The sequence below is a fragment of the Hevea brasiliensis genome, chromosome 10 (genome assembly GCF_030052815.1).
Source record: "Hevea brasiliensis isolate MT/VB/25A 57/8 chromosome 10, ASM3005281v1, whole genome shotgun sequence".
NCBI lineage: Eukaryota > Viridiplantae > Streptophyta > Magnoliopsida > Malpighiales > Euphorbiaceae > Hevea > Hevea brasiliensis.
The window spans coordinates 84,806,313-84,878,401 of record NC_079502.1 but is presented as its reverse complement, the minus strand read 5'-3'; the positions used below and the strand labels follow the sequence as shown (position 1 = coordinate 84,878,401).

The following is a 72,089-nucleotide window of genomic DNA, read 5'->3' as shown; positions in this document are numbered from 1 at the left end:
CTAGTTTTAGTCTGGTCCAGAAATTGGGTCATGGCAGTCTCACTAAGTGCCATCTCGAATTTAGTGGTTTATCCTTTTTTATTGGTTGAGTTAAATTAAAGACGTCAATCCATAATCTCAAGCTTCAAGTCTAAAGAGCTATGACTATCATACTTAGAGAGCTCACATTTTTTACAGATAAAAAAAAGCCGAAGAAATCCATCCAACATTCTACATCAAAGCATATATAAAATATTTTTATAGGAACATGTGCAAAACTATGATCCTGTACTTGAATTCGTTGACATAGAATATCAATTGCATATATTTTTTACCAAGCTACCCTATGAAGAGAGAGAATTTCATAAAAAAAATGAAATTGAAATGATTGAGGAAATAATTTCAAAATATTTTAAATAATTTTTTAAGGTTTTGCTTAAAATAGAAAGCTAATAGTTTCATGGAGCACTGACGGTCTAAGGCCTAGTGCTTAAAAAAAATATTAAGCTATAAAAGATTTTTTTTTCCTATCAAAATTATTTCAGTTTCAAGAACTTATCAACCAAAAATATCCTTAAAAAGCATGATTTTTTTTAATTAAAAATTTGGTTTAGTAGAGAAAATTTTGAGATTTACAATAACAAACTCCAATAACAATTAATAAAATTTGAATTTGAATTCTAGAAGCTAAATCCTTATCTACTAAACCCACTCTTCTTGCACTCAAAATTAATAATTTAGTTGTGCAAATCAAACCTCCATGGATTAATAAATTGAGATGGCAACAGGTGAAATTTTTGTATCCAATTGAATTATATAGGATGCATTTAGGGCGGGTTCAAATTCAAATTTTACATATTGAATATTCATTATAGAATTCATTTATATAAATATTTAATTAAATATAAATTATATATTTTTTATAATAATATTAATAAATTTTTATATATTTTATTTTATATAAAATAAAATTAAAATATTTTGTAAAATTATTAAATTTTTAAATAATAAATTATTAATAAAAATAAATTTTTATATAAGTTTTTAATTAAAATATATAAAATTAAACGAATTCAGGTATTTTCTGAGTAATAATAATCGAATTTGAAACGGATTCGGATAATTAAGAATAAACTTTAATCAGATTTAAAAGAATTCGAGTTTTGAAAATATTAATCAAATTTAAATAAGATTGTCACGAGTATTTTGTGGTCGCCTGGACGAAAGCTCTTCACCGAAGTGGGAGAAGTGAGGATTCGCTACTTTAATTTTGAGGGAAATTAAAGAAAACCATTTGTGAAAATAAATTTAAAAAAACCACTTCGAAAACAAATATTCTAGATTCGGGGTCCATATACGGGCAGGGAAGGTGTTAGGCACCCTGCCTCATCCCTCAATGAAGGTAAACAGATTTAATGTTATGCTCTTTCATAAATTAAAAGGATAATTAGGGGGTTGGGATAATGATGATGTTAATCCTTTGTGCAACATAAAGGAATGTTTGATATTTTACTTATTTTGGGTGCCCAGGAACACGAGTTCGTGAGAGGGCCCTTTAGTGAATAGGTGTTAAATAAAGTTATCTTGCACATTGCAATTGTGTTATTTTAATTTTGATTTCGTTAAGAGAGCTAGGATAAGAAATTTCTACCGATCTCTAGATATGTTTTATCAAGAGTTTTAGGCGGGAGATTTCGGATAAGAACTCTCCTCTGATCTCCACATATTTTATAGAGGTTTTGGTTGAGAAACGGGTAAGAACTCTCCCCCGATCTCTTTGGGTGTTTGGTTAAAAATTTGATGAAGGATCTCAGATAAGAACTCTCCTCCGATCTCCACATTTTTTATTTGAATGAGGATCAGGTAAGAACTCTCCCCTGACCCTTTTGGTTCAAAATTTTAAATGGAGGATCTCGGATAAGAACTCTCCAACGATCTCCGTGTTTTGTTTGAATGAAGATCAGGTAAGAACTCTCCCCCGACCTCTTAAAGTGTTCGGCTTAAAGTTTTAATGAAGGATCTTGGATAAGAACTCTCCTCCGATCTCCGCGTTTTTATTTGAATGAGGATCAGGTAAGAACTTTCCCCCGACCTCTTAAAGTGTTCGGTTAAAAATTTGATGAAGGATCTCAGATAAGAACTCTCCTCCGATCTCCATGTTTTTGTTTAAATGAGGATTGGGTAAGAAACCCCCCTCCCCCCGACCTCTTAAAGTGTTTGTGACATAAGACCAAACTTTTCACCGCTCTCGTATATGACTACCTTGTTGGAACTCTTTGGCTGGCTACATCTGATCTCTCTCGGTTACTAGTTTGGGGTCTTATCTCGATTCCCGCTCTATTATACTATTTCCTAGACTCGCCTAGTAGCCCGACCTCATGACTTTTCTCCTAATTCCCTATTCATTCTTTGATTATTTTTACTTATCAAAAAAAAAAACTATCATGTTAGGATATTGCTACTAAATTACCTATAAGTTACCCGCAACCGGAACACCTATATTCGAAGGAAATAAAACTAAGAACAAATAAATGACTTGAACTTATGAATGGAAAAAGTAAACTCAAGAGAATAAATATCGGCCTGAAGGATCTACGTGGGATCTTTAGTATGACTGGATTTAATGAAAATTTCGAGAATAAAAGCAAAAAAAGTAAAACGCGAGCGTTCGGCAAAATGATAGTTTAGGTACTTACCTGTGTGAGGTCGAAGCTATCAAACTGACTCTGGAAATCACAAGTATTATGGAGTTGAAAGCTGGTGATACAAGGACCAGTACTTACTTTGAGATTGCCAAAAACCAAGTTAAAGTACCGTTGAGCCAAAGCGACGGAAACCGGGTCAGAATGAGATCAAGCTGAGAGAATAATGTGTTGATATTGGGGTGATGAAGATGAGACTGAACAGAAATGGTGTGGTAGAGTGATGAAAAAACTGAAAATGAAGGATTTCAGGGTTCGAAAACTCTATAAATGGAGATACTCAAGAAAACTAGTTTCTGAAGTTTCTCAATTTTCATGCAAGCTTAGAATGGCAAAGTAGCAAGACTGAATTAAATTTCAGAGCCTTTCCACTATAATTACCACCACCTTTTTTTTCTGTCCCCTCTACAGTATTGCATGCAGGTATTTATAAGGAACAGGTGCTACTAATGAAGGGTCAGGATCTCCCCTTGGGGAGACGAAAGGTTTGGATTTAAAAGGACATAATCCGACGTCAGAAAATTAAAGGGAATCAAAACAGAAAGCTGGGATCCTATTCAGAATATCTGTCCTTTCTCTTCTTAATCTAACGGCTCAGGGTCTTGCCTGTCAGGACAGATCCAAAGGCTGGGAATAAAAGGCGCTAGACCTGTCGTCTGCCTTTTGATCCAAAGGCTCCTGGTTCGTCCTTATAAGTATGATCAATGGTGGAGATTGAGATGTACAGAACTGCGATAACTGTTTTAGCGCCTGTCAGCAATGTGGGCGATTCTGCAAATGGGGCGTGCGGTGAAGATTTGATCATGCCTGCAATGCTTTAACTCCCTCGGCTTTGATTATGTAGAGAGTTATTGGAAGTTATCTCATCCTCTTCAAGCTTTTCGATCTCTATTCCTTCCAATCTCTTTGTTATGACCCTTTTCCGATCTCTCATATCGAGCCCCTCTTCCCGATCTCTCCCATTCTAGAACTTTCTTCTTTACCTGACCTGCCTTAGTCAAAGCAATTAATTCTTCGATTACCGATGCATCCGCTTCAGTTTCTTTATGTAATAAATGCTCAGGCCCCTATATTTATGTACCACCAAGAAAACTCCTCTACACTTCATTCCTCCTCCTTCCATTTCTCCATTTCTCTTGTTCTAGCTTCTCCGGTGACAATTCCAATTATGGTGACTGCTTTTGATCTTTTTCTGACTGTTTTCTTTGCTCCTCGACTAAAAATTTATGATCCTAGTGATCGGAGAATCACGAGAACCATATCTAATGACAGTGAGGGAACCAGACTAATTTATCGATCAAGATAAAAAATGTCGATCGTGCTGATCTCGAATTAGTCTACCGATATAATCGGTAAACTGATCTCGAGTGAGAGGACTGCTAATTTCCATCTTAATATCAGTGACCGCCTCTTGAAGTTCATTTGGCTCCTCACCACATCGGGCTTCCTGACTGCAGCTCAGTTCTGGTCGATCATATCAACGATGACTCCACTCACCATCATGAGAGTCATAGTCACCCCATCTGAGCTGCACATCTATCCGATGCCTATGGCTAGCTTTCTGATCAAACACATCTTTTGATTCAGCCACAAGACTAGGCTTTGACATAGGTCCTTAGTAGGTAGGATGTAGCGCCAACCTTTAGAGTTCGCCCAAATGATGTAATCTAACCTTTAAAGGTTCTCTTAATGATGTAATCCGATCTCTTGAGATCGCCCAAATGATGTAATCAGACCTTTTGGAAATGAAATGAAATTTTATTTGAAGGTTATTATTTAATTATTGAATTGGTTATTTTCTGATCTCTGATGTGCATATCCGATCTGATCTCTAACTAAATCATCATTAGCCGATCTGCGGCTCTGAAAATTCGCATAACCTGATAATCTCAGCTGGCCGATCTCATTTTATTCGATTTTATTATTGTGTTTCTGAAACTTTCCCGTGACGTGTCAAGAAAGTGGGTTGATTCTGCTAATCGAAGCGCTGCTTGGGACTTTATGAGCATTAAATGCTCAGACGGATATGAATAGGGGGAGGGTCAGTCAGTTGCTCTCTTATATCACTTTCAGCACTTTGCCAACAACTTCAAAATTCTCTCATTTCTTCAAGTTTTTCCGGCACCGATCACTTTCCGGTAAGGGTTTTAATCCTTCTCTTAGTTATACTTCTTTTATTTTTTTGAAAATGAGCGGCGCCGAGGCTCAGAGAGCGACGAGCCCCCCTTTCGTCCATATTTCTTGGACATCGGACGAAGTTGAGGTGGTCAGGCCAAGTGGGCGATCTGAGCCTCCTACGACCTCTGCTTCAACCCACGGTCAAGCGGCACAATCAAGACGAACATCTTCCTCTGGGAGAGATAAACTCCCCGTAGATGAGTTGCCATCAGTCCTCTAAGAAATCGATCTGCAATTGATTAGTCAAGAGTATAACCTTCGGACCCACTCGTACGAGCTTATCAGATGCCATGGCGATCTCTGAGCTGATCACTTCTTTGAAGAAAATGATGTAATCATGATATATAAAGAGCAATTAAAAGTTGGGCTCCGATTTCCTCTTGACAACTTCTTCAAGGACGTTCTGAAGTTCCACCACGTATGTATAGCCCAAGTACATCCAAACTCATGGCGAATTATGGTGGCTTTTAGAGGCTTATGCTGAGCTAAGAAGCTCGAGCCTACAGTAAAGGTTTTTGCAGAGCTACATAAACTTACTCGTTGAAAGGGCGACGAGTATTGGTTCTTCTAAGCCAAACCGCACTATGGGCTTTTTACCGACCTCCCCTCTTAACTGAAAAATTGGAAGAATCGTTTCTTTATGTTGAGGAGCAAGATTCTGAATAGTTTTGAAGGTTTCCCACGTAGCTGGCAGTATCTGGGCCCATCAATTCCAAAGAAGATCGCCCTGAGTAGGGACGAGGATGCCATGGTAATGGAATTAAAGGATCAGGCGGCCACTCACAAGTATTCATGCTTATACGCCGTTATGGCCAAACTGAGATGGTGGCTGATGCGGATGATCACCAATGAAGACAATGAACTGCAGCTCTCTGACCTCGGACCGGGGACCGGTATAACCTAAATCTTTAGTCTCCTGATTTAGGTAATCTCACTAACTCTTTTTTTATGCAAAAATGGCAAGAGGCGAAGGCACAAAGGAGAGCCGCAAGCTGAAAAGAGCAGTCTCCCAGAAGGTACGAGAAATGAAGATCGTCGTGGCATCACAGACGCCAAGGCGGGATTTGAGAGAAGTGCTGGGAGACTCGTCTTGACCTTCGAGGCAACTGGTCCCAAAAGTAGAGGTAGCTCCTTCTCCCCCTCGACAAAAAGATTCACCACCTCCACCTGTTCCTTCAAGTGCGAAAGGGGGGTCTTCCCAAGCTACTATGAAGACCCTTTGTCATGGTGCCCAAGTCCTCATTCATTCTCTGGAGAAGAACCAATCCGTTCGGGAGAATCCGGGCTTGGCCAAAGTTCTGGGTGCTACCATATGCCTCCAGGAGGACCGAAACAAGCTGACCCCAGATAGCATTAACGATCTCCTGGCTCAGACGATGAGTTTGAGCATAGAGAGCCTGGTGAATTAGCACATAATCAAGGAAAAGGCTCATTTTCTGAGGTAAGAGATTCTGAAAGTGGTCCAGGACGTAGCTTTTGCCCGAGCCCAACTTTCATCCGCCCAAGACTATATTGTTGAAATCGAAGGTCGGATGAAATCCTATAAGGATAAGCTGGCCGAACAGGCTCATGAACTTGGGGAAGCTCGGTCACTCCGAACCGCCGATGTCGCTCGCTTTACTAAAGAGTTCAAAATGAGGGAAGAAGAGGCTGTGACGAGGGAAGCTGGTCTTATGTGAATGCTCACAGCGATCTTCTGGCCAAGCTCAAGAGGCGTTATCCTGGAGAAGACTTCTGCTGGATGGTGGATCTTGCTCCCAGAGACGAAGAGCGGAGCGAGGAGGAAACCGAGAAAGAGAGAGAGGATGAGCGAAATGTTAATGTAGAACAGACTCTCCAGCCGAATGACTTGTACTTTTATTTTAAGATGAAATAAAATCCCTTTTATTCAATTTCTTGATGAGATCGGAAAGTATCCAAATTGTATGAGTGCTTGATTGTCTGAACGTATTAGGACATCAAACTTAAAAACGATTATTAATCTAAGTATAAGAGGTCAGAAAAACATTGTAACCTTGAGATTGGCCAAAGCCGAGACCAAACACTGGATAGAACTTTAGATCATTAAAATTCGAAACTTGATTTGAATACTTAAGATTGGAAACACCATTAAGTCGGACTGAAACCTTAACTTTATTAAATGATTTTCCACAATATTTATAAAGGAGAGATTGGAAATAAGACTGAATGGCACGAAGACCTGATATTGGTTTGATCTCTTTTGTCGAGAGATCAGAAAGCATTCGACTAGATGCGGGATCGGTTTATTTCCTGATCGAGTCACTTGTAACTGAAGAATGTCGGTTGGGGGTCAATTTTCAAAGTTCATTGACTTCGGTGATCGGCCAAAATATGGTGTCGACAGCTGCCCCTCTTTACATAATTTCTATTGAAAGGAATAAAATTTTCCCGTATAGGAATTATGTAAAGATTCAGACCCATATTTTGGGTGATTGTGTATCAAAAATTAAAAACGTTGAGACTCAAAATTTGACTTGGAAGTTAAAGTTGGAAACTAAGATCAACTTAGATCAAGGAACCAGAGGTTGATGACAGAAATTTAAATACGAAAATTAAAAATCAACTCGGAAATTTAAATGCACGAAATTAAAATCAACTTGGATCAAGGAACCAGAGGTTGATGACAGTAAATTTAAATGCGAAAATTAAAAGTTAACTCAGAAATTTAAATGCACGAAATTAAAATTAACTTGGATCAAGGAACCAGAGGTTGATGACAGGAATTTAAATGCGAAAATTAAAATCAACTTGGATTAAGAAACTAGAGGTTGATAGCAAGAAATTTAAATGCTGAATATTAAAATCAACTTGGATCAAGGAACTAAAGGTTGATGACAGAAAATTTAAATGCTAAAAATTAAAATCAACTTGGATCAAGGAACCAGAGGTTGATAGCAAGAAATTTAAATGCTGAAAATTAAAATCAACTTGGATCAAGGAACCAGAGGTTGATGACAGGAAATTTAAATGCTGAAAATTAAAATCAACTTGGATCAAGGAACTAGAGGTTGATAGCAAGAAATTTAAATGCTGAAAATTAAAATCAACTTGGATCAAGGAACCAGAGGTTGATAGCAAGAAATTTAAATGCTGAAAATTAAAATCAACTTGGATCAAGGAACTTGAGGTTGATGACAGGAAATTCAAATGCTAAAAATTAAAATCAACTTAGATCAAGGAACCAGAGGTTAATAGTAAGAAATTTAAATGATGAAAATTAAAATCAACTTAGATCAAGGAACCAGAGGTTGATGACAGGAAATTTAAATGCGAAATTAAAAATCAACTTGGATCAAGAAACCAGAGGTTGATAGCAAGAAATTTAAATGCTGAAAATTAAAATCAACTTGGATCAAGGATCCAGAGGTTGATGACAGGAAATTTAAATGCGAAAATTAAAAATCAACTCGGAAATTTAAATGCACGAAATTAAAATCAACCTGAATCAAGGAACCAGAGGTTGATGACAGGAAATTTAAATGCGAAAATTAAAAATCAACTCGAAAATTTAAATGCACGAAATTAAAATCAACTTGGATCAAGGAACCAGAGGTTGATGACAGGAATTTAAATGCGAAAATTAAAATCAATTTGGATCAAAGAACCAGAGGTTGATAACAAGAAATTTAAATGCTGAAAATTAAAATCAACTTGGATCAAGGAATCAGAGGTTGATGATAGGAAATTTAAATGCTGAAAATTAAAATCAACTTGGATCAAGGAACCAGAGGTTGATAGCAAGAAATTTAAATGCGGAAAATTAAAGTCAACTTAGATCAAGGAACCAGAGGTTGATAACAAGAAATTTAAATGCTGAAATTAAAATCAACTTGGATCAAGTAACCAGAGGTTGATAGCAGGAATTTAAATGCTGAAATTAAAATTAACTTGGATCAAGAAACCAGAGGTTAATAGCAGGAATTTAAAATATGAAATTAAAATACTTACAAAGCAAGCCTAACCTGACATGAGAAGTTCTTTCGCGACGAAGTGTACTTAATAGGATCCCAAAGATAAACGATTAATGGAGGACGAGTCTTAAGATTTAAACCCATAACCTTCCCTTTCTTACTCACTTCTCAGGATGCCCTTTCTGTTCTCGACTTTCTTATTTTGCGAAAAGCGCCCTTGCGGGTTTTCACTTTCCCCTCTGCCCATCTGACTAGAAGCGCCCTTTCGGGTTTTCACCCTTAGTTTTATTTTTTTATCGATCATTTCCTACAAATCTCTTAGCAAAGTACATGAGGTTATCAATATCGATATCATAATCTTATGACAAAATTTTAATAGATTAATAGCGCACAAAATAAAGATGTAGAAAAAGACAGCATTAGAGTGTGAGTATACGAGAAAGATAAATCTGAGTGTAAGCAAAAAAATAAATTAAAATGTAAATGTGTAAAGAAGATAGATTAAAGTGAAAGGATGACTTTATTATGGCTTGAGAGAAAAAGGTACAGTTTCAAAGAAAAAGGGTACAAGAATGGATCTCACAGATTCCTTATAGTTGACTTTGAAGTCCCTTAACTGCCATTATTTCAAATACTCTATTGACAAACATCCATGCCGTGGTGATTTATTTCCTTTCCTGGTCCCGTGTCCCCTCCCTTATTTCTCTATTTTCTGGTTCTAAGAGCGCCCTTTCGGGTTTTCTCCCCTAGACTTTTTTTTTTATATTGCTTTTTCAGGGTGCCTTTTCGGGTTTTCACCCTTCACTCATTTTACAGAAAGCGCTCTTCCGGATTTTCGCCTTCTTTCGCACATTTTGCTAGGAGCGCCCTTTCGGGTTTTAACTCCTACCCCCTTTTTTTTCTTTTTTTTTTTTAGGCATAATAGTTTTTGACAGTGTCGGCATTCATGGGTCTTGGGAATTCTTCGCCGTCCATATGGGTCAAGATCAAGGCCCCACCAGAAAATGCCTTTTTAACCATGTAGGGTCCCTCATAAGTTGGCGACCATTTGCCCCGGGCATCGTTTTGATTCAGAAGCATCTTTTTTAGGACCAAATCTCTTTGTTGGAATTTGCACGGGCGAACGCCTTTATTAAATGCCCTAGCCATTCTTCTCTGGTATAATTGCCCATGAGATGCTGTTGCTAGCCTTTTCTCGTCCAGCAAATTCAATTGGTCTAACCTTAACTGGATCCATTCCGACTCATTAATTCCTAATTCTTTCAGAATTCTTAGGTAAGGAATTTCTACTTCAATAGGCAAAACAGCTTCCATTCCGTAAACTAGTGAGTATCGAGTTGCTCCAGTTGATGTCCTTACGGAGGTCCGGTATGCATGTAGGGCATAGGGAAGCATATCATGCTAATCTTTATAGGTGACTATCATTTTTCGGATGATTCTCTTGAGATTTTTGTTAGCGGCTTCCACTGCTCCATTCATTTGGGGACGGTATGGTGAAGAATTGAGATGTCGGATCTTGTATTGGTCACATAAACTTTGGACCTTCGAACCATTCAAATTCTTGGCATTGTCAGTGATAATTTCGCTGGGGAGGCCTTGTCGGCAGATGACATTATTTTGGAGAAATTTGAGGAATGTGTTCTACGTGATGTGGGTATATGATGTCGCTTCGACCTATTTAGAATAGCTACCAAGATGAATCTATGCCCATTGAATGCCTTGGGATTAATGGGACCAATTACGTCGATACCCCACATTGCGAAAAGCCAAGGTGAGACAAGATTAAACAATTGATGAGGCAAAACGTTTATCGGGTCCGCATATATTTGATATTTATGACCCTTCCGAAAGTACTCGATGCAATCTTTCTCCATAGTAGTCCAGAAGTATCCTCGTCTCATGATTTGCTTGGCCATTATATGTCCATTAGCATGGGTTGCACAATTCCCCTCATGAGTCTCGAAGAGGATTTTCCTTGCTTCTTTTGCATCTACGCATCTCAACAATTCGCCACTGGAGCTCCTTTTGTACAGAATTTTGCCACTGGGGAAGTATCTCAAAGCTAATCTCCTGATCATTCTCCTTTCGTTTCTGCTTGCCCCTGGAGGGTATTCCCTGGTTTTGACGTAGACCTGGATATCATGGTACCAGGGTTTGCCATCAATTTCTTCCTCAGCCATGAAACAGTAAGCTAGCTCACCCCCTTGTTTTGATTTGCAATACCTGAGTTGTTTGCCCCTCTTCCATTTGAGCCATGACAACCAGAGTGGCTAAGGCATCTGTGAATTGATTCTTGTCTCGACTGAGGTGAGTGAAAGAAATTTCTTCGAATCTTTTAATCAATTCCAGTAGGTACTTTTGATATGGGATTAGCTTCGGATCCTTGGTTTTTCATTCTCCCTTGACTTGATAAATGATCAAGGCCCAATCTCCATATACCTCTAACTTCCTGACTTTCATTTCGATGGCAGCCTGTAAACCCATCACACAGGCTTCGCATTCTGCGACATTGTTGGTGCAATCAAATCTTAAATTGATAGCTATCGGGAAGTGTTTTCCATCAGAGGATACCAGCACAGCTCCGATCCCATTACTAAACAAATTGACAGCTCCGTCAAAATACATTTCCCATACATCAGCTGGTTCCCTATGCTCACTGCCGACCTCATTGACATGCTCATCAGGGAATTCAAAATCCAAGGCTTCATAATCTTGGATAGGGTTTTCTGCTAGGAGATCGGCGATTACGTTACCCTTTACTGCTTTCCGGGTCATATAGACAATGTCATATTGAAAGAGTATGACTTGCCATTTGGCTATCCTCCCTAGCACAAATGGGCTTTCAAATATATACTTGATAGGATCCATCCGGGAGATGAACCATGTCTTATGATTTAACATGTAGTATTTAAGCCGATTCGCTGTCCAGGCCAACGCGCAACAAGTTTTCTCTAGGAAAGAGTACCTTGACTCGCAATCATTGAATTTCTTACTCAGGTAATAAATGGCCCTCTCCTTTTGGCCTATATCATCATGCTGCCCCAAAACACATCCCATTGAACTCTGTTGGACTGCCATGTATAGAATCAACGGCCTTTCCACCACCGGAGGGACCAATATCGGCGGGTTTGACAGGTACTGCTTAATTTTCTCGAAAGCCTCTTTACAAACTGAATCCCATTGAGTGGTATTGTTCTTTCTGAGTAGTCTAAAGATGGGCTCAGCTTTAGCAGTGAGGTTGGAAATAAATCTCGAAATGTAGTTCAGCTTCCCTAGAAAACTGCGCACCTCCCTCTCTGTTTTTGGGGATGGCATTTCTTGAATGGCTTGAACTTTGTCTGAATCCACTTCTATTCCCTTTTCATTCACTATGAATCCCAACAGCTTTCCAGATCTAGCTCCGAACACACATTTGGCTAGGTTCAACTTCAGCTCATACTTTCTGAGCCTTTCGAATACTTTCCTCAGCACTTGCACATGACTTTCTCCCTCCCTGGATTTGATGATCATATCATCCACATACACCTCTACTTCTTTGTGCATCATATTGTGAAATAACGTGACCATTGCACGTTGGTAGGTAGCCCCAGCATTTTTTAACCCAAATGGCATAACCCGATAACAGAATACCCCCCACTGAGTGATAAAAGCAGTTTTCTCTTTGTCTTCTTCATCCATGGGGATTTGATTGTATCCAGATGCCCCATCAATACACGAACATCTACCCAATCCTGTAGCATTGTCTACTAGCATGTCTATGTGTGGAAGAGGGAAATCATCCTTCAAACTTGCCTTATTTAGATCCCTGTAATCAACACACACCCTGACTCTCCCGTCCTTTTTCATTACTGGGATAACATTGGCTATCCACTGAGGGTACTTGACCACTTCCAAAAATCTGGCATCATACTGCTTTTTGACTTCATCTCTAACCTTGAGCAGGGTGTCAGGATTCATTCTTCTTAACTTTTGCTTTACCAGAATTGTCCTGGGAATTAGGGGAATTTTGTACATCACTATGTGAGGGTCTAAGCCGGTCATATCGTCATAGCTCCATGAAAATACATCCAAGAATTCTTTGAGCAAACTGACCATATCTTCTAATTCTCCACTCCCCACAACCTTAAGTTCCCTCCTTATTTCTTATGTGCCTAGATTTATGGTGTGCATTTCGTCCTCACAAGGCACCAGAAAAGGTTCGTCTCTTTCACCCCTTTCTTCTGCAAGTTTTTCTTCAGAATCACTTGAAGTAATAGCAGTTATGGGAGTTTCAAAATTAACAAGAGGAATTTCTTAGTCTATTGAATTATTAGGCGTTAATTGATAAATGGTCCTGAAGAAACCAAAGTGAAATATATTATAAGAATGGATTTCAAGAGAAAAAGGAAAAGAGAATTGGATGCAAAATGCGCTATTAATTCATTAACATTCAAATCATAAGAAAAGGGTCCATTTACAGCATTGCACTTGTCACCATGGACAAAATGATCAAGTGTAGATAACAAAATATACTTTACTCGAGATTAAGCATAGGAAGGTCCTCTGCTTCCTAATTATCCAGTTCTTACCTCTTAGCAATTGGCGAGATCAGGGCTTCATATAGGAAGTCCAGTCATATGACATCAACAGATGGTTCTTCGGGTGATTCTTCACCCTTTTCAGGATTCTCAAGGATTAGTTTGGTGAAGACATCTGTGATTTTTGGGATGACCTTCATTTTCCCAATTTTCTAGTCAAATCTCTGATCTCGAAGCATGTTCCTCCTCCAAAATCACACATCCATAAGAGCATCTTCCTCAAATCCTAGGCCGAAACAGCCAATCTTCTGAATAGCGGGTATGGGTTCAATAATCCCCTGCAATGTGGCGCCTAGCCCCTTGCCTACCTCATATTCGCTCTTAAGCATTACCTTTGCAACCATAACTGGAGCCCCTTCATTTCTCAGGGTAATTTCTTGCAACTCTAGAGCCTGGAAAGAACTTTCCAAGGACTTTTCAGCTACTTCCACATAAGGAAGTGATTTCGGCTTGGTGACTAGCATGGCTTCTTCCCCCTTTACAGTAATGATCTTGCCATTCATGATGTATTTAATTCTTTGGTGCAGGGTCGAAGGTACGACGTTTGCTGAATGGATCCAGGGTCTCCCTAGAAGCATGGTGTACGCAGGTTCAATGTCCATCACCTGGAATGTGACATTGAAAGTGCATGCCCCGATTTGAAGCAGCAAGTCGATGTCTCCTAGTACCTCCCTCCTCATACCGTCAAAGGCCCTTACCACCATGGCACTTTGGCGTATGTTTGATCGGTCGATAGGTAGCCTTGCCACGGTGGCGTTAGGCAAGACATTAAGGGTAGATTCGTTGTCGATCAGAACCTTAGCTACTATGCACCCCTTGCATTTGACTGTCACATATAAAGCCTTGGTGTGATTCAAGCCAGCCGGGTCTATCTCCTCTTCCGAGAAAGTGATGAAACTGGATGCCTGAATTTGTCCCACTATTTTCTCAAATTGCCCCGGTGTGATATTGGGGTTTATAAAGGCCTGATCCAGAATCTTCTGCAGGGCTTGGCGATGGACTTTCGAGCTCAAGATCAATGATAGTAACGAAATCTGGGCAGGCGTCTTCCTCAGTTGCTCGACAACATCATATTCACTTTGCTTCATTATTTGAAGCAACAATTCCTCTTCTCTACTCAATCCAGCAGGTTCTCCTTTCTCAACTTTCTCAACCTCCTCTTCCATGCTCTCCTATGGCTCTCCCATTTTTACTTTCCCTCTTTTCTTTTCCTTCTCGTCATTCCTATAACATCTCCCACTTTGGGTTATAAATTCTACCTCTTGCTCAAGTGGGGAGGAGTTGCTGGTTGTGATAGGTTTGGGGTTTAATTGAGGAGTAGCATTGCCGGAGGGTCCAGTATAAGTCATTCTGAAGTGCTCGTGGGGGGCAAAGCACGATTTAGGAGGTGTCAAGGGTGGAGTATAGGTAAGGCTAGGAGCTGATGTACTGCTAGATGCTTCTTGAGTGAAGACTTGGAAATTATAGTTCCAAGACACAGCATGAGTGTTTGTGACTGGGAGAGGCAGGGTTCCGATGACTATTACTGGTGGTGGTGGTGTTGGTGCATTGGGGGCAGATAAGGTCAATATGGGATTGGAGGTGGAGGCATTCCGGCTGAATCTGGCTGTATTTATTTTGACCTCTACTTTCGACCTCGTTTGGCATCTCAAAATTTTAAGGGACAGCAAGTTCTGGACCTCTTGCGGGAATCCCTCACAGTCGCGCAGCTCATGATTAGCTACTCCTCCATGGTAGGGACATCCCGTATTCCTTTCTGATCCTGATGTCTGAGGGAAAAGGTAGCCTTTCCCTTACTGCCATAACAAAAATTTCCTCAAAGTGAGGAATCAGTTGATCTATTTCCGCAGTTGACTTTTCATCCCCGGATTCTATCATGTTCACACCATTGCCTGCACCATGATTGGGCAATGGGTTTAACGTGACATTGGGAAGAAAGCCATTCCCTTCAATCTTCAACCACCCATTTATGATCAGGGCCTGTACTCTTCCCCTAAGGGCCCCGCAGTTATCAGTAACGTGCCCGAGTGCCCCTCTATGATACTCACATCGTGCACTAGCATCATACCACCTGGGGTATGGTGGCTGAATTGGATCAAGGGGGATTGGCACTATTTGATTTATACCGAGGAGGTATCGATATATTTCGCTGAGTGGGAGGGGAAGAGGTGGATCAGGATTTCTCTAGGGTCTAGGATTATTTTGGGGTGGTTTTGATTGAATAGGTTGAGAAGGTGGTCGGGGTTGGTAAGCTGTTTATGGTGGATACTGTGGGCGTGGATGAGGATATTTTGGAAAAGGGGGTGGAATGTTTGCAATTATCGGGCCATGAGCAGGAGGATATGGCCGAAAACTATTCTGAGGGAATGAAGATTGGGTTTGTCGGGTGATGGAGTGCACATCACCTTCTTTCTTTTTGCCAAAACTGGCAGTCTTCTTTGCAGGATTCTCAGTCAACTCCTGCAATCGTCCTAACCTGAGGTTAGCTTCAATCCTCTCGCCAGCTTGAATGATGTCTGAGAAGCTGTTGGAGGTGTTTCCGATCATCAGATTGAAATACGGAGCCTTTATGTCTCAATGAATAAAGAGCAGAGTTCATTGTTAGTAACTGGTGGATACACCTCTGCCGCTTTTTCTCTCCACCTCTGGGCATATTCCTTGAAGCTTTCCCTTTCTCTCTGTTCTAGATTTTGGAGGTCTCTCCTTGTGGGGGCGATGTCACAGTTGAATTTGTACTGTTTCAGAAAGGCGTCGGCCAAATCTTTCCAGGAGCGCAGTTTGCTCCTGTCTAACTGAATACACCATCTCAGGGCTGCCCCAGAGAGACTTTCGTGGAAGAAATGGACCAGGAGTTTATCATCATCCGTCAAGGCGGACATCTTGGCAATGTAAGTAGCCAGGTGAATGCGAGGGTCTGAGTTCCCAGTGTATTTGTCGAAGTCCGGGACCTTGAATTTGGGTGGTACCACCACATCTGGTACCAGTCTCAGCGATGATACATCTACTGAACCGTACATATTCAGTCCCTCTATTGCTCTTAATCTCTCTTCTAGAGCAGATAACTTCTCATTCTCTCTTGTTTTACTTTCTCCTCCTATTGCATGAACTATTCCCCTAGTTGGGAAATGAGGGGCAGGGTGAACCGGAGGGATTGGGATTGAAGGGTGTGGCTCGGCATTTGGGACAGCCGAGTAGTAGGGGAAGGGTAGGTCATTATTCAGGGGGGTCGGAATAACAGTGATTGTTAGATCCGGAATAGGTGGTTGAAAAGTAAAAGAGGTTGAAGCTTGGTGAAAATCAACCGTCGTAGGAGGTGGGGGAGGTAGTGGCAAGTTTGGCTTTGATGCAGACTTATTTTGGGACTTCTCCCTCATCAGTTTCATGAGCTTTGAGACTTAGTCTCTTAATTTGGAAACTTGTCCTTGTAGGTTCTGGACTTGTTCCTGATCTTTCATTAGTTTCTTCATTCGTGATCTTGTTAAGTACACTTGCCTTGGTCGAACTGCTTGTTCGGTCAGGCTTACTTTGCTTGAACCAATGTTGATTTCCTGTGTGAAAAATCGTTAAATGAATTTCAAATTTTGTTAAAAATTAAAGGTCCTAATTTGAACAAAGGATACGGTGGCATCTAAAAGCCAGAAATGAGATCTGCAGAAGAATAATTGCATCAATTTTATCATGGCATCGCTTGATAGTCTGATGGTGAACGACTGGATCGAATACGTGTCTATGATACTTGTCCATATGGTGCATTCATCTTTTCGTATAACCCTAGCGAGGATAGTTCCTACGGGAGTCATATTATTCATTCACAATTTTGCTAAACAATGGCTCAAAGCTATTTTATTAATCGAATAGTTCATACATAGCATTCTTTACATTGGCCTAGGCTCAGGGAGACTCTTTATAATGCAATAACATCTTTTGAGATACCCATAAAGTCTCTCTTCTTGTCTGGCGGGGTTAAATATCTTTAAGGCATATTCAGATTCTGGCAAGAGCTCTTGTTTTCCTCGTGCTATCATTCTCTCCAGTTGGTCAACATTTTCTCTCAACTCTTGATGGAGAGTAGCTTGTCTTTCTTTTTCCTTTCTTTCTTTAGCACACTCCTTCAGAATATCATTGATAAGCTGTGCTTACTCTTTCAGTTCAAGCTTTTTCTTTTTACCCTCTTGTTTATACTCTTCCATGAGTATCTCTTAGTACTTCATTTTCTCTTGCAATTCGTTATTCCGAACTCCTGCCTCCTTTATTGCGCCTTGGAGAAAGATCTTTTCCCTTTCCCACTGCATTTCTTGCTCCTCAAACCCTGCTTTTTCAGTCATTGCCTCTCTTCTGAGCCTTTTTACCTCTCTATTTAGGACCTACTGTTGGTCCTCCAACTGCCTTATCCGTTCTTGTAATTGCTGGTTCTCGATATCCAATTTTTGTAGGGAGGCGACCAAATGAGCATTAGCTTCTTCTGAAAGGATGTTCCAATGAGGGATGCTACCTTCAGGTTCTGTTGGCTTGGCAGTTTGGTGTCCTTGATCCCTGTTGGCCCTCCATTTAAGATAATCTTCTGTGGCGCTCGGACCTTTAGGCGATCTTTCCATCATAGTGACGTTTTCCCAGGATTTGTGGAATACTTTCAATTCTTCTTCACTGCTAAGTTCATGATAGAAATGAACTTGATGGTATTCCTCAACGCTGAGCGCTGATTGGGTTGAACTGAACTGCCTCATTACCAAAGCCGGGACATAATTTGTGTATCCGATCACTCCGATAAAAGATGCCGAATAACTATTCCCTGTACTGAATAAAATTGGCCGACCTAACGTCCATAATTTCCCCCAACATTAGTTGTGACTATTGAAGTCTAGAATCTACTCTTGCCATTGCAGCCCGTTCTTTGGACTGATCGCTAATCTAGCCATTTTCTTAATAAGCGGCTGGCTAGGATACCAAGTTAACCCCTTAGTCTCTAGAGGACACATGTGACTGAGGATCCAGAGGTATAACAATTGAGAACAACACTTAATAGATCCCCTGCCTTGTTGTCGATAATAAGTAAGAGTTAATAGAGTTTCTGTAAGGATCACCAGTATTAGGTTGACCTTCTGCTTTTCTACTGCCCAGAACATCTCCGTGACACTGCAGGTTATAATTCCCAAAGGCCCAAGGAATAAGATCAGGCCATAGATCCCCAAAGCTAGTGCTAATGAAGCTTGCTCCCATTGTTCATTTCAGATATAGAGGTCCAACTGCTTCTTGAGGTAGGTCCAATACCACCCATGTGTGTTCCCTTTGATAGTTTCTCTTGCCTTTGCTTCCTCTAGGGAAATTCCCAACATATGCGCGAACCGTTTCCAAGTCTACCTATGCTCGAGGTGTAAGTAGATCCGATTCTGTGCCACATTAGGAATCTTAAGCAGCGCCTGATATTCTTCCATAGTGGGGGTCGTATCGATGTCGTTGAAGGAGAACACTCCATACTTGAGGTTCCAAACTAACAGCATGGCCTTTAGCGTCAGAACTTGAACTTTGACCCGTATCAAGGTCGCAATCCTTCCATATTTTTCCTTGAACTTTGCCTTGACGTGATCGGAAAGCGACCTCCAACTACTAGATAGACCCTCGAGACCGGTCATTCTGATCTCAACTTTGCTTAGGTCTAATGGAGGTAACAGGCTAGTATCTGCCCTGGTGACATCACTTTGCGGGGGCACTGAACTATGAGGCAGTCCAGACCACGGTTTAGCATTCTGTTCTGGTCTAGGAACTTCTTCTGCTGACTGACTCGAGGATGCCATGTTAAAATTGATGTTTATTCTTTTGCAGGCCCTAATTCAGTGATGCCTGTGGAGAAAACTTGTTAGCAGGATAAATTCAGGTAATTTTGAATTATACTATTGGCGGGGTGATACCTACACATTTATCAAAGTAGGAAAATGTGTAGATCCTCCTAACGGTATGATCCAAGATTACCCTCAAAAATAAAAACATAAATAAACACAAACAGAGTAGGGTGAGAGCAAGTATGTCCCTTTTGTCCTACAATAGGGAGAATCCTAGTACCGGGTAAGTGCTATCTAATTGAATAGTTCTATCTTATGAGGTAGTTTGCTACGGCTTCCAGCTACTGTGATAGTTTAGCTCAAGGTCTAATTTTCTAAAAGCCACAGGTTCCCAAATTGCCCCTACTGTAAGCAGTAGAGCCCCATTCTATCACCATGATACTAACGGGAGAATTCCACGGGTATCACGGTAAATGGAACGAGTTTCAATCTAAGCAAAAGCCTTCACGGATACTAACGGGGTAAAACCCACGGGTACCGCTACATGACTCCCTCTTACTTCCCTAAAGGGTGTAAAAGCCTCGATATAGGGCTGAAGTGTGTAAGGACATTGTGTAAGTACTCAATGTGTGAAGGGGCATATTACCTCTTCCCTTCGTGGGGGAGTTTCTTTTTGCATTTTTGTTTTGACAATAGTTGCTGTGTGAAATAAGACAAGCAAAAATGGTTAGAATAATAACAAATTGATACACCAAGATTTTTGAATTTTGCGAATTGAACCCCCCCCCCCCACCCCAAATTACGATTTCAATTTATAAGAACATAAAACTAAATTTATTCTTGGACCCCAAAATGATGGTAAAAACCAAAACTCCCTAGTGGAGTCGCCAAGCTGTCGCGACATATTTTACAGTCGCCTGGACGAAAGCTCTTCACGGAAGTGGGAGAAAGTGAGGAGTCGCCACTTTAATTTTGAGGGAAATTAAAGAAAACCATTTGTGAAAATAAATTTAAAACAAACCACTTCAAAAATAAAGATTCTAGGTTCGGGGTCCATATACGGGCAGGGATGGCATTAGGCACCCCGCCTCGTCCCTCAATAAAGGTAAATAGATTTAATGTTATGCTCTTTCATAAATTAAAAGGATAATTAGGGGGTTGGGATAATAATGATGTTAATCCTTTGTACAAAATAAAGGAATGTTTGATATTTCACTTATTTTGGGTGCCCAGGAACACAAGTTTGTGAGAGGGCCCTTTAGTGAATAGGTGTTAAATAAAGTTATCTTGCATATTGGTGTTGTGTTTTTTTAATTTTGATTTCGTTAAGAGAGCTCGGATAAGAAGTTTCTACCGATCTCTAGATATGTTTTATCAAGAGTTTTAGGTGGGAGATTTCGGATAAGAACTCTCCTCCGATCTCCATATATTTTATAGAGGTTTTGGTTGAGAAACGGGTAAGAACTCTCCCCCGATCTCTTTGGGTGTTTGCTTAAAAATTTGATGAAGGATCTCGGATAAGAACTCTCCTCCGATCTCTGCGTTTTTTATTTGAATGAGGATCAGGTAAGAACTCTCCCCCGACCCTTTTGTTTCAAAATTTTAAATGGAGGATCTCAAATAAGAACTCTCCTCCGATCTTCGTGTTTTGTTTGAATGAGGATCAGGTAAGAACTCTCCCCCGACCTCTTAAAGTGTTCGGCTTAAAGTTTTAATGAAGGATCTCGGATAAGCACTCTCCTCCGATCTCTGCGTTTTTATTTGAATGAGGATTAGGTAAGAACTTCGCCCGACCTCTTAAAGTGTTCGGTTAAAAATTTGATGAAGGATCTCAGATAAGAACTCTCCTCCGATCTCCGTGTTTTTGTTTAAATGAGGATTGGGTAAGAACCCCCCCCCCCCCCCCCCCCGACTTCTTAAAGTGTTCGTGACATAAGATCGAACTTTTCACTGATCTCGTATATGAGTACCTTGTCCGAACTCTTTGGCTGGCTACATCCGATCTCTCTCGGTTACTAGTCTGGGGTCTTATCTCGATTCCCGCTCTATTATGCTATTTCTTAGACTCGCTTAGTAGCCCAACCTCATGACTTTTCTCTTGATTCCCTATTCATTCTTTGATTATTTTTACTTATCCAAAAGAAACTATCATGTTAGGATATTGCTACTAAATTACCTATAAGTTACTCGCAACCAGAACACCTATATTTGAAGGAAATAAAAATAAGAACAAATAAATGACTTGAACTTATAAATGGAAAAAGTAAACTCAAGAGAATAAATATCGGCCTGAAAGATCTACGTGGGATCTTTAGTATGACTGGATTTAATGAAAATTTCAAGAATAAAAGCAAAGAAAGTAAAACGCGAGCGTTCGGCAAAATGACAGTCTAGGCACTTACCTGTGTGAGGTCGAGGCTATCAAACTGACTCTGGAGATCACAAGTATTGTGGAGTTGAAAACTGGTGATACAAGGACCAGTACTTACTTCGAGATTGCCAAAAACCAAGTTAAAGTGCCATTGAGCCAAAGCGACAGAAACTGGGTCAGAATGAGATCAAGCTGAGAGAATAATGTGTTGATGTTGGGGTGAAGAAGACAAGACTGAACGGAAATGGTGTGGTAGAGTGATGAACAAACTGAAAATGAAGGATTTCAGGGTTCGAAAACTCTATCAATGGAGATACACGAGAAAACTAGTTTCTGAAGTTTCTCAATTTTCATGCAAGCTTAGAATGGCAAAGCAGCAAGACTGAATTAAATTTCAAAGCCTTTCCACTATAATTACCACCACCTTTTTTTCTGTCCCCTCTACAGTATTGCATGTAGGTATTTATAGGGAACGGATGCTACTAATGAAGGGTCAGGATCTCCCCTTGGGGAGACGGAAGGTTTGGATTTAAAACGACATAATCCGACGTCAGAAAATTAAAGGGAATCAAAACGGACTGCTGGGATCCTATTCAGAATATCTGTCCTATCTCTTCTTAATCCAACGGCTCAGGGTTTTGCCTGTCAGGACAAATCCAACGGCTAGGAATAAAAGGTACCGGACCTATCATCTGCCTTTTGATCCAAGGGCTCCGGGTTCGTCCTTACAAGTATGATCAATGGTGGAGATTGAGATGTACATAATTGCCATAACTGTTTTGGCGCCTGTCAGCAATGTGGGCGTGCGGTGAAGATTTGATCATGCCTGCAACGCTTTAACTACCTCAGCTCTGATTATGTAGAGAGTTATTGGAACTCATCTCATCCTCTTCGAGCTTTTCGATCTCTATTCCTTTTGATCTCTTTGTTATGACCCTTTTCCGATCTCTCATATCGGGCCCCTCTTCCCGATCTCTCCCATTCTAGAACTTTCTTCTTTACCCGACCTGCCTTAGTCAAAGCAATTAATTCTTTAGCTACCGATGCATCCGCTTCGGTTTCTGTATGCAATAAATGCTCAGGCCCCTATATATATGTACCAGCGAGAAAACTCCTCTACACTTCATTCCTCCTCCTTCCATTTCTCCATTTCTCTTGTTTTAGTTTCTCCGGTGACAATTCCGATTATGGTGACTGCTATTGATCTTTTTTCGACTGTTCTCTTTGCTCCTCGACTGAAAAGTTATGATCCCAGTGATCGGAGAATCATGAGAACCATATCTAATGACAGTGAGGGAACCGGACTAATTTATCGATCAAGATCGAAAATGTCGATCGTGCCAATCTTGAATTGGTCTATCGATATAATCGGTGAACCGATCTAGGGCGAGAAGACTACTAATTTCCATCTTAATATCGGTGACCACCTCTTAAAGTTCATTTGGCTCCTCACCACATCGGGCGTCCTGACTGCAGCTCGGTTCTGGTCAATGATATCGACGATGACTCCACTCATCATCATGAGAGTCATAGTCACCCCATCTGAGCTGCACATCTACCCGATGCCTATGGCTAGCTTTCTGATCAAACACATCTTTTGATTCAGCCACAAGACTAGGCTTTGACATAGGTCCTTACTAGGTAGGATGTAGTGCCGATCTTTAGAGATCGCCCAAATGATGTAATATAACCTTTAAAGGTTCTCTTAATGAAGTAATCCGATCTCTTGAGATCGCCCAAATGATGTAATCTGACCTTTTAGAAATGAAATGAAATTTTATTTGAAGGTTATTATTTAATTATTGCATTGGTTATTTTTCGATCTCTGATGTGCATATCCGATCTGATCTCTAACTAAATCGTCATTAGCCGACCTGCGGCTCTGAAAATTCACACAATGTGATAACTCCAACTGGCCGATATCATTTTATTCGATTTTATTATTGTGTTTCTGGAACTTTCCCGTGACGTGTCAAGAAAGCGGGTCGATTCTGCTAACCAAAGCACCGCTTGGGACTTCGTGAGCATTAAATGCTCAGACGGGTATAAATAGGGGGAGGGTCAGTCAGTTGCTCTCTTATGTCACTTTCAGCACTTTGCTAGCAACTTCAAAATCCTCTCATTTCTTCAAGTTTTTTCGGCACCGATCACATTCCGGTAAGGGTTTTAATCCTTCTCTTAGTTATACTTCTTTTATTTTTTTGAAAATGAGCGACGCCGAGGGTCAGAGAGCGGCGAGCCCCCCTTTCGTCCATATTTCTTGGACTTCGGACGAAGTTGAGGTGGTCAGGCCAAGTGGGCGATCTAAGCCTCCTACAACCTCTGCTTCAGCCCACGGTCAAGTGGCACAATCAAGATGAACATCTTCCTCCGGGAGAGAAAATCTCCCCATAGATGAGTTGCCATCAGTCCTCTAAGAAACCAATCTGCAATTGATTAGTCAAGAGTACAACCTTCAGACTGACTCGTATGAGCTTATCAGATGCCATGGCGATCTCAGAGCCGATCACTTCTTTGAAGAAAATGATGCGATCATGATATATGAAGAGCAATTAAAAGCCAGGCTCTGGTTTCCTCTTGACAACTTCTTCAAGGACGTTCTAATGTTCCACCACGTATGTATAGCCCAAGTACATCCGAACTCATGGCGAATTCTGGTGGCTTTTAGAGGCTTATGCTGAGCCAAGAAGCTCGAACCTACAGCAAAGATTTTTGCCGAGTTGCATAGACTTACTCGTCGAAAGGACGACGAGTATTGGTTCTTCCAAGCCAAACCGCACTGTGGGCTTTTTATCGACCTCCCCTCTTCACTGAAAAATTAGAAGAATCACTTCTTTATGTTGAGAAGCAAAATTTTGAACGGTTTTGAAGGTTTCCCACGTAGCTGGCAGTATCTGGGCCCATCAATTCCAAAGAAGATCGCCCTGAGTAGGGACGAGGGTGCCATGGTAATGGAATTAAAGGATCAGGCGACCACTCACAAGTATTCGTGCTTATGCGCCGTTATGGCTGAACTGAGATGTTGGCTGATGCGGATGATCGCCAATGAAGATTATGAACTGCAACTCCCTGACCTCGGACTCGGGACCGGTATAACCTAAATCTTTAGTCTCCTGATTTAGGTAATCTCACTAACTATTTTTCTGTGCAGAAATGGCTGGAGGCGAAGGAACAAAGGAGAGCCGCAAGCTGAAAAGAGAAGTCTCCTAGAAGGTACGAGAAATGAAGATCGCCGTGGCTTCACAGACGCCAAGGCGGGATTCGGAAGAAGTGCCGAGAGACTCGTCTCGACCTTCGAGGCAACCGGTCCCAGAAGTAGAGGTAGCTCCTTCTCCCCCTTGATAAAAAGAGCCACCACCTCCACCTGTTCCTTCAAGTGCGGAAGGGGGGTCTTCCCAACCTACTCTGAGGACCCTTTCTCGTGGTGCCCAAGTCCTCATTCATTCTTTAGAGAAGAACCGATCCGTTCGGGAGAATCCGGGCTTGGCCAAAGTTCTGGGTGCCACCATATGCCTCCAGGAGGACCGGAATAGGCTGACCCCGGATAGCATTGACGATCTCCTGGCTCAGACGATGAGTTTGAGCATAGAGAGCCTGGTGAATCAGCACATAATTAGGGAAAAGGCTCATCTTTTGAGGCAGGAGATTCTGAAAGCAGTCCAGGACGCAGCTTTTGCCCGAGCCCAACTTTCATCTGCCCAAGACTATATTGCTGAAATCGAAGGTGAGATGAAATCCTACGAGGATAAGCTGGCCGAACAGGCTCGTGAACTAGGGGAAGCTCGGTCACTCTGAACCGCCGACGTCACTCACCTTACTAAGGAGCTCAAAGCGAAGGAAGAAGAGGCTGTGATGAGGGAAGCTGGTGCTTATGTGAATTCTCACAGCGATCTTCTGGTTGAGCTCGAGAGGCGTTATCCTGGGGAAGACTTCTCCTGAATGGTGGATCTTACTCCCAAAGACGAAGAGGGGAGCGAGGAGGAAACCGAGAGAGGGAGAGAGGATGAGCGAAATGTTAATGTAGAACAGGCTGGGGGTGACACTCCAGCCGAATGACTTGTACTTTTATTTTGAGATGAAATGAAATCCCTTTTGTTCAATTTCTTAATGAGATCGGAAAGTATCCAAATTGTATGAGTGCTTGATTGTCTGAACGTATTAGGACATCAAACTTAAAAGCGATTATTAATCTAAGTATAAGAGTTCGGAAAAACATAGTAACCATGAGATCGGCCTAAGCCGAGACCAAACACCGGATAGAACTTTAGATCATTAAAATTGGAAACTTGATTTGAATACTTAAGATCGGAAACACCATTAAGTCAGACTGAAACCTTAACTTTATTAAACAATTTTCCACAATATTTATAAAGGATAGATCGAAAATAAGACTGGATGGCACGGAGACCTGATATTGGTTTGATCTCCTTTGTCGAGAGATCGAAAAGCATTCGACTAGATGCGGGATCGGTTTATTTCTTGATCGAGTCACTTGTAACTGAAGAATGTCGGTTGGGGATCGATTTTTAAAGTTCATTGACTTCGATGATCGGCCAAAATATGGTGTCAACAAAGATAATTTTCGCAAATAATCTACCTATTGCTATTCCCATCGTTTTCTCCATATTTGTGTCAAAATGATAGCCAGAACTACTGAATCAAACTGAACTTCGGTTTTCGATTTACACCTTTTGGCAGTCAAAAGTTTTCAAATTCATGGCACTTCAAATTTTCTTGATTTCTTACAACTCTTCAAAATTTGTTGATGGATTTTATTCATTTTATAAAATCAAAACAAAATGAGAATAAAAATACATATACCCATATAATTTATAATAATTGAATATAAATTTTCTTTTTTAAAATAATAATCATTATTAAAGATTTTTTTTTTTGTGAAATATAAGTTTAAATAGATTAATATAAAAAAAAATTTAATCCATTAGTTAGAAAATCGATCAACTGTTGAATCGAAGTGCAAAAAATTGAAGCTAATAGTTAATCAATTAGTATTACAGGGGCAGAGCCAAAAAAAAAAAAATTAAGTCAATGGATTAAAAAAAAAATTGTTTTGCTTACTTTATAAAAAAAAAAGAAATTGTATACAATAATAAAATATAATAATGTATATAAATTTCAATATATAATAATAATAATTTAGTAAAAAAATAATTTCACAAAACAATAAATTCTTTAATCAATGAAATTTGTAAGCAAATTGAAGAAATCTTTACTCCAATTTTTCAAATGAGTTTATCTATTGTAAAAATTGAAGTGTTTTTGGATTTTAACATTAATTTCTTAAGAAAAAAAAAGACTAAAAATGTAATTATGTACAACTATGTCGTTTTGATTGGTTTGGATTCTTGGTCTTAGGTGGACTTGGCTGTAAAACCAAATTGATTAGCAGCTGCCTTCCAAATTGATGATAGTCTTAGAAGTGGGAAATAAAAATTAAGATAGTCATTTGTTGAGGATCATTGAAGTTGGAAAATGCCAACCTCAACGATCAACTCTCCAAAACACAAGCTCCCATTTGACAAAGACTCATCCAAGGAGCCGTTTTAATTAAGTGATGGTCATTTATAAAATGAAGTGCTTAGACGAGTACGACTTGAAATTGAGAACTTAAAAATAAGCCATTGAGCTTTAGCTCGATGATAATGAAGTTATTTCTAAAGAAAAAAATAATCTAAGAAGTTAATCCAAATGTTAAGTTTACCAAACACCCAAGTGATTTGAAGTTTAAAAGCTAAAAGCTGACTCTCAATTGCTTAGCCAAATGGGGCACTAAATAGTGGCATAGTCATCATGATATTATAAGTTTTTCTTAAACAGTCATCACTCATATTCCACAAAAGAATCATATTTGCCAGAGTGCTAAACAAAGGGTCTATTCACAGATATTCATGCAAGGGTTCTTGCTGTGGATACCATGGATTTCTAGCAACCATGCAGTTAACACAACGGGCATAAACCTAGGATGAACACAATTAAATTATTCCTCACATTTTCACCTAGCACATATTTTCTGCTTTTGAATTGGTCCTTTTTGGTTTAGGAATCCTATGGTTAAGACAGCAGCAGATAACTTAAAAGCTAAATGAGGGACCATGAACCATGCAACTATTTCAAGTGACCAGGAATGAACTCATATCTTTAGAAATTTGCTGGATTTTATTGAAAATAACATATTTGAGTTCAGTTGTTTGATGCTAAAAGGTTTGAGTATTATACATTCATCTCAGCCTCTAGCAGATTTGATCCTTACAACTTTGACATTGAATAGTCCAAGCCATCCACAAGAAAATCTGCACATGCCAGAAGGATAACGAAGTGATTGTATATTCTACTACAAACGAACTCACAGAACAAAATTGATAAAGATAAGCATCATAATAAATTGATATATCTTTTGCATTAGTATGCCATTGCCAGTTCTTTCAAAGGTTTCAGAATCTCTTTTGAAAGCCATCTCCTTTCAATGAAGGTTTAATTTATTAAAATGCAGCATGAAACAAAGTGTACCTGCATCGTCTTTGGTGAAACACATTGGTGGTTTTATTCGAAAAACATTTCCATGTAGTCCTCCTTTCCCAACTAGAACCCCGAGCTCTACAATTAGGAAAGAATAAAGAATAAATATATGGTAGGAGGTGAGGAGAAAACCGTGTTATTAGTCATAAGTTGGAGTCTTCATACCTCTGAGTTTCTCAAACAAAACTGCAGTTTCTGCCTTGGCAGGAGTCTTCTCCTTCCGGTCAGTCACGAGTTCTATTCCGACCATTAAACCCCTCCCTCTTACATCTCCAATGACTGAAACCAAATTAAAAGAATATAAAAACTGCTTAAAATACCACCAGTTTAGAGCACAGATATTGCATCAGAAAGTGGTAGTTCAAAACTTACAAATAGTCAGATTTATAAATATAATGAAAAAGTCATATATCTGGACTCTGGAGTAATTCAGAACTAGTAAATTGTCAGATTTATAAATATGATGAAAACATCATGTGTCTGGAGAAAGGTCAATAAGAATCAGGCTTCCTTTTGTCTTCTTGATTTTTAAGTCCACACACAGTGTTTAGGAGTGGCAAAATTTATTTATCCTACATGGGGCTTTTTTTTTTTTTTTTTTTTTTTTTTCCCTGGAAAGATACTTAACTTCACTTGAGACATTTCTTTTCTATACAAGCTTGTATATGCGTGCATACATTTGCAAGCAATTCAATTTGTCTAATACCTTTTCTGGAGACATGGTAGGGCACACATACAGAGAAGCTCATCTGTACACTCACAGACAAAAGTCCTCAATAGAACTAGTGGCCTCATGCCAACAGACATTCAACACAAGGATAAACATCTTAAGCCAACAGATATATATCCTCTAAATGGCTAACAATTTAAAGGGTGCAAAATACAGTCTGTAGATGGCTTAAGCCAACAGATATTCAACACAAGGACAAACATCTTTTTCTTTTATTCCTTTTTATTAATAAAAAACAGAATATTTGTTTGAGATGCCAAGTTAGTTAGGAAATTACTTTCATGTCTTTGCTGAAGGGCTCTCAAGCGGCCAATCAAGTGGGAGCCCACACTGGCACAGTGTTCTTGACGCTTCTCTTTCTCAATAGTTCTCAGCACTGCAAGTCCACCAGCAGAACAAACAGGGTTCCCACCAAAAGTGTTAAATTGAATTTTCTGAGCCATCACATTTGCTATTTCTGGTGTTGTCACCACTGCTCCTAATGGTAAACCATTGCCAATACCCTGAGAGATGCTTTTTGTATATGTTATGGAATGACAGGACAGGGTTCATAAGACGGTGAGAATAAGATATTGGAATGTGAAAAATTTAAAGCATAAAAGTAAATAATGATAAATAATGCAGCTACAGCTATATAAGGAACTGCAAATTTGAAGTTCCAATGTGCATCAACCATATAAGATTGAGGAAAAAAACTGCAAGGGATAATTTTAAAGACCTTTGCCATGGTAACTATGTCAGGAATGACTCCTTGTGTCTCAAAACCCCAGTAATGGCTTCCTGTGCGGCCAAATCCAGTTTGCACCTCATCAGCAATGCAGACACCTCCAGCTTTGCGTACAATGTCATAAACCATTTTCAAGTATCCAGGGGCCAGTTCAACAGCTCCTCCAACTCCCTAGAGTTAATGATTAATATACAGCAAAACAAAATTTCAAGAAAATAAAGAATCAGAAAATGCCTCATTCACAGTTAGCAAATCCACAATTTGTTGAAAAATATCAATGCCAAGTTGCTAACCTGAATTGTTTCAGATATAAATCCAGCAACTTTTCCAGAAGTACCATATTCAATGTGATCTTGCACATCTTTGGCATAACCAGTGGGATCAGAACCAAAGATTCCTCGGTATGGATCAGGGTTGATCACGTGATGGATTTCACCCTGCAGCATGCGATGGTTAGAATAATTAGCTTGTCTCGCTAACTGCCTATATTGTGTAAAAAGTGATGTTATAATAGTAAAGTTGTTTAAATAATGAAGATCCTACAAGTTTTGGCCTTGGTAATTTTTGTAACAATAAAATACTACAAAATCTAGTCAAATTCAAACTGTTAGGATATACATGAGCCTGCAGTACCAGGTATTTCTACAAGCCAACAAACATGGTAGTAGGTTGTTGGCACGAAAACATGATATGTAAATGAATTTTCTAAAGCTACAGCATTTAGATAAACCTGTGGTATCGGGTACTTCCATGTGTTCAAAGCAGTCAATCCAATTGTACTAGAACTTCCACCATGATATGCATTTCTCAAGGAAATCATATCGAGATTTCCACTGTATAGTCTGGCCATCAGCATCGCTAATTCATTCGCTTCAGACCCAGAATTTACAAAATACACAACCTGCATCTCAAAAGGCCAATAAGTATGAGGACTTGGGTGTTGTTACAATAGCTCACCAAAACTTCAATTACACATGGTTACTAGCGGTATGCATGGTTCTTGGGGTCCCAAACCAAATTGAAAAACCGTACAAAACTGGTCTTATTTTGCTGTTTTGGTTTAGTTTTAGTTTTTTGTTAAGAACCGAACCGGAATTGTACCGAACCTATGCTGAATCAAAATCAAACCAAGCACTGATTTTATACATATGTTTTTTTATGATTTTTTTGAGATGTATCATATACTTTCAAACATAATTATATATTTATATGCAATTAAGATTGTAATATATATATATATATATATATATATATATATATATATATATATATATATATATGAACTATCTACAATATAATATTATCTTTCATTCCTATACTTTTTCTCAATAATTTTAATTATAAATACATTAAATCAACTAATAATTCTTAATTATATAATTAAGAAATAGCTAAAAGGCATATTACGTATGTGTATTAACAATTCACTTTAAAGCTTAAAGTTTAAATGCTAATTCAAGTATGACTAGAACAGTATGGTATTGGAATCAAAACATGGAAAAACCAAAGCAGAACACGTCGAAATTTCAATTCTGTTCTGGTTCCTGGGCATACCCTGAATCCAAACCGGAACCACACTCTCCTAACGGTATCGAATTAGTTTAAGGAGTAATTCATTATTTATATTAGTAACACAATTCCATTGACAAGTATTATAAAAATTCAGGAAAAGGGAAATAAAGGATATAAAATCTATAATGAAAATGAAAGGACAATAAATTTCAAAACCTTAAGGTTTCCCGGCATCTTGGCAGCCAATGCCTCAGCAAAATCAGCAATGGCATGGTGCAAGTAGATGGTAGTAGCATGCTGGAGAAGCTTGCTTTGTTCCATAATAGCATTCAAAACTTCAGGATGGCAATGCCCACATGATACTGTTACTATTCCAGCAAAGGCATCCAGATATCGCCGCCCTCTTTCATCGAACAAATATTGCATCTTCCCTTCTACAATATTCAGCTACACAAGAAAAAAGAAAATAAATTCAGCTGCAGATCATCAATTTTTCCCCCAAAAAAAGAGGGAAAAAAAAAGCCAGAGAGAGTGATTAGGAAGAGTATAAACTGACAGGCTTTTGGTAGTAGTAGAAGAGAGAGGGACCCAGAAACTTCTTGCGTTTCTGGAGAATCTCATCTGCCAAGGGTCCATTATAAGGCTTCGGCTGGTAATCAAACAATGGGAGCTGAGGCGGAGGAGAATCAGTGGCAGGGTCAGTAGATGAAGAAAGCGTAGAGAAAGGAGAACAGAGAGAGATCCTACAGTAATGCAAAAACTTGGGTTTAGCTTCTTGCAGGGTTTTCTTCAAGATTTGCCACTGTAACGCCATCTCCAGGTTCAGATGCTCAGAAAGAGGGAGAGAGAGAGATACCAGTGATTCTTATGAGAATTTTCAATGCGGGCTGATGTGTAGTTTGCGTTTTAAAAAGTTACCTTTGATGAGCTCGGCTGTGGACTGCTCATACCAAAAAGATTCTCGACAAAGAGGATCTGTACCGCCTTTCTGCGGTTGTGCTGTTAACAATACCTTATCATAACTCAAACTCAATCTATTTAATTTTATATATTTTAATTAATAATTTATATAAAAATATTTTTTATTAATAATTTATATTTTAAAATTAAAAAATTTATAAAATATTTAAATTTTATTTATTTAAAATATTATATAAAAATTTATAAATATTATTATAAAAAATATAATTTATAATTAATTACTTAATTATATAAATAAATTTAAATAATAAAAATATATAAAATTCAATCGACATTAATATTATTATTAAATTTAAATTTATTATATATTATTTAAATTGATTTAATTATAATTTTATTTTATCGTGTATTGTATAGGCTCGTTACCATCCTTAGCTTTTACCAGCCCATATTTTACAAGGAACAAAGCAAATTTAATTATAATTAGAAAATTTAATTAATTTTTAGTTCAATTTAATGATTATTTTTAAAGAATTTTAATTATTTAATTTAATTTAATTTAATTAATTAATTAAAAAGTTAAATTATTTGAATTTTTAAAGAATTAAATATTTAATTAATTAAATTTAAAATTAAACTAAATAGATAAAATTAAAATAACTGAAATTATTAAAATATAAATAATCTACACCAAGAAATATTAAATTAAATTAAATTAAATCTATTTCATTAGTTTTTATTCCTCAATTTTAGACATAAAAGATTGAAAATCTGATTTAAAAGAGCCAAATCTAAAATGTCAACAATCATTTTTTTTCCTTAAATACTTTACTAATCATTCACAAAATTCAGTTCGATACAAAATCCAAAATTCTTTCCTCAAATAATCAAGAATTAAAAAAAAAAAGGATATTATCAAGAGTAAAAAGAAAAAAAAAAATCCATAAAAATTTCCTTAATCATTAACGAACCAGCCGCCACAACATCTGGCGAGATTACCAAATCAGGGTCACCATCATACTCGAAATCTGGATCAACCGAAGGCCTGATTCTGTTAGCTTTTCTTGGTCGACCTTTCTCTTTTTATTTTCTTTTTACTATTAAATTTGAGTGCATTCAATATAATAAATAAATTGAACTAATTATATTTTTTATGTTCTATTATTAATTATTTTAATTTATTTTTTTAAATTATAATAAATAATATTAGATTAAATACATTTAAATTTAATAATAAAATTTAAATTTAAAATTTCTAAATAGATTTCAAAATATATTAAAAAGAATTAAATTAATTAAATTAATAAATTATCTAAAGTGTGTATATAATTTTTTATTTGTAATGTCCTATAAACTTTCAACTACAGGTGATATAGATTTCAAGTTTACTAAATTAAAGTTGAAGATGTTTTGAGTTTTTTTTTTTTTAAATTAAAGTTGAGTTATTGGAAAACAAAATGTGAAGTCTATGAGTGAAAATTAGTTTAGGCTAATTTGGAAATTTGTAATAGCTAGATACAGTAACTTTAATGATACTCAAAATTGAAGTTCAATAAATTTTAAGAAAAAATTTAAAGTTGATGACTTTTATAAAATAACTAATAAAGTTGAGTAAGAGATGTGCCCGGTCCTAGTTCTCTATCCTCCTCAGATTATTTTTGGAAGAGTATTTGGAAAATATCTTTGCCATATAAGCTGTTAATTTTCTTATGGACACTATTAAAAGGGAAAATGCCCTCCAATGAAGTGTTGCATTGTCGAATGAGCCATTTTAACCTAAAGTGTATATTTTGTGGAGAAATTGAAACACTAAGGCATTTGTTCTTCTCTTGCCTTAGAGCTGCAGCCGTTTGGATTGAATCTCCTTTGCGCCTTAGATCCACTTGTATCAATAGCTTGGATATGAGGGATTGTTGGTCTGAAGTGATAGCTCCGCTTGAGAATCACTCTGAAGATCTTATGTTTAAACAGTTGATGGTTTTTATTCTTTGGCATCTTTGGAAGAATAGAAATACTCTTCTTTTAAGCAATCTCAGAAGGCTCCCCAAGAAGGCATAGCCATGGCATTTCATCATTTTGAGGAGTTTAATATAGCTCATCAGCCTACTAGTCTTCCATCTTCTACTCTTCCCTTGATTCCAGCGATGTAGATCCCTCCTCCTACAAATGTCCTCAAATTCAATTTTGATACTATAGTTAACTCTAGTAGGAATGGAGGTGTCACAATAATTGTTGTCCAAAATATAGAAGGGCAAATTTTAGATTGGGCTTGCAAGGAATACAACTTCATTTCTGACCCTTTGGTTTTAGAAAGCTTAGCATGCAGAGATGTGGCTCTTTTGGCTGTTAATAGAGGTTTTCACTCTATTATCTTTGAGGGAGACTCGTTACTGGTTATCAATGCTGTTAAGAATTCAGTGGTTCCTCAGGATATCCAGCAACTTATTCATGATGTTAAATAGTTATCTTTGTCTTTTACTAGTATCTCTTTCTCCCATGTTAAGAGAACTTGTCATTTAGCTACACATACTCTAGCCACCAAGTTTCTTCATGATTCTCATTTTTCTTGTAATAAGGTGGCGCAACAAAGGTTTATTTTTGGCTCCCTGTTAGTTTAACACTTATAAATCATCACCTTTTGACAAAAAAAAAATAATAATAAAGTTGAGTGACTCCAAATGATAATTACACCCCCCCCCCCCACCACACACACACACACACACACACTATATATATGTGTGTGTGTCACACTTTACCCATCTGTAAGGCATAACATGATCCCGTAGAATACCTAATGAACTACCGAACTTCACCTACCGATAACTCATTAAGTACCCTACAAGGGATTTTAAAAACAATTTTCTTATTTTTGATAAGTGGTGAGCATTTTCTAATAGGTATTTAAAACATTTAATTAAATTTAAAACTAGTTAAAACTTTTGGCCCATTTTATTTTTTCGTAAATTTTATAAAAATTTTGACAGAGTTTCGTCTATATTTTAAGAAAATAGTTCTTTAAATACCTGTAAAAAAAAAAAAAACACTTCTAAAAATTTTTCTCAACCACTACTTCAAATTCTCAATCAATCTCAAATCTCAAGATTTCACAATCAACATTTCTCAATTTCCAAAATTCAATAATCCTCAAAATACTAGCAATTCATCTCATTCAAATTAAGTAAAATAGTTCAACTCATATTTTATTAGAGACAAAACAATTTATATATACATCACTACAAAATTTACTTCAAAGGAAATTCAAACTAAATTTTTATTGCAAACTTCATACAAACTTTGTACAAGCTGCTCAAGACCATTTTACATGTCCATACATTTATGTGCAATACATACATCAAAAGAAATATTTAAAGTTAGGGTATAAATTATACCCGATAACTTCAAGCTGATAGATCCTCAATCCTCAGCAGCTCAGTCTGCTGCTCCTCTAGTCTCTATATCTGCGACATTAATAAAAGCTATCACTGAATACTAGGACTCAGTGGTGCACAACATACTAAAATAATTTTTATGCAGAACTTAAATCACATTTATTCAAAAATTTGACTGAACATGAGAATTAAATACAAATATGCATTTTGAGATTTTAATCCTAAACAATTTCATTTTGAAGTATCAAATCACATTTCATAAAACCCACAGTTAGATCATGCCACTCAAAACAAATAGAATCTCAATAGCCAGAGGCTAAAGAGAAATCACATCACAAGGCTAGCTAGCTCAAATATATGGATATCCATTCACATCCTCTTCTACTGGCACACCTCAACACTTCTCCAGAGAAGGAATCAAAATTGAAAACTAATTACCCCCACTAGTTGTGCTAGTGAGGTGTTCAAATATATGGTCATGACACTGTGGTTTCAAAACTTATCTTAACAATTTGCTAAACATTGTCATTTCAAATATGCACAATAACTTTTACAATTCAAAGCAAAGTAAAATGCATATTTCATTCACTTTATCAATGAATTTTAAAGCATAGTGATGTTGTGCACAAACCTCAAGCGAGTCGCCTCTTGGCCTTAACTCGGTTCCTCGGGTTCTTTCCCGGTATTCTTTTCAACTGAAACATACAATTTCACAATGTTTCAGTACTAGAACTTAACATAAATCCAAAATAAATTTAGCTTCGCTTTTATCTAGCTCTAACGTGCTAAACTCGACGTTCTTGAAATTTTGTGTTTCGGGGTTACTATTCACTATACTATTCAAGTCAAATTATTGACTTTCTAAGGCTTAATAGGTATGGGAATTCCAACTTCACCCACATACCACATTTTGGTCACTAAATTTGTTGGTTTTGGTTGTTTTCTCAAAACTTAGGTCTTTTAGACAAAATTGCCAAATTTTCAGTTTTGGTGTCCCTAATTGTACTGTTTCATTGGTCAGTTTACTGTTGGAATTTGGCAAAACTTTCTTCATAGAAAATGTTCCTTATTGTCTTAAGTTTATTCTAATTTTTGAATTACTCCAATTGGAGTTTTGTAGCTCAAGTTATACCCAAATTACGGTTACTGCTCATGCTGCAGAATTTGGTTTTAGAGATTTATTGATTCAACTTCGTTCAGCAATTTGATCAAGTTAAGTCCATAATTTGATCTAATTTTCTCCATATGAAATGTTCTACTATGTCTTAGGTTTCCATCGGTTCAAGAATCACTTAAATTGGAGTTTTCTAGAGAGAGTTATAGCCATTGAGACTTTACTGTTCATATGGTAAATCTGCAGTTCTGCAGATTCAGTGATTCAACTTTGCTCAGTAATTTAATTGGGTTAATGGCATAATTTGGGTTTGTATTCTTCATGAAAGTTTTAGGTTTATATCTCATCTAACCACTGGTAAAATTTCAAGTCATTTTGACCTGCCTAGCTCGAGTTATGACCCAAACACGATTACTGTTCATGTGTACTGTTCATACTGCAGATTTTCAAGTTTGGTCAGTTTGTTCACTAGGTTTTGGTCACTTTTTGGGCATGCTTCCTAAATAAAAATTGTGTCATTTAGTGCCTATTTTCAGTCCCAATTGGTCCCATACCAATTGGGCTTGTAAAATTTCATTTTTGGTCCCTCAAAGGAAATTTGGTCATGCTGCCAGCAGCATGACCATACTTCATCCGAATTTGGCTTTGATTCAAACACCTCTAACACTCTTCATATGGTCACAACTGACCATTTTTCACTTCACATTAGGTCAAAGACATCATTTACCACTTCCTCACATCTTTGGTCTCTAAATCCTAATGTTCAAAACCCTAATTCACAAACTCATGCATTTAGCTACTTTTAAAGCCTTTAATCCTAACCATTCAACTAATTAAAGTTCCTATACCCATTCAAACCATTCAAATCATGCAAATCACCCTACCCTTCATGCTGGCTAAATTTCAGTTTGGTCCCTTAACAAATTTTCTTTTCATTTTAAGTTTATTTACAAGTTAATCAAACTATAAACACAACTACTAAATCTCAAACTTTCAAATTGATGTGCTTACCTCACTTGAATTTGAATTCTCAAATTTCCCTCTTCTTTTCTTCTTTCTTTGATGACCAAGCTTCTTCTCAAGTGGCTAAAACAAGTTCTAATGAGGTTTCTATGGGAGCTATTGAGGTTTAATGAAGGATTGTAAGCTTGAGAGAAGCTTTAATGGAGGACCATTCATGGAGGAGTGAGGGTGAGTGGACGGCAACTTGATAAGGAAGAAGACTTTTGATCTCTTTTTTTTTCTTTCTTTTCTTTTTGTTTTTATGTCTTAAGGAAGACCAAAATTCTAATTAATTAAATATATTAATCATTATTTTTATGGCATCATGCATGATGTCATGCATGATGTCATCACCTTTTTAACTTTTTCATTTTTTATTTATTTATTTTTGTATTAGTTCTTTAATTTAATTCTCAATTCCAAAATTTTCTTTTCTCCGATTTATTTGACAGTTAGGTCAGGAGTCAGCTCTTGGGGTCAATTGACCAATTTGCCCCTCGCCAGTTCATCCCGATTTGTAAATAATTTAATATTTATTTCGGCTTCCTGACCTAATTATTTGACTGACTTAACAGTTCTTTTTCGTGATTTTCTCTTTTCCACTGTGTTTATAATGGTCCTAAGGACCGCAGTGGCACATTTTCTGATTTGAAATTTGAGTTTAAAATGACTTCGCAGTCCTTCCCGAGAAGGTCACCCATCGCTGTGACTCTCGGCTCGTTTAACTTCTTATGTTCTATTTTTCTTATTTATACTTAACTAATTAGCAATTACTAATTATTTGTGTTTATAGCTTATCTAGTTATCTTAAGTGTGGTTCTAATCCCCTTAATTGTCCGGACCGACACCGATTGTAATGGCCCGGTCCACTAGTGATACTGTCCGCTCTGGGCCGAAGCCCTCATGGTTTTAAAATGCATTACTAGGAGTTACAAACCGCCAACTTATAAACCCAGCATCTCTCTCGTGTTTTGTCGATGTGGGATTTGCCTAGGGTGTTACAATCCACCCCCCTTATGGGACTCAGCGTCCTCGCTGAGGTTTGCCCCACCATCGCTTAAGGTTGCACGCAGAGCGGCTTTGATACCACAAATGTAACGGCCTGGCCCACTAGTGATATTGTCCGCTCTAGGCCAAAGCCCTCACGGTTTTAAAACGCGTTACTAGGGGTTACGAATCGCCAACTTATAAACCCAGCATCTCTCCCGTGTTTTGCCGATGTGGGATTTGCCTAGGGTGTTACAATCTACCCCCCTTATGGGACTCAGCGTCCTCGCTGAGGTTTGCCCCACCATCGCTCAAGGTTGCACGCGAGCGCTCGATACCACAAATGTAATGGCCCGGCCCACTAGTGATATTCTGCTCTTGGGCTAAGCCCTCACAGTTTTAAAACGCGTCACTAGGGGTTACGAACCGCCAACTTATAAACCCAGCATCTCTCCCGTGTTTTGTCGATGTGGGATTTGCCTAGGGTGTTACAATCCACCCCCCTTATGGGACTCAGCGTCCTCACTGAGGTTTGCCCCACCATTCCCCAAGGTTGCACGAGGAGCAGCTCTGATACCACAAATGTAATGGCCCGGCCCACTAGTGATATTGTCCACTCTGGGCCGAAGCCCTCACGGTTTTAAAATGCGTCATTAGGGGTTACGAACCGCCAACTTATAAACCCAGCATCTCTCCCGTGTTTTATCGATGTGGGATTTGCCTAGGGTGTTACACCGATCACCGGAACAGTGAAATATACCAGGCTATACAAATAGGGGTGTTACAATTCTCCCCCCCTTAAAATAAATTTCGTCTCGAAATTTTACCTGGTATCAATCTCTGAACAGCTGTGGTTGCTGTCTCCTCATGTCCTCCTCTCATTTCCAAGTAGCCTCCTGGCCCGAATGATGGCTCCACAGCACTTTTACCAATGGTATCTGCTTGTTCCGTAGCTGCTTCACCTTATAAGCCAGAATCACTATGGGTTCTTCCTCATATGTGAGGTCTGGATTGACTTCAATTTCTTCCACAGGTAGTACATGAGATGGGTCTGATCGATATCTCCTCAACATAGACACATGAAAGACATTATGTATCTTCTCTAACTCTGGAGGTAGTGCCAAACGATAAGCCAAAGGACCCACTCTTTCCAGAACCTCATATGGCCCAATGAAACGAAGACTCGGTTTCCCCTTTCTGCCAAATCTCATAATCCTCTTCCAAGGGGAAACCTTGAGGAAAACTTTCTCACCCACTGCATACTCAATATCCCTTCTTTTCAAATCAATGTAGGACTTTTGACGGTCTGATGCAGTCTTAAGTCGATCTCTGATTACTTTGATCTTTTCCTCAGTTTGCTGAACAATTTCGGGTCCAATCATCTTTCTTTCACCCACGTCATCCTAACACAATGGGGTTCTACATTTTCTACCATACAAAGCTTCATATGGAGGCATACCAATGCTTGATTGGTAGCTGTTATTGTAAGCAAACTCAATCAAAGGCAAGTGTGTATCCCAACTGTCCTCAAATTCAATCACACAAGCCCGTAGCATGTCCTCCAAGATCTGAATTACCCTCTCAGACTGGCCATCTGTCTGTGGGTGGAATGCAGTACTGAAGTTCAATTTAGTTCCTAGGACTCTCTGAAGACTACCCCAGAATCTAGAAGTGAACTTAGGATCTCTGTCCGATACGATGGATACTGGCACTCCATGAAGTCTCACAATCTCATCAATGTACAACTTGGCCAATCTTTCTAAACTGTAGTCCATCCGAACTGGCAGAAAATGAGCAGACTTGGTCAGTCTGTCAACAATGACCCATACTGCATCATGACTCTTCTGTGTCCTCGGAAGTCCCATCACAAAATCCATTGTTATTCTCTCCCATTTCCATTCTGGTATTGGTAGTGGATGTAACAACCCAGCGGGTACTTGATGCTCTGCCTTCACTTGCTGACAAGTTAGGCATTTGGATACAAACTCTGCCACATCTCTTTTCATACCCATCCACCAGTAATGCTCCTTTAGCCCTCTATACATTTTTGTGCCACCAGGGTGCATGGCAAAAGGAGACTCATGTGCTTCATTCAAAATGATCTGCCTCAAATCAGCATCATCAGGAACACACATTCTGCCCTGGTGTAGCAGTAAACCATCATCTCTGATTGAGAATTTTGGTTTCTTGCCCTGCCAGACTTCTTCCAATAGCTTCTGATACCTCTGATCATTCTGAGCAGCCATTCTGATCTGATCAATCAACACTGGCTGTACATGCCATGCAACTGCTATCTGCCCTTCATCATTAATCTCTAAGCTGGCATGTAATAATCTTAACTCATGTACCATAGACAAAGGAGTAACCCGTAGACTTGCCATAGTCTTGCGACTTAAGGCGTCAGCCACAACATTAGCTTTCCCTAGCTGATAGTCTATCAGACAATCGTAGTCTTTTATCAATTCTAACCATCTCTTCTGTCTCAAATTCAACTCCTTCTGAGTGCCCAAATACTTCAAACTCTTATGATCTGTGTAGATGTAACACTTTTCCCCATACAAATAGTGTCTCCAAATCTTAAGAGCAAACACAATAGCTGCAAGCTCCAAATCATGTGTCGGATAATTCCTCTCATGTGGTTTCAGCTGACGTGATGCATAAGCAATGACATTTCGATCTTGCATCAATACACAGCCTAACCCATTGTGAGAAGCATCACTATATATTGTGTATTCTTTACCCGGGGTAGGTAAAGTAAGGACAGGAGCTTCAGTCAAACATTTCTTCAATTCATCAAAACTCTGTTGACATTTGTCCGTCCACTGAAATTTCACATCTTTTCTAAGCAGCTTGGTCAATGGAGATGCCAACATGGAGAATCCCTTCACAAACCGACGGTAGTATCCAGCTAAACCCAGAAAACTACGAATCTCTGTGACATTTCTGGGTGGCCTCCAATTAAGGACAGCTTCAATCTTATTTGGATCTACCTTGATGTCCTCTTCTGACACTACATGCCCTAAGAAAGATATTTCCTTCTGCCAAAATTTACACTTCGACAATTTGGCATATAGCTGTTTCTCCCTCAAAGTCTGCAGTACAATCCGCAGATGTCTATCATGCTCTTCTGCATTCCTCGAATAGACCAATATATCATCAATAAATACCACAACAAACTGGTCGAGGTATGGTCTGAAGATAGTGTTCATCAGATCCATAAAAGCAGCCGGAGCATTAGTTAACCCGAATGGCATAACCAAGAATTCATAATGGCCATGGCGGGTTCTGAAGGCAGTTTTAGTAATACTCTACTCTTGTACTTTCAGCTGATAATAACCTGATCTCAGGTTAATTTTGGAGAACACAGCTGCACCCCTCAACTGATCAAATAAGTCATCAATGCGGGGCAATGGATATCTATTCTTTATTGTCACTTTATTCAACTGCCGATAGTCATTGCATAACTGGAGAGTGACATCCTTCTTCTTTACAAACAATACTGGCGCTCCCCAAGGTGACACAATAGGGCGGATAAAGCCCTTGTCAAGAAATTTTTGCAACTGCACTTTCAACTCTTTCAATTCTGCAGGTGCCATTCTATATAGCGTTATGGAGATTGGGTCCACACCAGGCATAACATTAATATCAAACTGCATCTCTCCTTCTGGAGGTAATCCTGGCAATTGATCAGGAAACACATCCGGAAAGTCACATACAGTAGGGATGTCCCTCAGTGTTGGACTCCCCACTTGGGTGTCTATCACATGTGCCAAGTATGCTTCACACCCCTTTCTGATCATCCTTCTGGCTAGTGCAGCCGAAATGATGTTTGATGGAAGTAAATGCCTCTCCTCGTGTATTACCACATCACCGTACAGAGGGAGACCAAAATTGACTGTCTTCAGTCTACAGTCAATCATGGCGTGATGCCTGGCTAACCAATCGATGCCCAAGATGATATCATACTCTCTGAAGGGCATTTTAATCAAGTCTGACAGGAAAATATGTCCTTGGATCACCAAAGGACAGTCTCTATAGATTCTGTTGACCCGGGCCTCTTATCCTAATGGACTAGTTACTAGCACTTCAAAACCCATTTGCACACATGGAACAGCAAGTGAACAGACTATGCTAGCACTAACATATGAATGGGTTGAACCCGGATCAAACAATACAAATACTTCTTGATCAGAGATAGAGAATGTACCAGCTACCACATCGGAAGTCTCAGTCTCTTCTCGCTGTCTCATCGTGTAAACTCTGGCTGAAGCACTTCCTTGTGCTGATTGACCAACTGAGCCCTGACTGCCTGAAGTAGTACCTCTACCTCTGCCTTTTCCTCTGCCAACTGACTGTGAACTTCTGGGAGCAGGACTCTGAATAGATCCCTCGGCAGTAGTAGGAGTTGGACCATATCTCGAAGACGGAGCACTAGTGCAGTCTCTTGCTAAATGACCCTTGCCTCCGCAGTTAAAGCAGGCTCCAGTGGCCCAATAGCATTTCCCCCCATGAATCTTGCCACAAGTCTCACGGTAGGCGGAATGTGAACCCTCGCCGATCACGACCTGGACCTAGGGGGTCTCTGTCCGGAAAATCTGCCCCTACCAAATCTTCCACCTCGACCCCTGCTGGGTCCATTAAATTTCTTCTTCTTCCCAGAAGTCCCACCAGAACTCTGTTTTACTGACTTTTCCCCCTTGTCTTTTTCGAATTTCTCAGCTTTCTCTGATTTTTCTTTCACTGGGGTTGCTTCTGATTCAATCCTTTCTAGCTCAAGTGCTTGAGACATGAGTTCTGAAAAATTGCTATGCCTGAATCCCACTACTTGCATTCTCAAACTGGGCTTCAAACTAGTCTCAAATCTCTTGCATCATGCCTTGCTGGTAGAAAGGAGACTCCTCGCATAGTGACTCAAGCGGGAGAACTCCCTCTCATACTCAGCCACTGATCGGTTCCCTTGTTTCAAACTAAAAAATTCTTGTAATTTCTGATCAACGTATGCATCTGGGATGTATTTCTGTCTGAATTCTCTGATGAAGTCATCCTGTGTCAAGATCGTGGTTCACTAAGCCGTGGGGATGGTCTTCCACCAATCATACGCATCCCTTGCGAGCGACACGTAATATTCAAACTTGATTCATCTTGGCGGCAGACTTCTTAAATACTCTGTCCATTCTTTCAAGCCATTGATTCGCCTCTAAAGGGTCCATCAGACTTAAATTCTGCAGCCCCATACTTCAATAATTTATTATACTGTCTGGCTGGAGGCAGTGGTTGTGCCACAGGTGTCTGGGGTGGAGCTTGAGCAGGCATACCCCCAGCCATTTGTTGAAACATCGCAGCCATCTGCTGTGCAAATTGTGCAGGAAACTGCGGTATTTGTGGGGCTGGTGCTACAGATCCACTAACATTCTGCAAAGCTGGGGCTTCCCCTTGTGCCTCAGCTTCAACAGACTGCTCAACTGAGCGATCCCTTTCTTCCATCTTAGTCTGAAGTTAGGGTATCTCCTGAACAAGTAACACAAGGAGATTTCCCTCCGTTAGTTCATATTCATGATGTAATGCATTGTATGTAACAAATATGGACATTGAGCAGCTGTACTTGAGAAGAAAGACACAAATTCTCAAGTTAAAACATACTTCAAAAAACCAGGCTCTGATACCACTAAAACATGTCACACCTTACCCCTCTGTAAGGCATAACATGATCCCGTAGAATACCTAATGAACCACCGAACTTCACCTACCGATAACTCATTAAGTACCCTACAAGGGATTTTAAAACAATTTTCTTATTTTTGATAAGTGGTGAGCATTTTCTAATAGGTATTTAAAACATTTAATTAAATTTAAAACTAGTTAAAACTTTTGGCCCATTTTATTTTTCCGCAAATTTTATAAAAATTTTGACAGAGTTTTGTCTATATTTTGAGAAAACAGTTCTTCAAATACCTGTAAAAAAAAAAACACTTCTAAAAATTTTTCTCAACCACTACTTCAAATTCTCAATCAATCTCAAAACTCAAGATTTCACAATCAACATTTCTCAATTTCCAAAATTCAATAATCCTCAAAATACTAGCAATTCATCTCATTCAAATTAAGTAAAATAGTTCCACTCATATTTCATTAGAGACAAAATAATTTATATATACATCACTACAAAATTTACTTCAAAGGAAATTCAAACTAAATTTTTATTACAAACTTCATACAAACTTTGTACAAGCTGCTCAAGACCATTTTACATGTCCATACATTTATGTGCAATACATACATCTAAAGAAATATTTACAGTTAGGGTATAAATTATACCCGATAACTTCAAGCTGATAGATCCTCAATCCTCAGCAGCTCAGTCTGCTACTCCTCTAGTCTCTATATCTGCGACAGCAATAAAAGCTATCGCTGAGTACTAGGACTCAGTGGTGCACAACATACTAAAATAATCTTTATGCAGAACTTAAATCACATTTATTCAAAAATTTGACTGAACATGAGAATTAAATACAAATCATGCATTTTGAGATTTTAATCCCAAACAATTTCATTTTGAAGTATCAAATCACATTTCATAAAACCCACAGTTAGATCATGCCATTCGAAACAAATAGAATCTCAATAGCCAGAGGCTAAAGAGAAATCACATCACAAGGCTAGCTAGCTCAAATATATGGATATCCATTCACATCCTCTTCTACTGGCACACCTCAACACTTCTCCGGAGAAGAAATCAAAATTCGAAACTAATTACCCCCACTAGTCATGCTAGTGAGGTGTTCAAATATATGGTCATGACACTGTGGTTTCAAAACTTATCTTAACAATTTGCTAAACATTGTCATTTCAAATATACACAATAACTTTTACAATTTAAATAAAAACATCATAATTAAGGTCACAATAAACTTTCAACAATTCAAAGCAAAAGTAAAATGCATATTTCATTCACTTTATCAATGAATTTTAAAGCATAGTGATGTTGTGCACAAACCTCAAGTGAGTCGCCTCTTGGCCTTTACTCGGTTCCTCGGGTTCTTTCTCGGTATTCTTTTCAACTGAAACACACAATTTCACAATGTTTCAGTACTAGAACTTAACATAAATCCAAAATAAATTTAGCTTTGCTTTTACCTAGCTCTAACGTGCTAAACTCGACGTTCTTGAAATTTTGTGTTTTGGGGTTACTATTCACTATACTATTCAAGTCAAATTGTTAACTTTCTAAGGCTTAATAGGTATGGGAATTCCAACTTCACCCACATACCACATTTTGGTCACTAAATTTCTTAGTTTTGGTTGTTTTCTCAAAACTTAGGTCTTTTAGGAAAAATTGCCAAATTTTCAGTTTTGGTGTCCCTAATTGTACTGTTTCATTGGTCAGTTTACTGTTGGAATTTGGCAAAACTTTCTTCATAGAAAATGTTCCTTATTATCTTAAGTTTATTCTTCTTTTTGAATCACTCCAATTGGAGTTTTTTAGCTCAAGTTATAGCCAAATTACGGTTACTGTTCATGCTACAGAATTTGGTTTTGTAGATTTGTTGATCCAACTTCGTTCAGCAATTTGATCAAGTTAAGTCCATAATTTGGTCTAATTTTCTTCATATGAAATGTTCTACTATGTCTTAGGTTTCCATCGGTTCAAGAATCACTTAAATCAGAGTTTTCTAGAGAGAGTTATAGCCATTGAAACTTTACTGTTCATATGGTAAATCTGCAGTTCTGTAGATTCAGTGATTCAAATTTGCTCAGTAATTTAATTGGATTAATGGCATAATTTGGGTTTGTGTTCTTCATGAAAGTTTTAGGTCTATATCTCATCTAACCGCTGGTAAAATTTCAGGTCATTTTGACCTGCCTAGCTCGAGTTATGACCCAAACACGATTACTGTTCATGTGTACTGTTCATACTGCAGATTTTCAAGTTTGGTCAGTTTGTTCACTAGGTTTTGGTCACTTTTTGGGCATGATTCCTGAATGAAAATTATGTCATTTAGTGCCTATTTTCAGTCCCAATTGGTCCCATATCAATTGGGCTTGTAAAATTTCATTTTTGGTCTCTCAAAAGAAATTTGGTCATGCTGCCAGCAGCATGACCATACTCCATCCGAATTTGGCTTTGATTCAAACACCTCTAACACTCTTCATTAGGTCACAACTGACCATTTTTCACTTCACATTAGGTCAAAGACATCATTTACCACTTCCGCACATCTTTGGTCTCTAAACTCTAATGTTCAAAACCCTAATTCACAAACTCATGCATTTAGCTACTTTCAAAGCCTTTAATCCTAACCATTCAACTAATTAAAGTTCCTATACCCATTCAAACCTTTCAAATCATGCAAATCACCCTACCCTTCATGCTGGCCAAATTTCAGTTTGGTCCCTTAACAAATTTTCTTTTCATTTTAAGTTTATTTATAAGTTAATCAAACTATAAACACAACTACTAAATCTCAACTTTCAAATTGATGTGCTTACCTCACTTGAATTTGAATTCTCAAATTTCCCTCTTCTTTTCTTCTTTCTTTGATGACCAATCTTCTTCTCAAGTGGCTAAAACAAGTTCTAATGAGGTTTCTATGGGAGCTATTGAGGTTTAATGAAGGATTGTAAGCTTGAGAGCAAGCTTTAATGGAGGACCATTCATGGAGGAGTGAGGGTGAGTGGACGGCAACTTGATAAGGAAGAAGACTTTTGATCTCTTTTTTTTTTTCTTTCTTTTCTTTTTGTTTTTATGTCTTTAGGAAGACCAAAAATCTAATTAATTAAATATATTAATCATTATTTTTATGGCATCATGCATGATGTCATGCATGATGTCATCACCTTTTTAACTTTTTCATTTTTTTAATTTATTTTTCTATTAGTTCTTTAATTTAATTCTCGATTCCGAAATTTTCTTAATTTAATTCTCGATTCCGAAATTTTCTTTTCTCCGATTTTATTTGACAGTTAGGTCAGGAGTCAGCTCTCGGGGTCAATTGACCAATTTGCCCCTCGCTGGTTCATCCCGATTTGCAAATAATTTAATATTTCTTCCGGCTCCTTAATCTAATTATTTGACTGACCTAATTATTTGACTAACTTAACAGTTCTTTTTCGTGATTTTCTTTTTTCCACTGTGTTTATAATGGTCCTAAGGACCGCAGCGTCACATTTTACGGTTCGAAATTTGAGTTTAAAATGACTTCGCAGTCCTTCCCGAGAAGGTCACCCATCGTTGTGACTCTCGGCTCGTTTAACTTCTTATGTTCTATTTTTCTTATTTATACTTAACTAATTAGCAATTACTAATTATTTGTGTTTATAGCTTATCTAGTTATCTTAAGTGTGGTTCTAATCCCCTTAATTGTCCAGACCGACACCGGTCACCGGAACAGTGAAATATACCATGCTGTACAAATAGGGGTGTTACAATGCGTGTGTGTGTGTGTGTGTGTGTGTATTTTTTATTTGTGACAGCCCTTACCCGTCTACAGTGTAGCCGAGTAAGGTGTACCACATTCGGTGCCAGAGCACCCTATCTTGTCTTGTCATGTAAATTATTAATTTAATGTCTATTTATTCATATTGTCCTAGGTATTGAAATTTTTTTTATCACATTTTATTTTTGTGGAGACTCGGACAGAGTCTCCTCTATTTTATTAGCGTATGGCGGGTTCCACTATTCACCTATGAAAACAGTCTATCTCCATTTCATATTTCCTTAAGTCATATCATATCATCATAATTCTCATCACATAATTGCTCATAAAATTTTCAAGAAAATATATTTCATTCATTCATATAAAATTCATATACAATAATTTACAATTTATTTATAATCTCAAAATTTAATTACATCCTATTTATGTACAATGAGCAAAAGTACCAAAACTAAATATACATGGGCCCTACCAAAAAAATAATTGCTAAGGTGACTCTTGTGCTGGTAGATCTGATCAACCTCTATGTGAGCACTACTGCTGCTTGTGGTGCTCTCCAGTATCTATGCGTGATAAAACTAATACGCTAAGCGAATTGCGTAGTGGTGCATAATTTAAAATAAAAATAACTAAAGATAATGATTCTATGTATAATTTCATAAATTTTGAGTCATTTACACATTTAATGAACTTTGGAAACAATTATAATTATCAGGATCTTTTCTACTTATTTATTTCATATTCAGTCTTATTAAATTCATATCAGTGCCCAAATAACCTATAACAGACTATAAAGACTGGATACACGGGAGTATACTTGTCACACCTTACCCCTCTGCAAGGCATAACATGATCCCATAGAATACCTAATGAACTACCGAACTTCACCTACCGATAACTCATTAAGTACCCTATAAGGGATTTTAAAACAATTTTCTTTTCTTTTATAAGTGGTGAGCATTTCTAAATAGATATTAAAATCATTTATTCAAAGTTTTAAAACTAGTAAAATTTTTGTCCCATTTTATTTTTCTGTAAATTTTATAGAAATTTTGGCAGAGTACCGTCTGTATTTTGAGAAAACAGTTCTTCAAATTCCTGCAAAAAAACACTTCTAATAATTTGTCTCAATAACTTCTTCAAATTCACAACCATCCCAATCAATTTCAACATCATTTATCAATCTCCAACAATTCAAATCCACAATTTTCAATATTCAACAATCATAAAAATACCATTAATTAATATCATTCAATTTAAAACAAAATACTTTCATTCATATTTCATTAAAAATAAAACAATTTATATACATCATTACAAAAATTTACATTAAGAGAAATTTAAACTAAAATTTATTACAAACTTTATACAAACTGCTCAAGACTAATTTTACATGTCCATACCTTTACATACATTACATGCATCAAAATAACTTTTTACAGTCATGGTATAAAATATACCCGATAACTTCAAAGCAGGTAGCTCCTCAATCTCAACTCAATTTGCTGCTCCTCTAGTCTCTAAATCTGCGACAGCAATAATAGCCATCGCGGAGTACTAGGACTAAGTGGTGCACAACATACTAAAATAAAATTTATGCAGAATTTAAATCACATTTATTCAAAATTTGAACTAAACATGAGAATTAAATACAAAACATGAATTATGAGATTTTAATGCAAACAATTTCATTTCGAAGTGTCAAAACCAATTTCATAAAACCCACAGTTATATCATGCCATTCGAAACAAATATAATCTCAATAGCCAGAGGCTAAGGAGAAATCACATCACAAGGCTAGCTAGCTCAAATATATGGATATCCATTCAATTTCTTCTTCTACTGGCACACACCTCAACATTTCAGCCAGAGAAAGAATCAAAATTCGAAACTGATTACCCCCACTAGTCATGCTAGTGAGGTGTTCAAATATATGGTCATGACACTGTGGTTTCAAAACTTATCTTAACAATTTACTAAACATTTATGCCATCTCAAATATACACAAATAACTTCCAACAATTTAAATCAAAAGCATAATTAATATTTCGTCACAATGATGTCACAATTCAATATTTCAAATTATTTAAAACAATATGCAGAAGAAAATTTACAGAAATTCTACGTTGTGCACAAACCTTATACGAGTCGCTTCATGGCCTTGACTCGACACCTCAGGTTCCTTCCCGGTGTTCTTTTCCACTGAAACACACAGTTTCACAGTGTTTCAGTACCATAACTTAGCATAAATCCAAAAATAAATTTAAATTCACTTTTACCGAGCTCTAATGTGCTAAACTTGATGTTCTTTAAAATTTGTGTTTCGGGATTACTATTCACGATACTATTCAAGTCAATTTGTTGACTTTCTAAGGCTTAATAGGTATGGGAATTCCAACTTCACCCACATACCACATTTTGGTTACTAAATTTGTTGGTTTTGGTTGTTTACTCAAAATCTAAGTCTTTTAGGCAAATTTGCAAATTTTCAGTTTTGGTGTCTTACGTTGCACTGTTCCATTGGTCATTTTGCTGTTAGAATTTGGCAAAACTTTCTTCATAGAAAATGTTTCTTATTGTCTAACTTTATTCTCCTTTTTGAATCACTCCATTTGCAGTTTTGTAGCTCAAGTTATAGCCATTTGAATCATGGTTGCCGGATTGGACTTAACCCAGATTTCTGGGCACCAAACTGGTTCTGACAGTTTTAGGTCACCAATTTTGGATGGCCAAATGACTTGGTTAAGGGCATAATTTGGGTTTGTGTTTTTCATAAAAGTTTTAGGTCTATATCTCAGCTATCTACTGGTAAAATTTCAGGTCATTTAGACCTGCCTAGCCCAAGTTATGGGTAAATGAACAAACACTGTTCATTTGATCATTTTTGTACAGGTCAGACTGCATAAATCCGGATTTGATCAATTTGTTCACTAGGTTTTGGTCACTTTTTAGGCATGATTCCTGAATGAAAAATGTTTCATTTTGTGTCTATTTTCATTCCCAATTGGTCTCATACCAATCGGACTTGTAAAGTTTCAGTTTTGGTCCCTCAAAGGGACCTTGGTCTCTTGCTGTGACATGACCCTAAGCGACCAATTTGCATTTGGTTCCAACACTTCTAACATACTCCAATTGGTCACAAATGACCATTTTTCAATTCAAACTAGGTAAAATACATCATTTGACCATTTCTCCAAATTTTTGTCTTCCAAACCCTAGGTGCCAAATCCTAATTCACCAATTTGTTGCATGTAGCTAATTCAAAGCATATAACCATAATCATTCAACTCCTTCATGTTCATATTCACCTCTAATTCAATCAAACCCATGCAAATCATACCCCTACACATGCTGGCCGAATTTCCCTTTAGTCCCCCTAAGATGTTTTCTTGTCATTTTAAATGAATTTCTAAGTTTATTCAACTATAAACACAATTAAATCAACTAACAAATATGCAGAATTTTCTTTCCCTTAAAAACTCTTCCTTTCTTCTTTTCTTTTCTTGCTCAAACTTCTTCTCAAGTGGAGTTAACAAGGTTTAATGGGGATTTTTAGGGACAAGGTGAGGTTTTGAAAGCTTTGATCAAGCTTCCATGGGAGTTGTTTTAATGGTGAAGTGAGGGAGAGAATGGAGATGGGTCACGGCAATAAGCAAGAAGAGTGAATTTCTTTTTTTTTTCTTTCTTTTTTTATGAATTTTTAAGTCTTATGGAAGACCACAATTATCCAAAATTTAATTTTTAATTATATTAGTGTTTATGACATCATGTATGATGTCATGCATGATGTCACCAATTTCTACTTTTCCTTTTTCTTCTTTTTTTTTTCCATTAATTCTTTAATTTAATTCACGATTCCAAAATTTTCTTTTCTCAGATTTTATTTGACATTTAGGTCAGGAGTCAGCTCTCGGGCTCAATTGACCAAATTGCCCCTCGCCGGTTCAACCCAGTTTGCAAATAATTCAATATTTCTGCCGGCTCCCTGACGTAATTATTTGACTGGCCTAACAATTCTTTTTCGTGATTTTCTCTTTTCCACTGTGTTCGTAATAGTCCTAAGGACCGCGGCGTCACATTTTACTGTTCAAAATTTGAGTTTAAATCGACTTCGCAATCCTTCCCGAGAAGGTCACCCATCGCTGTGACTCTCGGCTCATTTAACTTCTTATGCTCTGTTTTTCTTATTTATACTTAACTAATTGACAATTACTAATTATTTGTGTTTATGGCTTATCAAGTTGTCTTAAGTGTGGTTCTAATCCCCTTAATTGTCCAGACCGACATCGGTCATCGGAATAGTGAAATATACCAGGCTATGCAAATAGGGGTGTTACAATTTCCTCCCCTTAAAATAAATTTCATCTCGAAATTTTACCTAGTATCAGTCTCTGAACAGGTGTGGGTGCTGTCTCCTCATGTCCTCCTCTCGTTCCCAAGTAGCCTCCTGGCTCGAATGATGGTTCCACAGCACCTTCACCAATGGTATTTGCTTGTTCCGTAGTTGCTTCACCTCATAAGCCAGAATCTCTATGGGTTCTTCCTCATATGTGAGGTTTGGATTCACTTCAATTTCTTCTACTGATAGTACATGAGATGGGCCTGATCGATACCTCCTCAACATAGACACATGGAAGACATTATGTATCTTCTCTAACTCTGAAGGTAGTGCCAACTGATATGCCAAAGGACCCACTCTTTCCAGAACCTCATATGGCCCAATGAAATGAGGACTCAGTTTCCCCTTTCTGCCAAATCTCATAATTTTCTTCCAAGGGGAAACCTTGAGGAATACTTTCTCACCCACTGCATACTCAATATCCCTTCTCTTCATATCAATGTAGGACTTCTGACGGTCTGATGCAGTCTTAAGTCTATCTCTAATCAATATGATTTTCTCTTCAGTTTGGTGAACAATTTCTGGCCCAATCATCTTTCTTTCACCTACTTCATCCCAACACAAGGGAGTTCTGCATTTTCTACCATACAAAGCTTCATATGGAGGCATCCCAATGCTTGATTGGTAGCTGTTGCTGTAAGCAAACTCAATCAAAAGCAAGTATGTGTCCCAACTACCCTTAAATTCAATCACACAAGCCTGTAGCATGTCCTCCAGGATCTGAATTACTCTCTCAGACTGGCCATTGGTCTGTGGGTGGAATACTGTGCTGAAGTTCAATCTAGTTCCTAGGGCTCTCTAAAAACTACTCCAGAATCTAGAAGTGAACCTAGGATCTCTGGCAGATACGATGGATACTAGCACTCCATGCAGTCTTATAATCTCATCAATATACAACTTGGCCAATCTTTCTAAACTGTAGTCCATCCGAACTGGCAGAAAATGAGCAGATTTGGTTAGTCTGTCAACAATGACCCATACTGCATCATAACTCTTTTGTGTCCTCGGAAGTCCCATCACAAAATCCATTGTTATTCTCTCCTATTTCCACTCTGGTACTGGTAGTGGATGTAACAACCCAGTGGGTACTTGATGCTCTGCCTTCACTTGCTGACAAGTTAGGCATTTGAAAACAAATTCTGCCACATCTCTTTTCATACCCATCCACTAGTAATGCTCCTTTAGCCCTCTATACATTTTTGTGCCACCAGGGTGCATGACAAAAGGAGACTCATGTGCATCCTTTAAAATGATCTACCTCAAATCAACATCATTTGGAACACACATTCTGCCCTAGTGTAGCAGTAGACCATCATCTGTTATTGAGAATTCTGTTTTCTTGCCCTACCTGACTTCTTCCAACAGCTTCTGATATTTTTGATCATTCTGAGCAGCCATTCTAATATGATCAATCAACACTGGCTGTACATGCCATGCAACTACTGTCTACCCCTCATCATTAATCTCTAAGCTGGCATGTAATGATCTCAACTCATGTACCATAGACAAAGGAGTAACCCGTAGACTTGCCATAGTCTTGCGACTTAAGGCGTCAGCCACAACATTAGCTTTCCCTGACTGATAGTCTATTAGACAATCATAGTCTTTTATCAACTCTAACCATCTCCTCTGTCTCAAATTCAACTCCTTCTGAGTGCCTAAATACTTCAAACTCTTATGATCTGTGTAGATATAGCACTTTTCTCCATACAAATAATGTCTCCAGATCTTAAGAGCAAACACTATAGCTGTAAGCTCCAAATCATGTGTCGGATAATTCCTCTCATGCGGTTTTAGCTGGCGTGATGCATAGGCAATGACATTTCGATCTTGCATCAGTACACAGTCTAACCCATTGTGAGAAGCATCACTGTAAACTGTATCTTCTTTACCCGGAGTAGGTAAAGTTAGGACTGGAGCCTCAGTCAAACATCTCTTTAATTCATCAAAACTCTGTTGACATTTATCTGTCCACTGAAATTTTACATCTTTCCAAAGCAGCTTGGTCAGTGAAAATGCCAACATGGAGAATCCCTTCACAAATCTACAGTAGTATCCAGCTAAACCCAGAAAACTGTGAATCTCCGTGATATTTCTGGGTGGCCTCCAATTAAGGACAGCTTCAATCTTACTTGGATCTACCTTGATGCCCTTTACTGATACTACATGCCCTAAGAAAGATATTTCTTTCAGCCAAAATTCACATTTCGATAATTTGGCATATAGCTGCTTCTCCCTCAAAGTTTGTAGTACAATCCGCAGATGTCTATCATGCTTTTCTGCATTCCTCAAATAGACCAATATATCATCTATAAATACCACAACAAACTAGTCGAGGTATGGTCTAATGATAGTGTTCATCAGATCCATAAATGCAGCCGGAGCATTAGTCAACCCGAATGGCATAACCAAGAACTCACAATGGCCATAGCGGGTTCTGAAAGCAGTTTTAGAAATGCTCTGCTCTTGTACTTTCAGCTGATAATAACCTGATCTCAGGTCAATTTTGGAGAACACAGCTGCACCCCTCAACTGATCAAACAAGTCATCAATGCGGGGCAATGGATATCTATTCTTTATTGTCACCTTATTCAACTGTCGATAGTCAATGCATAAGTGGAGAGTTCCATCCTTCTTCTTAACAAACAACACTGGCGCTCCCCAAGGTGACACACTAGGGCAGACAAAACCCTTGTTAAGCTGCTCTTGCAACTGCACTTTTAACTCATTTAGTTCTGCTGGTGCTATTCTATATGGTGTTATGGAGATTGGGTCCACACCAGGCATAACATCAATCTCAAACTGCACCTCTCCTTCTGGAGGTAATCTTGGCAATTCATCTGGAAACACATCTGGAAAGTCACATACTGTAGGGATGACCCTCAGTGCTGGACTCCCAACTTGGGTGTCTATCACATGTGCCAAGTATGCTTCACACCCCTTTCTGATCATCCTTCTGGCTAGTACAGCCGAAATGATGTTTGATAGCAGTAAATGCCTCTCCCCATGTATTACCACATCACCGTATAGAGGGAGACCAAAAGTGACTATCTTCAGTCTACAGTCAATCATGGCGTGATGCCTAGCTAACCAATCCATGCCCAAGATAATATCATAATCTCTGAAGGGCATTTCAATCAAATCTGATAGAAAAACATTTTCTTGGATCACCAAAGGACAGTCTCTATAAATTCTGTTGACCCGAACCTCTTGTCCTAATGGACTAGTTACTAGCACTTCAAAGCCCATTTGGACACATGGAACAACAAGTGAACTGACTATGCTAGCACTAACAAGTGGGTTGAACCCGGATCAAATAGCACAAATACATCTTGATCAGAGATAGAGAATGTACTGGCTACCACATCAGAAGTCTCAGCCTCATCTCGCTATCTCATCGTATAAACTTTGGCTGAAGCACTTCCTTGTGCTAATTGACCAACAGTACCCTGACTGCCTGAAGCAGTACCTCTACCTCTGCCTCTTCCTCTACCAACTGAGAACCTCTGGGAGCAGGACTCTGTATAGATCCTTCGGCAGTAGTAGGACCTGGACCGAATCTAGGGGCACTAGTGCAGTGTTTAGCTAAATGGCCCTTGCCTCCACAGTTAAAGTAGGCTCCTGTTGCCCAATAGCATTTTCCCCATGAATCTTGCCACAAGTCTCACAGGGGCGGGCAGGATATGAACCCCTGCTCGACTGCTGACTAGACCTAGCGGGTCTCTGTCCAGAAAATCTACCCCTTCCAAATCTTTCACCTCGACCTCTGCTAGGTCCACCAAATTTCTTCTTTCCAGAGGTACCACCAGAACTTGGCTCTACTGACTTTTCCCCCTTATCTTTTTCTGATTGCTCTGCTTTCTCTGATTTTTCCTTTATTGGGGTCACTTCTGTTTCAATTCTCTCCAACTCAAGTGCTCTGAAAAATTTCTGTGTTTGAATCCCACTACTTGCATCCTCAAACTGGGCTTCAAACCTGTCTCAAATCTCTTGCACCTTGCCTTGCTGGTGGAAAGGAGACTCCCAGTATAGTGGCTTAAGCGAGAAAACTCCCTCTCATTCTCTGCCACTGATCTGTTCCCTTATTTCAGACTCAGAAATTCTTGTAGCTTCTGATCAACATATGCATCTGGGATGTATTTCTGTATGAATTCTCTGATGAAGTCATCCCAGGTCAGTACTGGTGGTTCAGCTAAGCTGTGGGGGATGGTCTTCCACCAATCATACGCATCCCCTTATAGTAGTGACACGGAATATTCAAACTTCAACTCATCTGGGCAGTGCAGCTTCTTAAACACTCTATCCATCCTTTCAAGCCATTGCTCTGCCTCTAAAGGGTTCACTATACCCTTAAACTCTATAGCCCCATACTTTAATAACTTGTCATATTGTCTGGCTGGAGGCAGTGGTTGTACCACAGGTGTTTGGGGTGGAGCTTGAGCAGGCATACCCCCAGCCATTTGTTGAAACATTATCGCCATCTGCTATGCAAACTGTGCAGGAAACTGCGGCATTTGTGGGGCTGGTGCTACTGATTCACTGACGTTTTGTAGAGCTGGGGCTTCCCCTTGTGCCTCACCTTCAACAGATTGCTCGACTGAGCGATCCCCTTCTTCCATTTTAGTCTGAAGTTAGGGTATCTCCAAAACAAATAACTCATGGAGATTTCTCTGCGTTAGTTTATATTTATGATGTAATGCACTGTATGTAACAAATAAGGACATTGAGCAGTTGTACTTAACAAAGAAAAGACACAAATTCATAAGTTAAAACGTACTTAAAAAATTTTGCTCTGATACCACTAAAACATGTCACACCTTACCCCTCTGTAAGGCATAACATGATCCCGTAGAATACCTAATGAACTACCGAACTTCACCTACCGATAACTCATTAAGTACCCTACAAGGGATTTTAAAATAATTTTCTTTCTTTTATAAGTGGTGAGCATTTCTAAATAGATATTAAAATCATTTATTCAAAGTTTTAAAACTAGTAAAATTTTTGTCCCATTTTATTTTTCCGCAAATTTTAAAGAAATTTCGGCAGAGTGCCGTCTGTATTTTGAGAAAACAATTCTTCAAATTCCTGTAAAAAAGCACTTCCAATAATTTATCTGAATAACTTCTTCAAATTCACAACCATCCCGATCAATTTCAACATCATTTATCAATCTCCAACAATTCAAATCCACAAATTTCAATATTCAACAATCATAAAAATACCATTAATTAATATCATTCAATTTAAAACAAAATACTTCCATTCATATTTCATTAAAAATAAAACAATTTATATACATTATTACAAAAATTTACATTAAGAGAAATTCAAACTAAAATTTATTACAAACTCTATACAAACTGCTCAAGACCAGTTTTACATGTCCATACCTTTACATACATTACATACATCAAAATAACTTTTTACAGTCAGGGTATAAAAAATACCCGATAACTTCAAAGCAGGTAGCTCCTCAATCCTCAGCAGCTCAATCTGCTGCTCCTCTAGTCTCTAAATCTGCGACAGCAATAACAGCCATCACTGAGTACTAGGACTCAGTGGTGCACAACATACTAAAATAAACTTTATGCGGAATTTAAATCACATTTATTCAAAATATGAACTGAACATGCAAATTAAATACAAAACATGAATTATGATATTTTAATCCAAACAATTTCATTTCAAAGTGTCAAAACTAATTTCATAAAACCCACAATTATATCATGCCATTCGAAACAAATATAATCTCAATAGCCAGAGGCTAAGGAGAAGTCACATCACAAGGCTAGCTAGCTCAAATATATGAATATCAATTCAATTTCTTCTTCTACTGGCACACACCTGAACACTTCAGCCAGAGAATGAATCAAAATTCGAAACTGATTACCCCCACTAGTCATGCTAGTGAGGTGTTCAAATATATGGTCATGACACTGTGATTTCAAAACTTATCCTAACAATTTACTAAACATTTATGCCATCTCAAATATACACAAATAACTTCCAACAATTTAAATCAAAAGCATAATAAATATTTCATCACAATGATGTCACAATTCAATATTTCAAATTATTCAAAACGATATGCAGAAGAAAATTTACAGAAATTCTACGTTGTGCACAAACCTTATACGAGTAGCCTCTTGGCCTTGACTCGACACCTCGGGTTCCTTCCTAGTATTCTTTTCCATTGAAACACATAGTTTCACAGTGTTTCAGTACCATAACTTAGCATAAATCCAAAAATAAATTTAAATTCACTTTTACCTAGCTCTAATGTGCTAAACTTGACGTTCTTTAAAATTTGTGTTTCGGGGTTACTATTTACTACACTATTCAAGTCAATTTGTTGACTTTCTAAGGCTTAATAGGTGTGGAAATTCCAACTTCACCCACATACCACATTTTGGTTACTAAATTTGTTGGTTTTGGTTGTTTACTCAAAATCTAAGTCTTTTAGGCAAATTTGCAAATTTTCAGTTTTGGCATCCTACGTTGTACTGTTCCATTGGTCATTTTACTGTTAGAATTTGGCAAAACTTTCTTCATAGAAAATGTTCTCTACTGTCTTAAATTTAATCTCCTTTTTGAATCACTCTATTTGGAGTTTTTTAGCTCAAGTTATAGCCATTTGAATCATGGCTGCCGGATTGGACTTAACCCAGATTTCTGGGCACCAAATTGGTTCTGGCAGTTTTAGGTCACCAAATTTGGGTGGCCAAATGACTTGGTGAAGGGCATAATTTGGGTTTGTGTTCTTCATGAAAGTTTTAGGTCTATATCTCAGCTGTCCACTGGTAAAACCATTTAGACCTGCCTAGCCTAAGTTATGGCCAAATGAACAAATGTTCATTTGGTCATTTTTGTACAGGTCAGACTACATAAATCCGGATTTGATCAATTTTTTTACTAGGTTTTGGTCACTTTTTGGGCATAATTCCTTAATGAAAAATGTTCCATTTTTTGTCTATTTTCATTCCCAATTGGTCTCATACCAATTGGACTTGTAAATTTTCAGTTTGGTCCCTCAAAGGGACCTTGGTCCTGCTGCCTGTAGCATGACCCTAAGCAGCCCGAATTTGCATTTGGTTCCAACACTTCTAACATACTCCAATTGGTCACAAATGACCATTTTTCAGTTCAAACTAGGTTAAATATATCATTTGACCATTTCTCCAAATTTTTGTCTTTTAAACCCTAGGTGCCAAACCATAATTCACCAATTTGTTGCATTTAGCTAATTCAAAGCATATAACCATAATCATTCAACTCCTTCATGTTCATATTCACCTCTAATTCAATCAAACCCATGCAAATCATACCCCTACACATGCTGGCCGAATTTCCCTTTAGTCCCCCTAAGATGTTTTCTTTTCATTTTAAATGAATTTCTAAGTTTATTCAACTATAAACACAATTAAATCAACTAACAAATCAAGTTTAGTTTACTAACCTTATGCAGAATTTTCTTTCCCTTAAAAACTCTTCCTTTCTTCTTTTCTTTTCTTGCTCAAGCTTCTTCTCAAGTGGAGTTAATAAGGTTTAATGGGGATTTTTAGGGACAAGGTGAGGTTTTGAAAGCTTTGATCAAGCTTCCATGGGAGTTGTTTTAATGGTGAAGTGAGGGAGATAATGGAGATGGGTCACGGCAATAAGGAAGAAGAGAGAATTTCTTTTTTCTTTCTTTCTTTTTTTTTATGAATTTTTAAGTCTTATGGAAGACCACAATTATCCAAAATTTAATTTTTAATTATATTAGTGTTTATAACATCATGCATGATGTCATGCATGATGTCACCAATTTCTACTTTTCCTTTTTTTTTTTAAATTTTTCCATTAATTCTTTAATTTAATTTCTGATTCCGAAATTTTCTTTTCTTAGATTTTATTTGACAGTTAGGTTAGGAGTCAGCTCTCGGGGTCAATTGACCAAATTGCCCCTCGCCGATTCAACCCCGTTTGCAAATAATTCAATATTTCTTCTGGCTCCCTGACCTAATTATTTGACTGGCCTAACAATTCTTTTTCGTGATTTTCTCTTTTCCACTGTATTTGTAATAGTCCAAAGGACCGCGGCGTCACATTTTACAGTTTGAAATTTGAGTTTAAATCGACTTCGCAATCCTTCCCGAGAAGGTCACCCATCGCTGTGACTCTTGGCTCATTTAACTTCTTATGCTCTGTTTTTCTTATTTATACTTAACTAATTGACAATTACTAATTATTTGTGTTTATGGCTTATCTAGTTATCTTAAGTGTGGTTCTAATCCCCTTAATTGTCTGGACTGACACCGGTCACCGGAATAGTGAAATATACCAGGCTATGCAAATTGGGGTGTTACAATACTAGTTAGACATCAATATGTCTATCATGTATACATCTGTCATGTTGGGCATTAAGTCAGCAGGCAGGCATAAAGCCAAAAATCATAATAGGCACAATGGCCAATGGGCAGGCATAAAGCCTGTAGAACAACTATATCAGACATTTATTGTCTATCAATGATTATTTCTGTGGGCAGTACTGCAATTCGTAGTCCCAAATTGGTATACCAATTGATCCATGCTATATACATAAGTCTAGGTATACTTTGGGCAAAGTTGTATTATTAAGTACTTATTGTTTCATTATTTCATGTCATGCACTATTTGTATTTCATAGCATTTTCATGTTACTTGTGATGGGAAACATAAGTCCCACATACATATTTATGGCACTCTTATGTGTAGCAAATCATTTTGGTTAGATCCATATCTTATAACAAGTCATTTTAAGAACCTTTCTCAAGGTCCAGATGTAGTGTCTTAACTTCACCTAACAAATTGGACAAGATGTAGCCACTGTTTGGCTACACTTCCTTCATGGAAGTTGTTCCTCTATGCCTTATCATTGTTTTTCTTTTTGAATCATGTCATTTGGAGTTTTAAAACTCAAGTTATAGTCAAATTACCAAAACTAGTTTATTGACCTTTTCTGGCTCCAGAACCAGGCAGATTTTGGAGTCACATTTATCAAGTCATTTGGGCATGCTACAGTCAATTTTAGGCCTAATGTTCTTCATATAAGTTGTTACCTTATGTCTTAGGGTCACTCAAGTTTAAGAATCGTAATTTTTCAGGTTATGTAGAGTGAATTATAGCCAACTAACTGACCTAGACTCCTAAACCCTGTGCCTTCAAGATTTCAAGTTTAGGTCAGTGTTTTTGATTCCCATTTTAGGGTTCCTACACTCATAATTTGAGGGAGGTTCCTAAATCAAAGTTGGAGCCCTGTTACTTATGTTTCTAGAACAGTTTGGCTCATCCCATTTGGAGTTTCTTAATGGGAGATGTGGTATAAATACTATTCTAGGGTCAAGTGGTTATTTGGTTCAATTTCAGGTTTTGGCATGCTGACTTATCCTAGAAAATTGACCAAGTTCTGTTAGGTTCTGGCTTTTGGTCAAAACACCAAAAGTGTAGTTCCAGGTCTTATAGAAAATTTTGACTTTGGTTTCACTGCATTTTTAGCTTTTTGGACCAAGTTATGACATTTTTGCCAAAACTGGTCGGATAGGTCTAAACCCAGAATTTCATGTTAGTTTTGGTTCTGGTCAGAATTGTTGACCTAATTTTTCTAGCAATTTGGTTAGGTTAGAGGTAGAATTGGGTTCTATGTTCTTAATGAAAAATATGCTCCTATGTCTAACCTTTCCAACGGTTCAAGAATCAGGTCATTCTGATCTTCCTAAAGTGAGTTATGGCCATTTGAACATTTGCTGTTTATATGGTCATTTTTCCAGGTCCAGCATGTGGTCACCCGGATGCAAACCACTTTTAGGTTAAGTTGGGTTCAGTTTCTGGGTAGGGTCTTTGCATGAAAAATTTGGTAAATTGTCCTAGGCTTCATCTTCAATTGGCTTCACACCAATTAGAGCAACATAGCTCTACTTATAGCCTTAAAACCACACTGGACTCATTGGTCTAGAATTCCTGCATGAAGACAACACTCCCAATTTCTCAATTCCACCCAACTCCCAAACTTCAATAACATTCATGGCACTTCAAATAGTCAACAATCAACCTCAACAACATCAATTTCAAGCCACAATACAAAATCCCCAATTTAGGTCACTTCAATTTTCACAACTCATGCATAACACATGAAATTCATAATCTAACTTAATTATGCTCATCACATGCCATTACTAACAAGTTTAGAAGAATCAAAACCATCAAACTCTCCCTATTCCCTTGGCTGCCGAAATTAGGGTTCCCAATTATTCAAGATATTCTTTTAATTTCATGAAATTCTAACCTAGCTTAGCATGCTTATAATAATTAAAGAAGAAAGGGGACTTGTATAGTGCACTAACCTTGATGGACCAATTCTTTGACTTGCTAAACTTTAAGTTTTTCTTCAATTCTTGGTTGCCAATAGGTTTCTGAAGGTGTAGGAGCAAATTTTAGTGAAGGGAAGTATGGGTTTTGGGGTGAGAATGGAGAGAAATTAAGCTTGAAGAAAAAAAATAATGATGGAAGGTGAGAGCTCCCATGGAATTCATCCAACAAGGAATAAATTGAAGAAGATGAGCTTTTTAATTATTGAAATTTGTCTCTTGTATGTATATTTATCCCTATGTACTTGTTTTAAATTTTAATGATGTCATTTTAGTATCATGCTTACTTATGCTTAGGTTAGCTTGAGGTAATGCTTATGTCATAATTAAATTTTTATTTCCTTTTCTTTCATTTCTCTTTTCCATTGCATAATTCTTGATTTTATTTTATTTTGAATGTTTTATTCTCACTCTTTGTGATTGACATTTAGGTCAAGATTCAAAATTGAGGGTGAAATGACCAAATTGCCCTTCGTTGTGTTCATCAAGTTGTAATTGTCTGTATCGATTGACTAAATTTTCTTATATTTTTCTTAGTATTTTATTGTTATCTAAGCCTCATAGATTCCTTCAATTACATCCCAAATAATTATTTTACAGGGTTTCTCATGAGTCTGGCGTTAGGGTTACCTATCGCCGAAATCCCGACTCTTTTAACCTATTAGCATTTCATTTTTTTTATTTTTCCTTAATTTTTCTTAGTCTTTATTCAATCAATTTATGTCTCCTCACCCTAGTTTAAGTGTAGTTCTAGTCATCCTAGCTGTCTGAACAAACGTTAGTCATCGGAACAGTAGAATGTACGGACTACCTAAAGTGAGGGCGTTACAATTCTTCCTCTCTAAATAAAAATTTCATCCTTGAAATTTACTTGATGTGAAGAGCTGAGGGAATTGCTGCCTCATCGTCTCCTGGCTCTCCCATATCGCCTCTTCTATTTTATGATGTCTCCACAGGACTTTCACCAATGGAATCCTCTTGTTTATGAGTTCTTTGATTTCTCATGCCAAGATTCTGATTGGTTCTTCTTCATACGTCAAATCAGGTTGCACAACTATCTCTTCTACTGATATGACATGTGAAGGATCTAATTTATATCTCCTGAGCATTGATACATGGAATACATTGTGGATCTTGTCTAACTCAGGTGGTAAAGCTAGCCTGTAGGCTACTAGACCTGCACATTTAATGACCTCGTATAGACCAATAAACCTAGGGCTTAACTTATCCTTCTTGTTGAATATTAGCACTTTCTTCCAGGGTGACACTTTGAGGAACACTTTATCGCCAACCTCATACTCTATGTCTTTCCTCTTCAGATTGGCATATGACTTCTGCCTATCTGAGGCTGCTTTCAAGTTATCTCTGATGAGTTTCACCTTTTCCTCAGTTTGTCTCACTAAGTTTGGCCCACTATCTTATCCTCACCTAACTCTGTCCAACATAAGGGAGTCCTGCACCTCCTCCCATATAATGCTTCATATGGAGCCATCATTATACTGGCTTGGTAGTTATTGTTGTATGCAAACTCTACCAGAGGAAGGTACTTTTCCCAACTTCCTTCAAAGTCAATGATGCAGCTCCGAAGCATATCCTCCAACACCTATCATATAATTCATGTCATGTCATGTCATTTTTAACTACAATAATAATTCACCAAGTTTTAAGGATTACCTGAATCACCTGTTCTGACTGTCCATCCATCTGAGGATGAAAAGCCATACTAAAGTGTAGTTAAGTGACTAATGACTCCTGTAGCTTCTTCCAAAACCTCGAAGTAAATCTCGAATCTCGGTCGGATATGATCTATAACACCCCTATGTTTATTAGTTCCATACATTCCACTGTTCCGATGACCAGTGTCTGCCCGGACAGTTGGGATGTGTAAAACCATATAGAAGCCACCTAGAATAGCCACAAACAAAAATTAATAATAATTACATGAAGGTAAAATAGAAATCAAGAAAACAAGACATAATTGGTTAAAAGAGCCGAGGCCACAACGATGGGTGACCGAACTGGGAAGTGACTGCGAAGTCAGTCACTGCCCTATTTTCAAATGGGATCCTATGGCACCCCGGGCCTAGGGAAAAATTGCGAAGTTAGTGGAAATGTAAAAAGCATAGAAAAGAATTGAGAACAAGTTCAAATAAGTAGATCAGGGTTTAGGAAACAATCTAACATTATTGGTAAAACGGATCAGATCGGTAAGGGGCAATTTGATCAATTTACCCTTAGAGGTGACTCTTGGCCTAAATATCCATTAAAATGTAGGAAATTAAAATTGTAAAAAATCGATTGCAAATGAAGAGGTTTGTGTGGAAGAAAAGAAAGGAAAAGAAAAAAAAATTATGACATCATCATGCTTAAGTAAGCATGACTCAATTAAAAATTTTAATTTTTAATTATTTAATTATGGGGATAATTACACATAAATAAAAGACAAATAGGAAAAAAAAAGAGAAAAGTCTTTTTCTTCAACCCCATTGTCGTCCCTCTCTCTCTTGCTCTCTCTCTCTCTCATAATCCACCATTAACACATAAAAATCAAGCTTCCAAAACTTGATTTTCCACCATAAACCCTAACAAAAACTCATAGAAATCTTCTAATTAACACTAGAAGGGAAGAATTGAAAAGAGAATTTGAAGAAATTGGAAAGGAAATTGAAGATTCAAGACCACCCAAAAGGATTAGTAGTGGTTCTTCCATTTCTCTCTTTATAATTATGATTAGGTACTTAAACTAAGTTAGGATTTGTTGAAAATTGAAACAAAAAATTCATGTATAGGGGCCTTAGGAAATTCGACCAACCTTATGGGATTAGGGTTTGATGGTAGTTAATGGAATTAAATGTGTAATTCAAGCTTGATTGAGTATGTAAATGTGTTTTATACACTTTGATTTCATGAATTGAATTAATTGGAAATTAGGGTTCTTGGCAATTGGAAAATTGGGGAAATTTTGAGAATTTTGGTGAATTGATGCCCAATTGGCATTATTGATGTTTAAATTGGTCAATTGGTGTGTTTATAAGTGTGATTGAATGCATGGAATTGAATTGAAGTGTGAATCTAGTAATGTCTAATTCTGGACAGCTTGACCTTGGTCCACTCAAATGACCATAACTGATATTCTGTTGCTCCAATTAGTGTAACGCCAATTGGAGATGAAAATTAAGACTCAAAGCAACAATTTTCATGTAGAAACTTTGCCCTAAAAATGATCACAAGTTGGTGTAAAATTTAGTCAAATCCAGATTAGGTACCCTGCCACTAGACAAAACTAACCATATGAACAGTACATGTTCAAATGGTCATAACTTGGTGTAGAAAGGTCCAAATGACCTAATTTTTATACCATTGGAAAGCTTAGACATATTAGAACAACTTTTATGAGGAGCACAAACCCAAATTCTGACCATAACTTAGTCAAATTGCTAACCAAAGTTAGCTCCCCAAATTTGCTAGAACCTAATGTGCCCAGAATTTTTGGGTTTTGACTAATATGGCCAACCTTAGTAAAAATGGCATAACTTGAGCTACAAAACTCTAAATGGAGTGATTCAAAAAGAAAATTAAAGCTAAGACATTAAGGAACAACTTTGGTGGGGAAATGTTGGCCAAATTTCCACTGTAGATAAGTCCAACGGAATAGTAAACCCAAGTGACCAAAAGGGTAATTTGGGAATTTCTCTTGGGGAGTTTTGAATTTCAATTGGCAATCAATGTCAACACAATTGTAACCCAAAATGTGATATGTGGGTGCAATTAGAACTAGTATACCCCTTAAGTAAGAAAAAGTCAATATTTTGAAATGAATAGTGAGGTAAATAGTAACCACAAATGCACCAAATACAAATGATTCAAATTTTATAAATCTATTGAGGTAGATTAAGTCTACAAAATTTAATCATTGAATTATTTATTAGAAATGAGTTGAATGAGTATTGAAACACTTTAAATTGTATGTTTCAGTAGAAAAGGAGATCAGGAAAGATAAGAAAAAAGTGAGTAATAGCAGAGAGGCAACTCATTAAAGGTTTGTGCACAATAACTAACCCTTTTTGATTTTCAATTTTAATTTTGAATTGAATAAGTTGTGAAATTAACTTATGACCTCAATTGTGTTAAATATGTTGCTTGACAAAATTATGTGTTGCTAGCCCAAATTTTTGGGAAATTATTTTGAATAAAATACAAAAGTGAATTGAATAATATTTTGATGCTTAGAAAATTATTGAAATAGTTTGAAACCATAGTGTCATGACTATATGTTTGAATTCCTCACTAGCTTGCCTAGTGGGATGAATTGGATTTGTATTCCCTCTTTGGTTGAAGTGTTGAGGTGTGTGCCAGTTGAGGACAAATTGAATGAGTACTCATATATTTGTGCTAGCTAGCCTTGGTATTCCCCATTAGCCTTTGGTTATTGGGACAAATTGGAAATCGTGTCATGATCAAAACTGTGTCTTTTTAGAATTTTGTTTTATGATTGATGAAATGAAATATGTTTTTATTAAGAAATTTTTTGGCTTTAGAAATAAAACATGATTTTATATGTATTAATATTTGAATTGGTTTACATGGGGAAATTATGATTTATTTGCTGTGCAAATTATTATTTTCTTTAAATTGTGCACCACTGAGTCTTTGGCTCAGCGATAGTGTTTTATTGCTGCCACAGGTAAAGAGGTAGATAAAGCAGTAAAGTAGGCTACTTGGGACTCGAAGTGACTAGAAATTTTGGGATCATTACCGGGTATATCGATTGTACTCTTATAAAATTTTTATCTTAATGTATATGTAACTGTGTGTATGTTTATTGGACTTGAGTAGTTATATAATAAATTTTGGAATTTTATTTTGACCATTATAAATATTTGTACTGCAAACTTATTATTTTTTAGTAATGAAAAATTTAAGTTCTTTTTTTTTGTTTACATTTTTTTTAAATAATGAATTGCTCAAAATTGTGGTTGTTGAGATTAAATTGTGATGAGAATACTGGAGTTGTGGGTATTAAATGTATTGGGAGTGTTTTTAACAGGTTTTTGCAGAATTGTTTTCCCAAAATATAGACAACACTTTGCCGAATTTTCTATAAAATTTTCGGAGATTTCAAATTAATTCAAAAATTTGATTTATAACCTAAACTACGATTAAAGGTTTTATATAATTAATCAGCATTATCCACCACTTTAAAATGATTGGAAATTGGTTTAAAATCCCTAGTAGTATATTTAATAGGTTATCAGTAGGCGAAGTTCGGTAATTCATTAGGTGTACTACGGGATCATGTTATGTCTTACGGAGGGGTAAGGTGTGACATGGTCGATGTTGGGACTCCGTGTAGCCGGACTATCTCAGCTATATAAATCTCTGTTAACCTCTCCAGTGAATAGTCTGCTATAACTGGTAGAAAGTGAGCTAACTTTATCAATTTATCTATAATCACCCAGATGGTATCATGCTTCTTCTGTGTCAATGGCAGTCCAATAACAAAGTCCATAGTTGTGCGATCCCATTTCCATTCTGGTATGGATATGGGTTGCAACAACCTTAATGGAACCTGGTGCTCGGCCTTAACCTGCTGGCATGTTAAACATCTTGCCACAAAATCACCAATAAAGTGACTTCAGATCATGATACATCTTGGTACTTCCTGGGTGCATAGCATGGAAACTACTATGTGCCTTTTTCATAATATTCTTCTTCAGTTCTTCATCTACTGGTACACATATTCTACCTCTATAATGTAGGCACCCATCTCCTTTCAACTCAAAATCAGTCTCCTTCTCCTCTTTAACTCTATCCATAATAGTCATCAACTTTTCATCCTGTTTCTGTGTTTCTTGTATCTGCTGTACCAAACTTGGCTTTACATGCAACTCAGCCAAAATAGCCCCATCTTGTGCCAAAGACAAGTGAACATTTAGTGCTCTCAAGGCCATTATAGACTTTTTGCTCAAGGCATCAGCCACTATATTTGCCTTCTCAGAATGATAATTGATCACACAATCATAATCCTTAAGGAATTCAATCCTTATTCTCTGTCTCAGATTGAGTTCCTTCTGGGTTGGCAAGTATTTCAGACTTTTGTGATCTGTGTAGATGTAGCACTTCTCACTATATAGGTAATGTCTTCATATCTTCAACGCAAATATGATTGCTGCTAATTCCAGATCATGAGTTGGGTAGTTCTTTTCATGTGGCCTTAGCTGTCTGGAAGCATAAGCAACCACTTTCCCTTCCTGCATCAGAACACACCCAAGCCCATTGTGAAAGGCATCACTGTAGATCACATAGTCTTTCCCTGACTCTGGCTGTGTCAACACTAGAGCCTTTGTAAGCATAGCTTTTAGCTTCTCAAAACTGGCTTGACACTTGTCATTCCAGTCAAATTTGGCATTCTTATGTAGCAACTTGGTCAATGGAGTAGTTATAAGGAGAATACCTTTACAAACCTTCTATAATATCTAGCTAACCCCAAAAAACTTTTAAATTCTGTTGTATTTCTAGGAGGCTTCCATTCAACTATTACTTCAATCTTCTTTGGATCTACCCTGATCTCATCTACTGATACAATGTGTTCAAGGAATGAAATCTCATCTAGCCAGAAATCACACTTGGATAGCTTGGCATATAACTGCTTCTCTGGAGTGTCTGTAATACCACTCTCAGGTGTTCGTCATGCTCCTTCTAGTTCTTAGAATACACCATAATATTATCTATGAAGACCACTATGAATTGATCCAAGTAGGGATGAAAAATATGGTTCATTAGGTCCATGAAAGCTGCTGGTGCATTCATCATCCCAAATGGCATCACTAGAAACTCATAGTGTCCATACTGGGTCCTGAAAGTAGTTTTAGGCACATCTGCCTCGTTTACCCTCAGCTGGTGATAGCTTGATCTGAGATCTATCTTGGAGTGAATATTGGCTCCCTTCAGTTGATCAAACAGATCATCTATTCGTGGTGAAGGATATTTGTTCATCATAGTCACCTTATTCAGTTACAGATAATCTATACAAAGCCAGAGTGTATCGTCCTTTCTTCTTCACAAATAGCACCGGTGCTCCCCATGGTGACACACTCGGGCGTATGAAACCCTTATTCAGTAATTCCTATAACTGAACTTTCAACTATTTCAGTTCAGTAGGTGCCATCCTATATGGAGCAATAGAGATCGGTGCAGGCATAATCTCAATAGCAAACTCCACCTCTTTCTCTGGTGGCAAACCCGGCAACTCTTCCAAAAATACAATTAAAAAATCACATACAGTGGGGATGTCCTGTAAACTCGGGCTAGTCTTCCTAATGTGAACCACATGTGCTAAGAAAGCCTCACAGCACTTCCTTATCAATCTCCTAACTGCTATGGCTGATATGATAGTAGAAAGACAAGCCATTCCTTCACCCATAAACGTAATCTCATCCCCATCTACTGTTTGTAATGTAATCCTCTTCAGCCGATAATCTACTATCGCCTAATGACGTTATATCCAATCCATCCCTAGTATCACATCAAACTCATGGAATGGTCGCTTAATCAAGTCAGCCAGAAACTCATAACACTGTATCATCAGAGGAAAACCCTTATAGACTTTTCTCACCATTACACTATGGCCTAAAGGGTCAGTGACCAATATGTCCTCCTCTAATACATCTATTTGTACCCCTCTATCGATAGCTGGTGTAATGCATATATAAGAGTGTGTGGAATCGGGATCAATCAATGCACACACAGATAAATCATAAAGAGAAAAAATTCCCCTTATGACGTCTGCCAGCTTTGGCTTCTCCCGAGCCCTCATAGCATAAGCACGGGGTGCTACCTGGCCTCCTGTCTCTCAGCAGTCTCTGAAGTAAGTCATTATGATGTACCAGCTGTCTCTAGTCTCACAGGTCTTCTACCCCTCTGTGCTGCCAGGGTAGACCTCTCAGTCTGTGGTGGAGTAGTGGGAGCACTTCTCTGTGGACAATCTCATAATAAATGATCTGTAGATCCACACCTGAAGCATCCCCTAGTCAATAATCTACACTCTCCTCGGTGGCTCCTCCCACAATGTGTGTAGGTTGGTATCGGAGCTGATCCCTGTGTAGCTGCACTTGGAGAACTACCAACTGATACACCCGACTGACCTCCTCTTTTTAGAGCAAACTGGGATCTCTGCTTCTAGTCTCGACCCTGGGTCTGACCCTGAGACCCCTTAGATCTCTTACTATCAGTAGCTTATGTACTAGACTGGCCTTGTCCAGAACCCCTCTTACGCTGTCTGTCCCTCCTGGACTGCTCATCATCTTTTACTCTCTCCATATTAAGAGCAGTTGCCACTAGCAGGGAGAAATTTGTATACTAGTGTGATGTAACTAGCAGTCGGATGTTATCATTTAACCAGTCCTCAAACCTCTGACATTTGTTTGCCTTCGTAGGCATCATCTCCCATGCATATCTGCTAAGTCTAATGAACTCGTGCTCATACTCGGAGACCATGAGTTGCCTCTACCTCAATGTCAAAAACTCTCTCCTTCTGACCTCCAAGTACACGTGACTGATGTACTTCTTTCTAAACTCAGCCAAAAAGAAATCCCAAGTAATCTGTGCAGGCTGTACAACTCTGGACACTGTCACCCATCACTGATACGCGTCCTCCTGTAGTAGTGACAGAGCGCACTCTAGCTGCTACTCTAGGGTGCAATGTAATTGCTGCAGGACCCTCTCTGTCCTCTCCAGCCAGTGCTTTACAGCGGCTGGGTCATCCTTTTTCTTGCCCTTAAAATCGATGGCCCCATATTTCCTCAGTTTCTCCAGTGGGGACCTCTACACTGGTTGTGGCTGTGTAGGTGGTGGTGGTGGCTGTGGTATAGTTCCAATAACCTAGCGGAGCATCTGAGTCATCTACTCCAGAAAAGCCTGCTGTGCTCTACCCATAACACCATGTGATGACTCTGCTTTACTATCTTGCTCCTGACTTGGAGCAGGTGCAGGCGTATGACTCTTTACCACCTCCTCTATAGATATAGGAGACTAGTGCTCTGAGGGATCAGACTCCATCAATCCTATAAGACTCCATCAATCCCATAAAAATTTGGCTCATCCCATTTAGAGTTTCCTAGTGGGAGATATGGTATAAGTACTGTTCTGGGGTCAAGTGGTTATTTGGTTCAATTTCAGGTTTTGGCATGCTGATTTATCCTAGCAAATTGACCAAGTTCTGTTAGGTTCTGGCTTTTGGTCAAAACACCAAAAGTATAGTTCCAGGTCTTATAGAAATTTTGGCTTTGGTTTCACTGCATTTCAGCTTTGTGGACCAAGTTATGGCATTTTTTTAAAACTGGTCGGATAGGTCTAAACCCAGAATTTCAGGTCAATTTTGGTTCTAGTCAAAATTATTGACCTAATTTATTCTAGCAATTTGGTTAGGTTAGAGGCA

At 37.9% G+C, this 72,089-nt stretch overlaps 2 protein-coding genes across 2 annotated transcripts; both read right to left on the bottom strand.

Moving 5' to 3' along the window:
- Positions 1-27,674: 27,674 nt before the first annotated feature.
- LOC131183764 (alanine--glyoxylate aminotransferase 2 homolog 1, mitochondrial-like) lies at positions 27,675-31,994 on the bottom strand. Its single transcript, XM_058154283.1, has 9 exons — positions 31,579-31,994; positions 31,239-31,469; positions 30,241-30,411; positions 29,804-29,947; positions 29,502-29,681; positions 29,061-29,286; positions 28,219-28,332; positions 28,045-28,131; positions 27,675-27,827 (listed from the first exon to the last, which is right to left on the bottom strand). Exons 1-9 carry the CDS (start codon positions 31,834-31,836, stop codon positions 27,784-27,786), a joined length of 1,455 nt encoding a protein of 484 aa, XP_058010266.1. The 5' UTR covers positions 31,837-31,994; the 3' UTR covers positions 27,675-27,783.
- A 35,964-nt stretch (positions 31,995-67,958) lies between these two features.
- Positions 67,959-70,076, bottom strand: LOC131169385 (uncharacterized). Its single transcript, XM_058128606.1, has 4 exons — positions 69,936-70,076; positions 69,545-69,658; positions 68,347-68,643; positions 67,959-68,240 (listed from the first exon to the last, which is right to left on the bottom strand). The coding sequence occupies exons 1-4, from the start codon at positions 70,074-70,076 to the stop codon at positions 67,959-67,961; spliced, it is 834 nt and encodes a 277-aa protein (XP_057984589.1).
- Between the last annotated feature and the right edge of the window lie 2,013 nt (positions 70,077-72,089).

Excerpts from the sequence above, each read along its gene's own strand:
- LOC131183764 (XM_058154283.1), bottom strand. The coding sequence starts at position 31,836 with ATGGCGTTACAGTGGCAAATCTTGAAGAAAACCCTGCAAGAAGCTAAA. Across the intron at positions 29,682-29,803 it reads TTATATCTGAAACAATTCAG|GGAGTTGGAGGAGCTGTTGA; the intron begins GTTAGCAACTTG and ends CATTAACTCTAG. Across the intron at positions 28,333-29,060 it reads CCTTCAGCAAAGACATGAAA|TCATTGGAGATGTAAGAGGG; the intron begins GTAATTTCCTAA and ends ATTTGGTTTCAG.
- LOC131169385 (XM_058128606.1), bottom strand. The coding sequence starts at position 70,076 with ATGGGTGAAGGAATGGCTTGTCTTTCTACTATCATATCAGCCATAGCA. Across the intron at positions 69,659-69,935 it reads GTTTACAGGACATCCCCACT|GTGACTATGATGAACAAATA; the intron begins GTATGTGATTTT and ends TAACTGAATAAG. Across the intron at positions 68,241-68,346 it reads AGAAGAATATTATGAAAAAG|GTTAAGGCCGAGCACCAGGT; the intron begins GCACATAGTAGT and ends ACATGCCAGCAG.